This window comes from Salmo salar, chromosome 20 (assembly GCF_965601325.2).
Source record: "Salmo salar chromosome 20, fSalSal1, whole genome shotgun sequence".
NCBI classification, from domain to species: Eukaryota; Metazoa; Chordata; class Actinopteri; order Salmoniformes; family Salmonidae; genus Salmo; species Salmo salar.
The window spans coordinates 57,537,926-57,610,014 of NC_138310.1; the positions used below are offsets into that span (position 1 = coordinate 57,537,926).

The 72,089-nt window shown below is 42.9% G+C and overlaps 2 pseudogenes across 1 annotated transcript; one reads left to right on the forward strand and one right to left on the reverse strand.

Moving 5' to 3' along the window:
• LOC145862374 (L-amino-acid oxidase pseudogene) overlaps window positions 1-1,851 on the reverse strand; it is a 5,524-nt pseudogene extending 3,673 nt beyond the window's left edge.
• Window positions 1,852-9,553: 7,702 nt separating this feature from the next.
• LOC106580928 (sorting nexin-19 pseudogene) lies at window positions 9,554-47,600 on the forward strand (annotated as a pseudogene). The gene is made up of 4 exons (XR_014381893.1): window positions 9,554-10,570; window positions 16,552-16,716; window positions 43,142-43,331; window positions 43,873-47,600. The product of XR_014381893.1 is annotated as a sorting nexin-19 pseudogene (transcript).
• Window positions 47,601-72,089: the final 24,489 nt, after the last annotated feature.

Below are 72,089 nucleotides of genomic sequence, written 5' to 3' on the forward strand. Positions count from 1 at the left end.
GATTTGCATTTTAATGAGGGAAATAAGTATTTGACCCCTCTGCAAAACATGACTTAGTACTTGGTGGCAAAACCCTTGTTGGCAATCACAGAGGTCAGACGTTTCTTGTAGTTGGCCACCAGCTTTGCACACATCTCAGGAGGGATTTTGTCCTACTCCTCTTTGCAGATCTTCTCCAAGTCATTAAGGTTTCGAGGCTGATGTTTGGCAACTCGAACCTTCAGCTCCCTCCACAGATTTTCTATGGGATTAAGGTCTGGAGACTGGCTAGGTCACTCCAGGACCTTAATGTGTTTCTTCTTGAGCCACTCCTTTGTTGCCTTGGCCGGGTGTTTTGGGTCATTGTCATGCTGGAATACCCATCCACGACCCATTTTCAATGCCTTGGCTGAGGGAAGGAGGTTCTCACCCAAGATTTGACGGTACATGGCCCCGTCCATCGTCCCTTTGATGCGGCGAAGTTGTCCTGTCCCCTTAGCAGAAAAACACCCCCAAAGCATAATGTTTCCACCTCCATGTTTGACGGTGGAGATGGTGTTCTTGGAGTCATAGGCAGCATTCCTCCTCCAAACACGGCGAGTTGAGTTGATGTCAAAGAGCTCCATTTTGGTCTCATCTGACAACAACACTTTCACCAGTTGTCCTCTGAGTCATTCAAATGTTCATTGGCAAACTTCAGACGGCATGTATATGTATTCTTGAGCAGGGGGACCTTGTGGGTGCTGCAGGATTTCAGTCCTTCATGGCGTAGTGTGTTACCAATTGTTTTCTTGGTGACTATGGTCCCAGCTCCCTTGAGATCATTGACAAGATCCTCCCGTGTAGTTCTGGGCTGATTCCTCACCGCTCTCATGATCATTGCAACTCCACGAGGTGAGATCTTGCATGGAGCCCCAGGCCGAGGGATATTGACAGTTCTTTTGTGTTTCTTCCATTTGCGAATAATCGCACCAAATGTTGTCACCTTCTCACCAAGCTGCTTGGCGATGGTCTTGTAGCCCATTCCAGCCTTGTGTAGGTCTACAATCTTGTCCCTGACATCCTTGGAGAGCTCTTTGGTCTTGGCCATGGTGGAGAGTTTGGAATCTGATTGATTGATTGCTTCTGTGGACAGGTGTCTTTTTTACAGGTAACAAGCTGCGGTTAGGAGCACTCCCTTTAAGAGTGTGCTCCTAATCTCAGCTCGTTACCTGTATAAAAGGCACCTGGGAGCCAGAAATCCTTCTGATTGAGAGGTGGTCAAATACTTATTTCCCTCATTAAAATGCAAATCAATTTATAACATTTCTGACATGCGTTTTTTGCGCTGTTAGTCCTGGTCAAAAGTAGTGTACTACCAAAAACAAAAAAAGGTGTCATTTGGGATGGGTAAAAGTAGTGTACTACAAAGGGAAAAGGGTATCATTTGGAATGTAACCCTAAAACTTTGACGTTCACCTGGCTTTTATTGTATTGGGTGTTGTAGACAGATTGGCATTTGAGCCTTGTTAAAGCTAGAATACTTAATTGAAGCAATAACAAAGCGAACCCCGCATCTGTTTTAGTAAAAAGCGACGGCGAAATATAACCACTCTCAAAGGTATTAAGATCACTTTATTGGTAAATTGCACACAAGTTCCAACCGAAATTTGACTTCCGCTTTTAACCTAACCCCTCCGAAAGACACACATACAGGTTTTAGAGAGGTGCGGGGGGCTGCTACCGTGGGAACCGGGAAGCTGTTGTTGCCTTGGTCAAGGGTACAACGGCAGGCAATGGCATCTAGGATTTGATACCAGCAACCCTCCAGTTGTCAACTCACTTCCCACAATATTTTTCCCGTCGGTATGGATGCAAAGACTGACCATCCATTATATCAAAATTATAGTTTTAATATGTTTTGAGGCTATACAGGGTTTATTTACATTTACATTGTTTATAAACATTTCAGTATAACAAGCTTATATTTGGGGTTTTGATAGGGTACAATAATTGAACTAAGCGCGTTAGGCCTTTATAAGTTATATTCTTCAAGAATCAATGCGTTTATATCCTGTGGTGTAAAGTTAAGTAAAAATACTTTAAAGTACTATTTAAGTAGTTTATGGGGGTATCTGTACTTTACTATTTCTATTTTTGACTACTTTTACTTCACTACATTCCTATAAAAAATAATGCCCTTTTTACTCCATACATTTTCCATGACACCCAAAAGTACTTGTTACATTTTGAAAGGATCCAAGTCCAATTCATACACTTATCAAGAGAAAATCCCTGGTCATCCTTACTGCCTCTGATCTGGTGGACTCACTAAACACAAATTAATGCTTTGTTTGTAAATTATATCTTAGTGTTGAAGTGTACCCCTGGCTATCCACCTATATATATATTTGATCACTTGCCTACTAGGTGACTTCCACATATATATATATATATATATATATATATATATATATATACATATATATATATATATATATATATATATATATATATATATATATATATATATATATATATATCAGGCGCAGGAGAGCAAAAACTGTGTTTACAACGGAGCAGTTTAATAATAAAAACCACCGGAAACAGAACAAACAATCAATGGGTACAAAACCCATCGCACACCAGATAAACGTGCACATGCACTTACAATAAACAATTCCGGACAAGGACATGGGGGGGAACAGAGGGTTAAATACACAACATGTAATGATGGAATTGAAACCAGGTGTGTGGGAAGACAAGACAAAATAAATGGAATATGAAAAGTGGATCAATGATGGCTAGAAGACCGGCGACGCTGCTCAGATAGCTGATGTTTAAAGCTAGTAAGGGAGATATAAGTCTCCAGCTTCAGCGATTTTTGCAATTCGTTCCAGTCACTGGCAGCAGAGAACTGGAAGGAAAGGCGGCCAAAGGAGGTGTTGGCTTTGGGGATAACCAGTGAGATATACCTGCTGGAGCGCGTGCTACGGGTGGGTGTTGTTATCGTGACCAGTGAGCTGAGATAAGTTGGAGCTTTACCTAGCATAGACTTATAGATGACCTGGAGCCAGTGTGTCTGGCGACGAATATGTAGCGAGGGCCAGCCGACTAGAGTATACAGGTCGCAGTGGTGTTTGGTATAAGGGGCTTTGGTAACAAAACGGATGGCACTGTGATAGACTGCATCCAGTTGGCTGAGTAGAGTGTTGGAAGCTATTTTGTAGATGACATCGCCGAAGTCGAGGATCGGTAGGATAGTCAGTTTTACTAGGGTAAGTTTGGCGGCGTGAGTGAAGGAGGCTTTGTTGCGAAATAGAAAGCCGATTCTAGATTTGATTTTGGATTGGAGATGTTTAATATGAGTCTGGAAGGAGAGTTTACAGTCTAGCCAGACACCTAGGTATTTGTAGTTGTCCACATATTCTAGGTCAGAACCGTCCAGGGTAGTGATGCTAGTCGGGCGGGCGGGTGCGGGCAGGGAACGGTTGAAAAGCATGCATTTGGTTTTACTAGCGTTTAAGAGCCGTTGGAGGCCACGGAAGGAGTGTTGTACAGCATTGAAGCTCGTTTGGAGAAAAGAGTCGGCCCGAGAATTGAACCCTGTGGTACCCCCATAGAGACTGCCAGAGGTCCGGACAACAGGCCCTCCAATTTGACACACTGAACTCTGTCTGCGAAGTAGTTGGTGAACCAGGCGAGGCAGTCATTAGAGAAACCAAGGCTATTGAGTCTGCCGATAAGAATATGGTGATTGACAGAGTTGAAAGCCTTGGCCAGGTCGATGAAGACGGCTGCACAGTCTTTTATCGATGGCGGTTATGATATCGTTTAGTACCTTGACCTTGGCTGAGCTGCACCCATGACCAGCTCGGAAACCGGATTGCACAGCGGAGAAGGTACGGTGGGATTCGAAATGGTCAGTGATCTGTTTATTAACTTGGCTTTCGAAGACTTTAGAGAGGCAGGGCAGGATGGATATAGGTCTATAACAGTTTGGGTCTAGAGTGTCACCACCTTTGAAGAGGGGGATGACCGCGGCAGCTTTCCAATCTTTAGGGATCTCGGACGATATGAAAGAGAGGTTGAACAGACTGGTAATAGGGGTTGGGGTAGCCAGGAGGAAAGTATGGCCAGCCGTAGAGAAATGCTTATTGAGATTTTCGATTATCAGGGATTTATCGGTGGTGATCGTGTTACCTAGCCTCAGTGCAGTGGGCGGCTGGGAGGAGGTGCTCTTGTTCTCCATGGACTTTAGTGTCCCAAAACTTTTTAGAGTTAGAGTTACAGGATGCAAATTTCTGTTTGAAAAAGCTAGCCTTGCTTTCCTGACTGACTGAGCCTATGCCCTCCAAGGCATAGGCTGCAACCCTGCCCAGTCATATGAAATCCATAGATTAGGGCCTAATACATTTATTTCAATTGACTAATTTCCTTATATTAACTGTAACTCAGTAAAATCTTTGAAATTGTTGCATGTTGCGTTTACATTTTGATTCAGTATAGATTTTTGATGATGCATTCATTTTTTTCGATTTATGACATTATTCTGGTGAGCAGGGCTTGATTTAGTAATCTAGAGCAGGGGTTCCCAAACTTTTTATAGTCCCGTACCCCTTCAAACATTCAACCTCCAGCTGGGTACTCCCTCTAGCACCAGGGTCAGCGCACACTCAAATGTTGTTTTTTGCCATCATTGTAAGCCTGCCACACACACACAACCCGGCTCGTGGGAAGTGACAAAGAGCTCTTATAGGACCAGGGCACAAATAATAATATAATAATAATCAATACATATAAAACCTTATTTGTTCATCAAATTGTGAATAACTCACCACAGGTTAATGAGAAAGGTATACTTGAAAGGAGGCACGTAACTCTGCAATGTTGGGTTGTATTGGAGAGAGTCTCAGTCTTAAATCATTTCCCGCACCCAGTCTGTGCCTGTATTTAGTTTTCATGCTAGTGAGAGCTGAGAATCCACTCTCACATAGGTACGTGGTTGCAAAGGGCATCAGTGTCTTAACAGCACGATTTGCCAAGGCAAGAAACTCTGAGTGCAGCCCTATCCAGAAATCTGGCAGTGGCTTCTGATTAAATTAAATTGTCACAGAACCACTTGTTGCAATTTCGATGAGGCTCTCTTGTTCAGATATCAGTAAGTGGACTGGAGACAGGGCATGAAAGGGATAACAAATCCAGTTGTTTGTGTCGTCCGTTTTGGGGAAGTACCTGCGTAATTGCGCACCCAGCTCACTCATGTGCTTCGCTATATCACATTTTACATTGTCCATAAGCTTGAGTTCATTTGCACACAAAAAAAACATACAATGATGGAAAGACCTGTGTGTTGTCCTTGTTAATGCAGACAGAAAAGAGCTCCAACTTCTTAAACAACTTCTTCGGGATCGGCGTCCTGTCCACGGGATGGTTGAGCTAACATTGGCTAATGCGATTAGCATGAGGTTGTAAGTAACAAGAAAATTTCCCAGGATATAGACATATCTGATATTGTCAGAAAGCTTAAATTCTTGTTAATCTAACTGCAATGTCCAATTTACAGTAGCTATTACAGTGAAAGAATACCATGCTATTGTTTGAGGAGAGTGCACAATTTTGAACATGAAAAGTTATTAATAAACAAATCAGGCACATTTGGGCATTATTGTTACAACATTTTGAACAAAAATGCAATGGTTCATTGGATCAGTCTAAAATGTTGCACATACAATGCTGCCATCTAGTGGCCAAAATATAAATTGCACCTGGGCTGGAATAATACATTATGGCTTTTCTCTTGCATTTCAAAGATGATGGTACAAACAAAAATACAAAAGAACGGTTGGTTTTTCTTTGTATTATCTTTAATCAGTTCTATTATGTTATATTCTACTATATTCCTTTCACATTTCCACACCCTTCAAAGTGTTTCCTTTCAAATGGTACCAAGAATATGCATATCCTTGCTTCAGGGCCTGAGCTACAGGCAATTAGATTTGGGTATGTCATTTTAGGTGACAATTGAAAAAAAGGGGCGGATCCTTAAGAGGTTTTTAATCATAGCCTCAATTTTGTCCAGCACATTGAATATAGTTGCGGAGAGTCCCTGTAATCCTAGATTCAGATCATTCAGGCGAGAAAAAACATCACCCAGATAGGCCAGTCGTGTGGGAAACTCGTCATCATGAAAGTGGTCAGACAAATGTAAATTATGGTCAGTAAAGAAAACTTTAAGCTTGTCTCTCAATTTAAAAAAATGTGTCAATACTTTGCCCCTTGATAACCAGTGCACTTCTAAGTATGTTGTAAAAGCATTACATGGTCGCTGCCCATATCATTGCATAATGCAGAAAATACACGAGAGTTCAGGGGCCTTGCTTTAACAAAGTTAACCATTTTCATTGTAGTGTCCAAAACATCTTTCAAGCTGTCAGGCATTCCCTTGGCAGCAAGAGCCTCTCAGTGGATGCTGCAGTGTATAGTTTTTTTGGCCTTTTCCTCCAGCATTGTCCCAGCCATATCTGCGGCAGCAGGAAGAATTAAGTTCTCCACAATAGTACTCGGTAGCTCACCATATAAAATGCCCCTTCTTATTAATGGTATCTGTTGCTTTTATACATGTTTTACGACTCGAAAGTCGTCTTAATTTTCGCTCAAAAAACTCCTGTGGTTTATTTTTCAAATTGTCATGTTTCATTTCAAGAGTGAAGGTTTCCAGTGAGAAAGTAACGGTTAATGTGATTGGATGTTAATTATTTGACTAGGCTACCTGTATTTGACATTGTGTTGTTATTTTGCTGAACACTAGATTGTTTGTTTAATTAAATTTTATTATAAGAGGGCCAATTGCTGGGCCAATTGTGCCGTGCCCTAAGGTGAGAAAAAAACCTCACCCAAATATATAGCCCCATTGGAAAATATAAATGTACTGTTCGAAAATGTGAATTAAAAAAAAGTAACGTTTATTTTAATTTTATGTGAATCACATTTTTATTTGGCGTACCTCTGATGGCATTGCGCGTACCCCCACCCCAGTTTGGGAATACTTGTTCTAGAGCATCAAGTAATTAATTTTTATTTATCTAGGCAAGTCAGTTAAGAACAAATTCTTATTTAAAATGATGGCCTACCCCAGCCAATGCTGGGCCAATTGTGCTGTGCCCTATGGGACTCCCAATCACAGCCGGTTGTGGTACAGCCTGGAATCGAACCAGGGTCTGTTAGTGACGCCTCTAGCACTGAAATGCAGTGCCTTAGACCACTGCGCCACTCGGGATCTGTCACGTCCTGACCAGTATAAGGGTTATTTGTTATTGTAGTTTGGTCAGGATGTGGCAGAGGGTATTTTGTTTATGTGGTTCGGGGTGGTGATTTATGTAGTAGGGTGTTTGATTTATTATTTCCGGGTTTTTTGGGGTTATGTTCTAGGTTTGTATTTCTATGTGGTCTCTAGTCTTTTGTATTTCTATGTCTAGTTTATTGGGTTGGACTCTCAATTGGAGGCAGGTGTTTTCTAGTTGCCTCTGATTGAGAGTCCTATATATGGGTATGTGTTTGGTTAAGTGTTTGTGGGAGATTGTTTCTTGTTTTGCCTGTGTGAGCATGACAAGACTCTTTCGTTGTTCGGGAGTGCTTTGTTTTGTTATTTTGGTGTTCTCTTGGCGTTCTCTTGATTTAAAATAAATTAACAAGATGAGCATCCACATTCCTGCTGTGTTTTGGTCCTCTATTCCCGACGACAACCGTTACAGGATCCCTCTTCTGTAATGACAGAAGAGAAGCTGCATGTAGCCTATCCAATTATAGACAAGTTGACTAACAAATAGCCTACCAAATGTAAAAATTATAAGCAGAAAACATGTAAATGAAGTTTAATAGCAAATAAAATGTGCACCCCCTGTCAAACTATCGTTATGCCATCCCTGTCTATTTTCCATTCATCAAATAGCTGGTGTGCTTTTGGATTCTATTATTATTTTAGAGTGGATGAACTTGTGCAGTTATGGAGCTTTTAAAGTAATTTGTTTTACAATCAGACGGACATGGTATGACATATGAAAAGGTAATACATTTTAAATGTGAAAAAACACATACAAAAACATACATTTCCTAACTAGGCCCATCAAAATGTTTCATGGATGTGCAAGAGGTCCCATACCAGCATGAAATGAATAATTGCCATATTCACCCTAGACCACAATGTCACTTTTGTTTTTTTTATCTTGAATGAAATTTGAATTTATTGGCTAACCTTGACATCAATAATTCGTTTTTATCTTTAACCCTACTCTGTAAGTATAGCAAAAACCTTGAGCAACATTTTTTTGCAGCAGTTTGCTTCTCACTCATTTTTAGACAATGTCCGGCCCTTCTAGTGTCCATTTAGAAAGGTTGTGTCTACATGGAGTACAACTACGACTGGAAGTGACTTTTTGTAGCAGGTTATGAGAAGATTTTAGCTAACTCTAACCAATGACCCTGTACTATAGGTATGACAATTACTTTATACTGTTCTAATTAAGTTGGTGACCAGTTTATAATAGCAATAAGGCACTTCGGGGGTTTGTGGTATATGGCCAATATACCACTGCCAAGGGCTGTGTCTTAAGAACAGCCCTAGTCGTGGTATATTGGCCATATACCACACCTCATCTGGCCTTTTTGCTTAATCATAGTAGTCAAAACAAGTTAAATCGACATCCATTGATGGAAAATGATCTGTCGAGTTTAATAAAATGAAATTATATTTTATATTTTCTTGCGATATATTCTGAAACTCTGAATAATCATTATTTTGATGGAAAACCGAATTTTGCATCTTAGCCTACGTAGTTACAAATTACGTCGATATTCCTTCTTTATTCGCTTCATAACGTTATTGAAAAAGGGGTTAATTGGATACATTTGGCAACTCCTCTCTTGCTGCGCCCCAAAAAATGTGGCAGGTTTTGAGACGTCATTGTCTAGAAATGTTAGCTAGACCAGGCAAACCTGGCCAAGGGATACAGGAAGTAAACAAACTAATGCCGGAGCTGTCAAAAAAAAGACAAGACGTTGCCTGCTTCTTGCAAGTGATACAGTTGCTATGACCGCTTGTATAATTTCACTTCTCGTACTTTCAGAAACATACAGCTAGCTACATTGACTAACGTAAATTGAGCTAGGGTAATTTAGCCTAAAGTATTGGAATGCTTGGCTAGTAGCTAACGTTAGTTACTGTAGCAAGCTAACGAAAGGAAAGGCGACCCGACATCCCATCATATCAGTAATATAATAGACCATATGATCAGTTCATTGTAAAGTCAATGTGTCATTACAAAATCGTTAGATGAAGCTAGATGAAACATTTTCACTTTTACATAGTAACTAGCTAGCTTAGTACAGTAGGTAGCTAACGTTAGTATAACGTTAACTAGCTAGCTAGGTCCACACCACTGCTGTTAGCCTGAGCTACTCAGCTAACTTAGCACCAGTAGCTAGCTAGCCAGGCAATAATACAAATTTTTCCTGCAGGTTGCAGGGAAGAAATGAGTTTATCACAGAGAATAAATGAACTAGCTGTCTATTCACATATGTGCTGCCAGCTAAATAATATGAAATTAATCTAACGTTACTTATATATTTAAAAAAATTGACACTGAATATAAAGTCATATGAAGAGCCATGTCTCACACTCAGTCCGAGACTGTTGGCCCAATTCAGTGGACCACGCCGGAGCCAACTGGGCTTTGGAGCTCTTCTGACATGGCTGATTCTCTTCCATTTACTGTTAAACGTATGGCTGCTGTGTGCCTTCACCAGCCTCCTGGTGGTCATGAGGGGCTGGCTGGGATCTCAGGCTGTCCTGGACTCCCAACAGCGCTGTTCACCAGGAGAGGTTCATCACATTGGAAAGGGTCCCTCCTTTGCCTGAGAGTGAGCGGCAGCTAGACCACTATGTACAGACCACAGTGCACAAGATCATCGAAGACTTTGTGTCTTCCTGGTACTGCATAGTGTCCACAGAGTGGGACTTTGAGGTCGAGGTGCAAAGTGCCATGTACTCCATGGCAATGGCTCTGAAGAGTCGGTCAAGAAGAGTGGACCGTAAGGTCCTGACTCAGGGGGTTTTGGACCTGTGTGGCGGCCACCTTCAGAGTTACCTGAGAGCCAAATATGTTATGGCCGAGCTGAAAAAGCAACCAGATGGAGAGAACAGCCTCTGGAAAGCATACTCCCGGGTCTGCACACCTCACCTTGCTGTGAAGAGCTCGGCCATGGAGGTGAACTACACCAGGGCTATTGTTGACCTGCTGCTGCATGTTCTTGTCCCACCGCCTCACCTGGAAACCCGAACGGGAATGTTTGTGCTCGGGGAGCTCATCACGTGCAATGTTCTTCTCCCCTTCTTTACGAAACTATCGGATCCAGACTGGCTGAACCTGTTAATTGCTGCAAGGCCCCTCTGCAGACCTCCTCCCCCATGGTGCCCCTGCCCTCCCTCAGCTTCAAGCCCCTCAGCAGCCCCGAAAGCCCGATCATCATCCAGAACCTCCGCATCCCCGGGACCATCATGGCCAAGGAGCACCGTGGCACCGGCTCGCACCCGTACACTCTCTACACGGTCAAGGTGAGTTATTATTGCAAGGTGACTCTGTTTGTTGTTTGATGTATGGAGAACATTACATGTTTTTGGTTTGAAAAGGCTAGGTTACATATTACATTTACATTTTTACATTTAAGTCATTTAGCAGACGCTCTTATCCAGAGCGACTTACAAATTGGTGCATTCACCTTATGATATCCAGTGGAACAACCACTTTACAATAGTGCATCTAAATCTTTTAAGGGGGGGGGGGGTTAGAAGGATTACTTTATCCTATCCTAGGTATTCCTTAAAGAGGTGGGGTTTCAGGTGTCTCCGGAAGGTGGTGATTGACTCCGCTGTCCTGGCGTCGTGAGGGAGCTTGTTCCACCATTGGGGTGCCAGAGCAGCGAACAGTTTTGACTGGGCTGAGCGGGAACTGTGCTTCCTCAGAGGTAGGGGGGCCAGCAGGCCAGAGGTGGATGAACGCAGTGCCCTTGTTTGGGTGTAGGGCCTGATCAGAGCCTGAAGGTATGGAGGTGCCGTTCCCTTCACAGCTCCGTAGGCAATCACCATGGTCTTGTAGCGGATGCGAGCTTCAACTGGAAGCCAGTGGAGAGAGCGGAGGAGCGGGGTGACGTGAGAGAACTTGGGAAGGTTGAACACCAGACGGGCTGCGGCGTTCTGGATGAGTTGTAGGGGTTTAATGGCACAGGCAGGGAGCCCAGCCAACAGCGAGTTGCAGTAATCCAGACGGGAGATGACAAGTGCCTGGATTAGGACCTGCGCCGCTTCCTGTGTGAGGCAGGGTCGTACTCTGCGAATGTTGTAGAGCATGAACCTACAGGATCGGGTCACCGCCTTGATGTTAGTGGAGAACGACAGGGTGTTGTCCAGGATCACGCCAAGGTTCTTAGCACTCTGGGAGGAGGACACAAGGGAGTTGTCAACCGTGATATATGTATCTTATGTATGTATCTTATATATGTATCTTACATATGTATCTTCATATAGGCTACTGAAACACAACTTGTTCTGATCATTGATGAGATGTGTTGGTCTTTAGGCCAGAACACTAAGTAGAGGAAAGAAAAAGTGGAAATTGAACTTTAGAGATTATTTTAGTCTATATGAATCTAGTTTAGTTTGTGTTAATACATATGTCTTTCAGTATGAAACAGCAATGGACTCTGATAACCCAGGGTCTATCCAGCCAGTTGCCAATCACATGGTCAACCGGCGATATAGTGAGGAGAAATCAGACTGGAGAAATCAGACTGGGTGTCTTTCTTACAGCTTCTAACTGATTTTACTAACATATTTCCAGACTTGTCATACGGAAACATGGATGGGACAAAGTTGATAATCACAGTGATTGTAGAGGGTGCAACAGGTCAGTACCTCAGGAGTAAATGTCAGTTGGCTTTTCATAGCCGAGCACTCAGAGGTTGAGACACCAGGTGTGGGAGAGAGAGTGAGTCGAAAACAGCAGGTCTAGGACAAGGTAGCACGTCCGGTGAAACCGGTCAGGGTTCCATATCTGCAGGCAGAACAGTTGAAACTGGTGCAGCAGCACGACCAGGTGGAACGGGGGCATCCAGGAGTCATCAGGCCAGGTAGTCCTGAGTAATGATCCTAGGGCTCAGGTCCTCCGGGAGAGGAGAGAAAGAGAGAGAAAATTAGAGGGAGCATACTTATAATTCACACAGGACACCAGATAAAACAGGAGAATTACACCAGATATAACAGACTGACCCTAGCCCCCGGCACATAGACTATTGCAGCATAGATACTGGAGGCTGAGACAGGGGTGGTTTGGGGGACACTGTGGCCCAGTCTGACGATACCCCCGGACAGGGCCAACCAGGCAGGATATAACCCCACCCACTTTGCCAAAGCACAGACCCCACACCACTAGAGGGATATCAACAGACCACAAAGTTACTACCCAGAGATAAGGCTGAGTATAACCCACGAAGATCTCTTCCAACGCACAGGAAGATCACGTCTGTGACTCAACCCACTCAAGTGACACACCTCTCCTAAGGACGGCATGGAAGTGCACTAGTAAACCAGCCCCCGTAATAGGGTCAGAGGCAGAGAATCCCAGTGGAGAGAGGGGAGCCGGCCAGGCAGAGACAGCATACCAGACTGTTATATGAAGGGAGGGCCAGACATTCAAATGACCATTTCCTATTTTACTGGCCACATTCTGTTTGGTGGCTGTGTGTAAGCCTATAATTTCGCAATCAAAGAATGAGGCTTGGAAAAGCTATTTCTGGAACTTGACAGTAAAGCTGACATTTTAGTGATGCCATTTCATCAAGAATATGCATTACGAAGTTGAGCCAGCACTTGCTCAAGGATTCTGGGGTTGAGTTGGTAGACTAAAGGCGTCCGCATACATAAGTTCCGTTTGCTCCCAGCAGAGCTCGGCTAGGCCAAGTGAACGTCTGCTCGCATACTCTGTTAAAATTCCTTTGCTTGAAAAACTAGAACGTAAACGGCCAATATTACTTTTTTATCCCCTTTGAGACGCCGTAACAACAACATAGCCAGTACACTTCCTCAAAATAGTCAAAATGAATCTAAAATAACTCAATCTGTAGTTAATTTGGATGTTTTTGGAGTGGAGGTCTTAGTCATGCAATTTGACATCTAGGTAAGATGTTTGAATGCAGTATTTCTCAAATGAAAAGATGTGCATGAAAAGTAGTCGTCTGTCTTTGAATGACAACACTTCATTGAAGAATCCCTACTGTTGACCAATCACCAACAAAGGGGCGTATACTTGGGCTCCCGAACTTCGACAAGCCTCAAGAAAACATTTTGTGTGCTCAAACAGTCCCAAAACTCCTGCCGATCACCAAACGAACCAAAACGTCGCAAAATGTTGTCATAATATATGCACAAACTGTTTCGACTGGGAAGCATGCGTTAAAGCTTTAGAGATGGAATTGATCGTTTGCAACATAAACTGACGAAGCAGATGCTGCTTTACCAAGGCGTTAATCCAAAAGTAATCAGATTACATTACTCATTTTGACTATTTCAATGGATTATTTTACTAATTACTTTAATTGTCATGTAATCTGAAATTACATTTCAAGTAAACCGTAATTACATTTTAAGTAATTAGTCCAAACCTGAATATATAGACCTTCTCTTTCCATGACATAGACTGACCAGGTGAATCCAGGTGAAAGCTGGGATCTCTTATTAATGTCACTCATTAAATCCACTTCAGTCAGTGTAGATGAAGGGGAGGAGACGGGTTTAAGAAGGATTTGTAAGCCTTGAGACAAATGAGACATGGATTGTGTATGTGATCCATCCAGAGGGTGCCTTTTGAATGAAGTATGGTAGTAGGTGCCAGGGCGCACCGGTTTGAGTGTGTTAAGAACTGCAATGCTGCTGGGCTTTGTGGGAAGCATTGGAGTCAACATGGGCCAGCATCCCTGTGGAGCAATTTCCACACCTTGTAGAGTCCATGCACCGACGATATGAGGCTGTTCTGAGGGCAAAATGGAAGGTGTTCCTCATGTTTTGTACACTCAGAATATATATATATATAACTGAGCAAGAGGACAAGTACATTAGAGTGTCTAGTTTGAGAAACACAAGTCCTCAACTGGCAGCTTCATTAAATAGTACCTGCAAAAAACAGTCTCAACGTCAACAGTGAAGAGGCGACTTCGGGATGCTGGCCTTTTAGGCAGAGTAACTCTGTCCAGTGTCTGTGCTCTTTTGCCCATCTTAATCTTTTCTTTTTATTGGCCAGTCTGTGATATGGCTTTTGCTTCGCAACTCTGCCTAGAAGGCCAGCATCCCGGAGTCGCCTCTTCACTGTTTCTTTCAAAAACAAGGACATTTCTAAGTGACCTCAAACTTTTGAAACTAGTGTGAAACTATATATACAGTTGAAGTCGGAAATTTACATACACCTTAGCCAAATACATTTAAACTACGTTTTTCACAATTCCTGACATTTAATCCTAGTAATCATTCCCTGTCTTAGGTCAGTAAGGATCACCACTTTAATTTAAGAATGTGAAATGTCAGAATAATAGTAGAGAGAATGATTTATTTCAGATTTTATTTCTTTCATCACATTCCCAGTGGGTCAGAAGTTTACATACACTCAATTCGTTTTTGGTAGCATTGTCTTTAAATTGTTTAACTTGGGTCAAATGTTTCAGGTAGCATTCTACAAGCTTCCCACAATAAGTTGGGTGAATTTTGGCCCATTCCTCCTGACAGAGCTGGTGTAACTGAGTCAGGTTTGTAGGCCTCCTTGCTCACACATGCTTTTTTTAGTTCTGCCCAAACATTTTCTATAGGATTGAGGTCAGGGTTTTGTGATAGCCACTCCATTACCTTGACTTTGTTGTCCTTAAGCCATTTTGCCACAACTTTGGAAGTATGCCTGGGGTCAATGTCCATTTGGAAGACCCATTTGCAACCAAGCTTTAACTTCCTGACTGATGTCTTGAGATGTTGCTTCAATATAGCCACATCATTTTCCTTCCTCATGACGCCATCTATTTTGTGAAGTGCACCAGTCCCTCCTGCAGCAAAGCACCCCCACAACATGATGCTGCCACCCCCGTGCTTCACGGTTGGGATGGTGTTCTTCAGCTTGCAAGCCTCCCCCTTTTTCCTCCAAACAAAACGATGGTCATTATGGCCAAACAGTTATATTTTTGTTTCATCAGACCAGAGGACATTTCTACAAAAAGTACGATATTTGTCCCCATGTGCATTTGCAAACCGTAGTCTGTCTTTTTTATGGCGGTTTTGGAGCAGTGACTTCTTACTTGCTGAGCAGCCTTTCAGGTTATGTCGATATAGGACTTACTTTTTTACTGTGGATATAGATACTTTTGTACCTGTTTCCTCCAGCATCTTCACAGGGTCCTTTGCTGTTGTTCTGGGATTGAGTCGCACCAAAGTCCGTTCATCTCTAGGAGACAGAACGCATCTCCTTCCTGAGCGATATGACGGCTGCGTGGTCCCATGGTGTTTATAATTGCGTACTATTGTTTGTACAGATGAACGTGGTACCTTCAGGCATTTGGAAATTGCTCCCAAGGATGAACCAGACTTGTGGAGGTCTACAATTTATTTTCTGAGGTTTTGGCTGATTTCTTTTGATTTTCTCATGATGTCAAGCATAGAGGCACTGAGTTTGAAGGTAGGCCTTGAAATACATCCACAGGTACACCTCCAATTGACTCAAATTATTTCAATTAGCCTATCAGAAGCTTCTAAAGCCATGACATAGTTTTCTGGAATTCTCCAAGCTGTTTAAAGGCACAGTCAACTTAGTGTATGTACTTCTGACCCATTGGAATTGTGATACAGTGAATTATAAGTGAAATAATCTGTCAAATAATTGTTGGAAAATGTACTTGTGTCATGCACAAAGTAGATGTTCTAACTGAATTGCTAAGACTATAGTTTGTTAACAAGAAATTTGTGGAGTGCTTGAAAAACCTAAGTGTATGTAAACTTCCGACTTTACCTGTATACACACGCACAGTACCAGTCAAAAGTTTGGACACAGCATACTCATTTTTCGTTATTTTTTTTATTTGACTCTTTTCTACATTGTAGAATAATAGTGAAGACATCAAAACTATGAAATAACACATATGGAATCGTGTAGTAAGCAAAAAAGTGTTAAACTTTTATTTAATGATGAAATGCACATGACATTTATGTGAAGTGGGTTGTGAAATGCATTGTTATAGAAATAAAGTTCGATTCGATTCAAACGATTGTCTTACCTGCTTTAGTGTCTGTTTTCAGGTCCTAGCTAAGGTTCTCCAGTAAAATCACCCCAGTCCTTAATGTCTCTGACATGAGACCTAAAGTGCTATTCTGCTTTGATGAGGGGAGCACAGTAAGTACTGTGCTTTGCTGTGGTCTCTTGACTACAGTGATGTCTGTCGCATGAAATTCTGTTGTCAGTATTTTTACTCCTTAAACCCATGAATGTTTATGTCATGCTTCTCTTTTTGCAGGGGTTTAACGGCCTATTGGTAGCTGGCCTAGAGGCCTTCATCAAGGAGCAGGAACTTGCGGTGATGCAGAGGCTGAGAGGGAAGGCAGTCCAGGCCTCAGAGGAGATGTGGGAGGCTGTGGGTGCCCACAGAATAATCTACCAGGTGCATCCATTCAAGATTCTGGTAAGGACTGTGCAAGGAATGTGGATTTTTTTAGCAGTGGTGGATGGGTAAACTTACATGATGACACCTCTCACAATATTGTTCATTGGCCCATCAGTTCAAAATAGGAACTAAGTTCTTACATCAATCTTGGCTCGTGATAGTGGATGTTTGCGTCATGACTGCTTCCTGTTCTTCCCGGCAGTGTCTGTCTGTGTGTCATTTATTGTGAAATGCTGTTTTTTACTGTACTTTTTCATAAAAACAGGATTTGCTACTTTTCTTACTTAGTTTAAGTTCAGTTACTGGCCCTGTCTATGAATGTGCAGTGTTTTGGAATGTGAACAGCACAGAAGGTTAAGGTCCTCTAACTTGTAAGATCTTGTAAGATATTGTATGTCTCCAATCCAGTGAATGGCCTTAGCAAAAATGGGTGATCCCATTGACTTCATATGGAAACAATCTCCCAAGACTTGACATTGGAATGAGTATGACCCTTTTAATTGAATCCAAATTGCTGGGGCTTCCATGTTTAAAGTCTGCTCATTGTCTTGTCTGAAGGAGACGTGTTTCAGATGTGGGCCAGACTTTCATGGTGAGCCGTCTGGCTCCCTCTCGCTGACCAGACAGGTCTGAAACATCCTGTTCCAGATCTCTCCTGAACATTTCAATGGTGAAAGGTAAACAACCTGAATGCTGTGACCAGCATACTCCTGAAGTACTATAATGTCACCACTAGAGGGAAGTCTTGGCAAACATTTGTTGGGGGTATTTAAAATAGAAATTCCTTTATTGTCTATGCTGAGAAATCTGTCCAGGAGCAAGAGGTTACAGGTTGTGTCAATGTTTGACATTGTGCGGATCATAGGTTTTTCTTTTTTGACAGATTCCCTCTGACAAATGTTTGTCAATAATGTTGAAGACATACAGTAGATATCTAACACTTACATGAGGCTTTATTGTTTTGACCTTGTAAAGAATTTGCACCTGAGCGATGTTGTGTACTTGGCTGTAAGGAACGTCTGGTCAGTAGTTGATGTCAGAGCATGTGAGCGGAGTTGAGCGGTCGGAATTCCCACTCATCGCTCACTGTGAAAACCGCTCCTCGCTTCACAGGAAGAAAAACTGCCGCTCCAAATTCGCTCCATTCATTAAAATCACAATTGAAACAACACCCATCTATTTCTGTGACTACCTGGACATATCATTTGGTTGTGAAGTATTGAAACCAAACCATCAGATTTGAATGAACAACAATACAAGGTGACAGTAAAAAGCACTCATAATTTTAAATAGGCTACGTGTTGTATTAAACAGCAACACTAAGTAGGTCAGAAGCCAGACATGTAACCAAAGAAGGAACCAAAATGTATTATTACGACTGTATTATTATTATTAGCCTATTATTTCAAGGCTATAGCCTACAAAGAAATACATGGTGAAGCATTGGCGAGTGCAACACACTAGGCTGGCATGAACATTAAGCGCTCAGCATTTAAACAACATTTTAGTGTATTTATCTATAAATTGCGCATATAGGCTGTGAAATGAAAAATGCCTTATTAGGCCTTTGAATTCACTTTTAGAAACACTAGTTTGGCCAGAGTCTTTGGCTGATGCGATGGTGCCTGGTGAGCAGGCCAGCAGCGGAGAATACCCTCTCCGTGCTTACAGAGCCACTGGGGATGCTAAACACCCTTCGGGCCACTCTTGACAGGCTGGGCAGAGATGCAGAGTTGACATTTAAAAAAAAAAAAGTATACTCTAGGTAGGCCTAAAGGTTTTTAGGCAAAATAACCCCATCAAAACTGAAAGCTCCTTGGAAGAGGTAATATGTCAGCAGGCCTATTGGGCCAAAATCAATGATAGCCTATTGAATAGATAATTGAACGAAAAGGAACAAACTTGAAAAGAGATATGATTTTTTTGTTTAAATACACTACCGTTCAAAGGTTTGGGCTCACTTATTAAAGAAAAACACATTTTTTGTCCATTAAAATAACATCAAATTGATCAGAAATACAGTGTAGACATTGTTTATTTGTTATTTTTAATTTTTTCGTATTTTTTGTATTTATTTTTCACCCCTTTTTTCTCCCCAATTTCGTGGTATCTAATTGGTAGTAGTTACAGTCTTGTCTCATCGCTGCAACTCCTGTACGGACTCGGGAGAGGCGAAGATCGAGAGCCACGCGTCCTCCGAAACACAACCCAACCAAGCCCTACTGCTTCTTGACACAATGCCCATCCAACACGGAAGCCAGCCTCACCAATGTGTCGGAGGAAACACCATACACCTGGCAACTGTGTCAGCGTGCACTGTGCCCGGCCCGCCACAGGAGTCGCTAGTGAGCGATGAGACAAGGATATCCCTGCCGGCCAAACCCTCCCTAACCCAGATGAAGCTGGGCAAATTGTGCGCCGCCCCATGGGCCTCCCGGTCGCGTCCCTCGGGAGGCCAGGGTAGACATTGTTAATGTTGTAAATGACTATTGTAGCTGGAAACCATTTTTTTATGGAATATCTACATAGGCGTACAGAGGCCCATTATCAGCAACCATCACTCCTGTGTTCCAATGGCACGTTGTGCTAGCTAATCCAAGTTTAGAATTTTAAAAGGATAATTGATCATTAGAAAACCCTTTTGCAATTATGTTAGCACAGCTGAAAACTGTTGTTCTGTTTAAAGAAGCAATAAAACTGGCCTTTAGACTAGTTGAGTATCTGGAGCATCATCATGGGTTCGATTACAGGCTCAAAATGGCCAGAAACAAAGATCTTTCTTCTGAAACTCATCAGTCTATTCTTGTTCTGAGAAATGAAGGCTATTCCATGCGAGAAATTGCCAAGGAACTGAAGATCTCGAACAACGCTGTGTACTACTCCCTTCACAGAACTGCGCAAACTGGCTCTAACCAGAATAGAAAGAGTGGGAGGCCCCGGTGCAAAACTGAGCAAGAGGACAAGTACATTAGAATGTCTAGTTTGAGAAACAGACGCCTCACAAGTCCTCAACTGGCAGCTTCATTCACTAGTACCCGCAAAACACCAGTCTCAACGTCAACAGTGAAGAGGCAACTCCGGGATGCAGGCCTTCTAGGCAGAGTTGCAAAGAAAAAGCCATATCTCAGACTGGCCAATAAAAATAAAAGATTAAGATGGGCAAAAGAACACAGACACTGGACAGAGGAAGATTGGAATAGCCTGGTTCCTCTCTAGGTTTCTTCCTAGGTTTTGGCCTTTCTAGGTAGTTTTTCCTAGCCACCGTGCTTCTACACCTGCATTGCTTGCTGTTTGGGGTTTTAGGCTGGGTTTTTCTGTACAGCACTTTGAAATATCAGCTGATGTAAGAAGGGCTATATAAATAAATTTGATTTGATTTGAAACAAGTGTTATGGACAGACTAATCTAAGTTTGAGATGTTCGGATCACAAAGAAGAACATTCGTGAGACGCAGAAACAATGAAAAGATGCTGGAGGAGTGCTTGACGCCATCTGTCAAGTATGGTGGAGGCAATGTGATGGTCTTGGGGTGCTTTGGTGGTGGTAAAGTGGGAGATTTGTACAGGGTAAAAGGGATCTTGATGAAGGAAGGCTATCACTCCATTTTGCAACGCCATGCCATACCCTGTGGACGGCGCTTAATTGGAACCAATTTCCTCTTACAACAGGACAATGACCCAAAGCACAGCTCCAAACTATTCAAGAACTATTTAGGGAAGAAGCAGTCAGCTGGTATTCTGTCTATAATGGAGTGGCCAGCACAGTCACCGAATCTCAACCCTATTGAGCTGTTGTGGGAGCAGCTTGACCGTATGGTATGTAAGAAGTGCATCAAGCCAATCCAGTTTGTGGGAGGTGCTTCAGGAAGCATGGGGTGAAATCTCTTCAGATTACCTCAACAAATTGACAACTAGAATGCCAAAGATCTGCAAGGCTGTAATTGCTGCAAATGGAGGATTCTTTGACGAAAGCAAAGTTTGAAGGACACAATAATTTCAATTAAAAATCATTATTTATAACCTTGTCAACATCTTGACTATATTTCCTATTCGTTTTGCAACTTATTTCATGTATGTTTTCATGGAAAACAAGGACATTTCTAAGTGACCCTAAACTTTTGAACGGTAGTGTGTACTTTGCTACAATGACACACTTAGCTAGCTACCCACCTCATTCCTTTCTGTTAGCATGTGCACATAGTAAGTACATCATCATGCTCTCGGGATACGTGTCTTTTCAGTTGTGGACACTACATCACCGCACGGCCTCTCTTGCTCTTGCTCTTGGTCCTCCTGATCTTTGTAAGTCACATTGATTTAGCACCTGTGTGTTTTATCAGTATCTTTATGAAAATATTTAGTGAACTCAATGACAGTAGCTAAAGTGAGCTCTACTGGGTATGCTCCACGCCTCGCTCCACTCCAGCTCCGCTCCGCTTACATTCTCTGGTTGGTGCACATATGGGACAGGTATGTTGGCTCTTCGGAGGGTAATCGTTATTTTGGCGGTCAAGTAGCCTGTTACTGTGCATGCTTCGATGTGTGTCACAGTCATTTATTTGACAGAGTAGTCTCAAGCAGGGGGAGATTTTTCTCCAATTCTTCAATGACCTTTTGCCTCTCCCCACTGTCCGAGTCCGACATGCTCTCACTCAGGGCTCTCACACACACACACACACACACACACACACACACACACACACACACACACACACACACACACACACACACACACACACACACTCACACACACACACACACACACACACACACACACACACACACACACACACACACACACACACACACACACACACACACACACACACACACACACACACACACACGTGTGGGAACACGCAGTTATAAACGTGTCTGTCATGGTCCCTTCAAATGGCTTCACAATACCATCTGTCAGGAGCTCGTGTTGTAAAATACGGTTATTCCTTTTGGTCTGAGCCAGATGTTTTCTTCACATTTCGCAGAATCCTATTATTTATTTCACATTGCAAGTTTACAGTGATTTGGAAGAAAAGTAAATATTTTATATTTAATCACTTTGGAAATCAATTTTTTCCAAGTTTCCTCAACCTGCTGCTTTATAACTGTCCACTGTGCCTCTGTACCTACAGTAGGCCTATGTTATGCGATTAGTTGCTTCTGTTTCCATTTTTTGGGGGGTGAAACTGATTTTGAAACAGTATGTTCTTCTCTGCTGTGATCAATAGGCCTACCAAGGTATCCTAAAACTTGATAGACCTAATGATAGTAACTTGATAATGCATTTAATCTGTATTGACATTTATTTCTGGAGTCAGTGGATATTAGAAGCAGTTTCGAGAACTTTTCCAGCATTCACTAAGCGTCTCAGAGTAGGAGAGCTGATCTAGGGTCAGATCCGACCAGCCTATATAAAGTGCATTTGGAAAGTATTCAGACCCCTTGACTTTTTCCACATTTTGTTATGTTAAAGCCTTATTCTAAAATGTATTAAATCATTTTCCCCCCTCATCAATCCACACACAATACCCCATTATGACAAAGCAAAAACAGGTTTTTAGAAATGTTTACAAAGTTATTAAAAATAAAAAACTGAAATATTATATTTACATAAGTATTCAGACCCTTTACTCAGTACTTTGTTGAAGCACCTTTCGCAGCGATTACAGCCTCGAGTCTTCTTGGGTATGACGCTATAAGCTTGGCACACCTGTATTTGGGGAGTTTCTCTCATTCTTCTCTGCAGATCCTCTCAAGCTCTGTCAGTTTGGATGTGGCGCGTCGCTGCACAACTATTTTCAGGTTTCTCCAGAGATGTTCGATGGAGTTCAAGTCCGGGCTCTGGCTAGGCCAGGACATTCAGAGACTTGTCCCGAAGCCACTCCTGCGTTGTCTTGGCTGTGTGCTTAGGGTCGTTGTCCTGTTGAAAGGTGAACCTTTGCCCCAGTCAGGTCATGAGCGATCTGGAGCAGGATTTCATCAAGGATCTCTCTGTGCTTTGCTCCGTTCATCTTTCCCTTGATCCTGATTAGTCTCCCAGTCCCTGCCACTGAAAAACATCCCCACAGCATGATGCTGCCACCACCATGCTTCACCGTAGGGATGGTGCCAGGTTTCCTCCTTCCTCTTTGGCATTCAGGCCAAAGAGTTCAATCTTGGTTTCATCAGACCAGAGAATCTTGTTTCTCCTGGTCTGAGAGTCTTTTAGGTGCCTTTTGGCAAACTCCAATCGGGCTGTTGTGCTTTTTACTGAGGAGTGGCTTCCGTCTGGCCACTCTACCGTAAAGGCCTGATTGATGGAGTGCTACAGCGATGGTTGTCCTTCTGGAAGGTTCTCCCATCTCTACAGAGCAACTCTGGAGCTCTGTCAGAGTGACCATCGGGTTCGTGTTCACCTCCCTGACCAAGGCCCTTCTCACCCGATTGCTCAGTTTGGCTGGGCGACCAGCTCTAGGAAAAGCCTTGGTAGTTCCAAACTTCTTCCATTTTAGAATGATGGAGGCCACTGTGTTCTTGGGGATCTTCAATGCTGCAGACATTTTTTGGTACCCTTCCCGAGATCTGTGCCTAAACATAGTCCTGTCTCGGAGCTCTGTGGATGATTTCTTTGACCTGTTTTCGCTTTGTCGTTATGGGGTATTGTGTGTAGATTGATGAGGAACATGTTTTATTTAATCCATTTTAGAAAATAAGGCTATAACGTAACAAAATGTGGAAAAAGTCAAGGGGTCTGAATACTTTCCGAATGCACTGTACTCGTATTCATCTGATCTAAAATGCAAAACTGATCCTATATTAGCATTAACACTCCTACTCTGGGATTAAGCCTGAAGGATGGTGTATAAAAGCTTGACCTAGTTCCATTCAAATAAATATTGGTGATGCTGTGATAATGCTTAGGCTAATTTGTTTTCCTAATGAGATTTTCTCCTCAATGACTCTTGCCGCTCAGACGACTTTTACAAGGGTTTTCGTTCGTCGGGAGCATCGGAAAATATCGTATCACAGGGGCCCCTGGGTTTTGATGTGTGAGCTGAGCATCTGCCAGACTGGGACGTGATTGGCCACGTGCTAAATACAGCATTCAAAGACCAATCTTGTTTATGAAGTAAAAGCTTCCTATTTTTCATTCCAGTTCTATGAGTAAAAACTGTGATTCTCTTTAAGATTAAAATAAGGATTTTGATTAATATAATGATAGTTGATAAAGGTACATTTTTTCGGTTATTGAAATTTTGAATTAGGCTCATTAAGCATATTTTCTTGAATGGAAAGAAAGGTTCTTCTGGTGTCATAAAGGTACCCCTGACTCTTGAATTTGATATGTTTGGTTGGCTTCCCTTCTCAGAGAATGCCTTCAGCAACAACTTCACAGAAGTTTGGTCATAGACAAGTATAGCTGACCCTGTAGCAGTAAACACAACATGCGTACAATGTTCTCGGGTTTGTGTGATCTAAGTCACCTAACCCTCCCTAAAGACAGAGGGCCCTGTATTAGTGGCCCCAGTGTTGTTGGTCCTCACTATTTAAAGCATCAGTCTGTCAGCAGAGACCGTTCTCACTGTGGCAACCAGTCCTCTCTTCATCTTTTCACACGTTGCTCAGCTATGCTAACTCTACCCTAACAGACAGGCCCTAAGGACCCCCATGCCTCTGGAGATGGCAGTAGAGGCAAACACATTTGCTTTAAATTCTCTCACACTTTAAATTCTCTAACACAAGGGAAAGGATTGGCCTCAAGGTTAGCTATTCTAAACAGTTACTAGGCCTATAGCTTTGGCTACTGTTGACTACTGTCTGTATTTGTTCAGGTTTTCAAGACCTTACCGTATTTGATTAAAGGTTCACAGTACTTCTCAGTGCAGTGCATCGATGACTTCATTTCAGTAGGAGTATTTGAGTTGTTTACTTACATTTACAATATGAAAACGCCGAGAAACCAGCGCTAAACCTATTTAATATGACATAAGCGTTTAGTAAAATGCAAAGGAGATGCAGGCTATGGAAACCCGATCCATGCCAGTAAACGGCACCGCTTGCATGTCTGCTCTGCTTTAATCAAGAACCACGAGTGATGGAGCCGGCCTCCAACACACAACGTCTGGGTCTGTGTGAAGAATTTGGCTGGAGACTTGCTCTCGTAAATGGGGTCCAAGGCATTGGTTAGGGAGATGCATAATTTTATAGACTGGAAACTGGGACAATCTAAGATGAAAATATTCACCCTTAGACAGAAGTCTGGAAAATCCACTCGAGGCCAGATTTGTGTCTTTTGTCTATACATGAAGCAAGCGCAATCTTCAGAGGAACTGCATCGAAGGAATGACTGAAAACCTAATCTCATTGAACAATATTCCTCATATATTGTCTGGTACAGTTGGTAAGAGTGTGGTGCTAGCAACGCCAAGGTCATAGGTTAAATTCCTGCAGGCAATCCAAAAACAGATACAAAACATTAAGTGCATACATTTTGTAAGTCTTTTTGGATAAAATCATCTTCTTAGTGACATGTTTTATATACTGTATAACCTCACACAGGGAACAGCAGCAACATTTTCTTTAGGCTTTGTGAATGACAGCAATTTCGTATGCGCAGATATGACCTCCACACAAACACTCCTCTCAGAAAAGTGAGTAATGACGTAAGCTTTAAATATAACACATTTCCCCATAAGGTGGTCTCACAGGGTGATGATATGCTTGTTTTGTTATGTGCAGTATCCTTCAGTCATCAGAGTACTCAAGGGACCATCTTAAGCCAAGGGAATCTGAGATCTGTTTTGCATGACATTGCTCTCAAATTTGTCCAGATGCATTCCCAAGGTGAGAAGAGGTGTTGACAAATAGGTGTCTGTGTCCTCTCCACTTCCTTCTTTGTATCATATCACCTGTACTGTTTTTCCATTCTATTTCATTTCCACCCTTTCGCCCCTGTCTTATCAGTTCAATAGAATTATAGTTTCCTATTTTTGGTAATTCTGGATCCCACTTCTGACACCTGTTGTTTTAGTTTAGTTTGTGAGACACGGGACTGTTGTCCCAGCATTGAATGTCACAGTCTTATTGGCATGACATAACAGTGATGATTAAACCTCCTAGTAGTCAAGTTGGATGAAGTAGCTTAACTTTGGTGCAACCTTTTGCCTGAGCTGAGCATAGTTGATAACATATTCCAGTGTGGAACATTTGCTCTCCAAGTCCAGAAAATACGTCATTCAGTATTTGGGTAATGCATCGACAGCGTCACCAGCAAGCCAAATATGACCCTTGACAGAATAGACAAAGTACAGGTGTTCCCTGCTGGAGTAGCACCTGAAATACCCTACAAGTCCGTCAGCACACTACCTTCTTTCTCAGGGCTTTGAATGGAGCACTTGTTCGTGGTGGAGGTGTGGCGGCTAATCGCTCTGCTGTACGTTTCACATCTTTAACCCTGTTCGGCTTCGCTCCCCTCCCTCCCCCTCTGCCTCGCTGCACCTGTCGTGCAATGACACAATTCTTTATTTTTATTCCTTGATTGGAATATGAATACTTTTCATAAACAATGTGAGCCGGGGGCCTCGGGGCCCGATGATAGCTTGATGAAGGAAGTGTAGACTGTGCGTTTTAAACTTGTCAACGGGAGTGTCCCCCCTCTCCCCGTTCCCTTTAGCCTTTGTTAATATCTGCCCTGGGACAGCCGTGGCGCTGCAGCCGTGGAGCTTTGCTTTCAGCCACAGTGATAGCATGTGGTTTGGCTTTAATTAAAGGAGTTTCAGTGTCTGCTTAATTTAGCAATGACTGCACATGTTCAGGGATGCAATGAGCCTTTGAACTCTCTGGTCAGACTTCCAGATTTAACGATGTCGTTGGCCTAATATGTCATGATAACTTTAAAATAGCAGTGTTGGTGTATTTTCAACACGCTAAACACACACTCACACATTATAATGATCACACTGCATTCTCTTATTTGTTAAATTGGAAAAGACACATTTAAGTGCCCTTATTTTCACAATGACACAATGCAGTGCTAAAGACAAATATGATCATCTCGGTAGGCTAATCGCATCTATATATTTCTGGATCCGTCTCTACTTGTTTATGTGTCTTCGACTCAGCCTGGCCTTCTTATTCCACTCCATCCTCCTGCCTTTAAAGACAGTGTCTGCACTCTGCTGAGGACGAGTCTGAGCACAGCTTGTACAGCCCGGCTCTCCAGCTCTGCTGCCATGTGTGGAGCAGATCCATGCGGTGAGATGTTTAACCATGTCAAATGGGTCATTTGCGCTGTAGTGTACAGCAGGGCTCCCCAACATGTTGAATCCACAGCCAACATCCATTTTCGGAGAGGAACGATGGAATGATGGGTCCTGCCAGTATACTGGTGGACAGGCCCGAAACGTTACAGATGTGTATTACTGTTACCCAATAGTTTGTTTGAATTATTTTTATTGAGAACTTAAAAAAACACCAGCTGTTTCATGGCAATGTTTTTCTGTTGGTGTCCTGGCTTGGATTCCGCCTTGTCCCAGAAGACACACTTTTTCTTCCTCTCAACTAAAATGTTTCATTAGCCGTCGTCGTTTTGGGGAGGTGTCAAAGCTGAATTTTTCATCAGGAGTTAACAAAGTATGAGGCCTTGTGCCTTGTTGTTCTTTAATGGTGAATGCTTTTCATTGACAGCCAGGACGAGTTCAGCTGTTCAGCCTAAATGATTGGCCCCAAATAGACATCCCTCCGAGATGGTGGTTTCTAACAGTGGTGCTGGTTATTTTCATTGCACAGAGGGTCTTTCTGTTCTTCGTACTCTGTGAGTTATGAGCTGTTCACCCAGCTGTGTCGGAGCGGTGGAGGAAGACCCCATTGCAGGCGCCCAGCTTTTGTTTGAGTCCACTGCACTGGTGGTCAGGCCATTCGTTTCCAGCAGATTTGACATAGCAGGGATGGAAAAGAGCCCTGTTATGTAACCCTATCACTCGTTGTTCTGTTGAGGAGGTGTGACATCCTGAACAGCCTTTTGTAACACGGCACCCTCTTCAACGGTGTGATCAAAATAATGAGCAATATCAGTGTTGAACTAGTACCCAATGGGAAGGCCATTGATGGAGGGAAGGTTCCCCGTGACTATGTTGCATTCAAGTCACCCACCACTGCTTAACGTCTTGGCTGGAGGAAAGTGTCCAGACACGCTCTATGGGTTCTAGTGATCTGCCAGGCAAGGATCAGGTCTTGGTGAGGTTTTTTTCTGCCAAAGCAAACGTTATGAAATGCATTGTTCTATCAACGCTGTATTCCCCCTAGTGCAGTCAGCTAGCTGTGTCTGGAGAATACTTGCAATTTAAAACATGCTAATATCGGACATATTGACTTCTGTTGGTTTTTGGTTCAAAAGTGCGAAAGTTAGCTGTTGGGGACAATGGCTAGGTAAGCAAATCCAAAGTGTGGATTGCGGTCTCATCTCGTCCTTCTTTCAGGGTCAGGAAACCATCTTAAGCCAATGCCTATGTAATTTTCTAATTTGAGTGATGTATCCCTTTAAGCTGCACCATTTAGTGGCATTCACCCCTGTGCACCTGACAGTGGACATCAAGGACATAATGGAGTCAACTCTGGTCAACACGGTCAGCCCAAAAGGGTCCAGGGGAGATATTGTTTGATTCCTGAAAAGTGCGCAACCAGCAACACGATCTGAGGCTGGGTAGAATTAGCCCTGATAAGCGATAAACACACTTGTCATAAACAGTCAGTGACATGAAGTCAGCGGTTGGCTAAAGCCTCTGTTCATACTTCAGCTATCCTTTTTCTTCCAACTGAGCTGCATGGGGACGACGTGCTCTATTACAACAAACCACAGGCATAGTTCTGTGACCTTTGGGTTCAAAAGAGTTGTTGGGTAATTTTAGTTCAAATGGAGGTCCTATCAATGCTCCTTTGACCAAAAATAGTAGTGTTCAGCTAAAAGCAATGCAGCCCAATGTCAACAACACGTGAATAGTTTCAGGCCGAACTTGACATTCTTTTATGCATACTAGCCTGACCGAGAGGCTAGTATTCATCATTACTGATTCCCGGCCAAGTATTCAGTCTATATTCACTTTAACTGTTGAATAAATTAGTTAAATTCCTTAGTTTAAGGTATTTTGATTGGGGCGCCTCTGGGCACTGATTGTAATTGCCTTCACTGGTATTTCATCTGAGTTACGATTTACAATAATGTGTTAGTTATAGCTCAGTAAAAGAGAGCCATGTGTATTGAAATGGTGGATTACCCCAGTAGGTTAAGCCAGGGTTTCCCAAAATCTCCCCTGGGCCCCCCTGGGTGCACGTTTTGGTTTTTGCCGTAGCATTACACAGCTGATTCAAATAATCAAAGCTTGATGATGGTGAGTTGGTAATTTGAATCAGCTGTGTAGTGCTAGGGCAAAAAACAGCTTATTAGAAAATGTTGCTAATTTATTAAAGATAAAAAACAGAAATACCTTATTTACATAAGTATTCAGACCCTTTGCGATGATACTCGAAGTTGAGCTCAGGTGCATCCTGTTTCCATTGATCATCCTTGAGATGTTTCTACAACTTGATTGGAGAGTCCACCTGTGGTAAATATAATTGATTGGACATGATTTGGAAAGACACACACCTGTCTATGTAATGTCCCACAGTTGACAGTTCATGTCAGTGCAAAAGCCAAGGCATGAGGTTGAAGGAATTGTCCGTAGAGCTCTGAGACAGGATTTTATCGAGGCACAGATCTGGGAAAGGGTACCAAAACATTTCTGCAGCATTGAAGGTCCCCAAGAACACAGTGGCCTCCATTATTCTTAAATGGAAAAAGTTTGGAACTACCAAGACTCTTCCTAGAGCTGGCCGCCTGTCCAAACTGAGCAATCGGGGGAGAAGAGCCTTGGTCAGGGAGGTGACCAAGAACCCGATGGTCACTCTGACAGAGCTCCAGAGTTCTTCTGTGGAGATGGGACAACCATCTCTACAGCACCACCAATCAGGCCTTTATGGTAGAGTGGCCAGACGGAAGCCACTCCTCAGTAAAAGGCACATGACAGCCCGCTTGGAGTTTGCCAAAAGGCACCTAAAAGACTCTCAGACCATGAGAAACAAGATTCTCTGGTCTGATGAAACCAAGATTGAACTATTTGTCCTGAATGCCAAGCGTCAAATCTGGAGGAAACCTGGCACCATCCCTATAGTGAAGCATGGAGGTGGCAGCATCACCTTCCAACAGGACAATGACCCTAAGCACACAGCCAAGACAATGCAGGAGTGGCTTCGGGACAAGTCTCTGAATGTCCTTGAGTGGCCAAGCCAGAGTCCGGACTTGAACCCGATCTAACATCTCTGGAGAGACCTGAAAAAAGCTGTGCAGCATCCAACCTGACAGAGCTTGAGAGGATCTGCAGAGAAGAATGGGAAAAACTCCCCAAAAACAGGTGTGCCAAGTTTGTAGCGTCATACCCAAGAAGATTCGAGGCTGTAATCGCTGCCAAAGGTACTTCAACATAGTACTTAGTAAAGGGTCTGAATACTTATGTAAATGTAATATTATTATTTATTTTTTACAAATTTGCAAAAATGTCTAAACCTGTGTTTGCTTTGTCATTATGGGGTATTGTGTGTAGATGGATGATAATGTTTTTTACATCCATTTTAGAATAAGACTGTAACCTAATAAAATGTGGAAAAAGTCAAGAGGTCTGAATACTTTCCGAATGCACTGTATTTATAGTTGCCCTGCCATAAAGTGTTTATGGCCTGACAGTTTGATTAGGCTATGTTTCTGAAAATGTCACTCGGGTTGATTAACATCTTGGATTTGATTATAGTTGTCTGCTGAGCTTTGAGGTACTATTTATTACTAAAAAAGATTGCCATTTTGAAACCTCAGTAAAGTGCAGTAACTGCAGTCGACTGTGGTATTATAGACGCAGTAATTGCAGAATAACTGCAGTATACTGCAGTTTAACTGCATTTATACTGCACTGTAACTGCAGTTATACTGCACTCCGACTGCAATGCACTCTGACAGCAATCTTTTTTCGTAAGGGTGGGATTTTGGCGAGTACAGCTCCTCTCCATCACCCTTTCTCCCTCTCGGTCCGTGCTTATCATGGGCTGGCGGTCGCTCATGACTCCTGGTATTCTTCTCGTCGTGTGCCGCTCCAACCGCAAGGAAATTCTGCCGAGTGATTTTCTTTTCAGGATGACATGTCACCTGCTGCCGTAAATTGCTCTTTCCTGGCAAGCCCCAACCCACAAGAGTAATTACTAACAGAGAGGAATACTGTCTGGCAGGTTCCCCCTCTCATTTCTCGTGTGAGAGACGTGTATTTCACCCAGACTGACTGGTCTGCTACTATGTCTTCTATAACCGCCTCATAGGCTGCATATATTCAATCACTCTCGTTTACTAATATCTATGGCAGTGAAGAGTTTGCGAATGAAAACAATGAAACAAGCTATTGGCAAAGTAACTCATCCGATCCATGTATGGTAATTGAGTGTTAGGATTTGGGTACTGGCTTGGCACCTATTGGAATGTTAGGTGTATAACTTTTTCCTTATACTTTCTTTGATTTCCACCCCATACTGTAGCAGTATCCAATCTTTATCAACTTTATGCCATTTGTTAGTAATTTAGTAGTATATTTTAGATGGACTGTAATGAGAAAATGATTGTGGTGCTTCTAATGGTAGCTATAATGCCATAGTCCTCTAGACCACAATCGTTGGTATAGAATTACATGCCATTTGTCACCAGAAATCGGTTCAATGGAGTCTGCCGTATGCTCAAGTGAATCAAAGAGGACAATTAGCAGGAAAAGGGCGATTTGAGATGGACGCTGGATAAATACATGGCCTCTAACTGTCCTGGATGCGATGCACTAGACTGTGAAATCAGCCTTTCTGCAAACCTGCCCCAGCCACACACGTGATCTGGTTTGGTAACGTCAGATGTCAGTATTTTGACCAGTCGGTGGAATGAGGCGCCACGATACTCCCAATAAAAACATCCCCCGACACGCGCACACACACACAGCTATGTCTTACTATATTTGTGAGGACTTTTTGGGGACCAACAATTAATTCCCATCAAAATCCAAAATCTGCCTGGAGTCTGGAGGCTGCCTGGAGGTCTCAGACACCTTTTGGATGCTAACTGGCTCAGCAGAGGTTTCAGTGGAACGTGTTAGCACAAGACCTGCATTCAAATAGTATTTGAAATCTTTCCAATACGTAAGCCGTGTTTGATTGAGCTCGCCTGGCGGAATGGGACCAATGAAATAGTCCTGAGAGTGCAAACCCCACCCATCTCGCACATTCCAGGCAGGCTTAAGCAAACAGTCAACGTATTTGAAATATTTCAAATACTATTTGAACCCAGGTATGGTAAGCACTAGCTCTCTGATGCGGCGCTCTCCTCACATACCCAGGCATGCCAGAATGATTAGGACACCAGACACCATACAAGGTTTTCAGAATAAAGACCACAGTGGAGATGGATCTATTTGAAGAGAAATGCACCCCAGCCGATCACACTCCTCCGTTCTTACCAGGAAGTCGGCTGTATTGAGTGGGGCTTGATTATCATGTGTTATTAACACTTCATAACAAAAACATTGGCTTATTTGGCCAACTACTAATTTTGTCCCATCCAAATGGCTTCCCACTCTTGGAGGTGGTTCCCTGTAAGTACAGCTCAAGTCTGCCACGTGGTTATTTTAATATCAACTCAGGAAGTGCATTCCATGAACAATCACAGTGGAGACTGCCATTATAACCAATTTAAGAAACTTAAAGAACTCTGGCAACAAGATGACTATAGTATTTTAATAGCTAGAACCATCAATTTATAGTCTATGGTTCTGTAATGAAAGTAATTCACAAAGGCTTCTGAATCTTTATTAGTATGTTGTTGTACCATCATTTTCTTGTTCATTTGGTCTTCTAACCTCTCTTGACCACTTGTGTGCAAAGAACAGAGGGAGATTGTTAAGGGATTTTGGATTGCATTGTGTGAGTTTTAATGAAATGCTCTCACTCTCTACTACACAATTCAGATTGAACGCAATTTGAAAAGCTTGCCTAATAGATCTACATAGAAGCACAGCATAGTGTGTTCTGTTGAGGTCAATAGGGGTTATTTGAGGTGTTCGACAAGCTATCAGTCTCATTCTGATGAGCACACTTTGCCGGCAGGCCAATGTGCAACCACACGTGTTCACAGAACTTCACACACAATATTCATCCCCGGTTTTTAACAGTCTGACGAGTCTCCCTCCCAAGGCATTGTCGGATCCAGAGGAGATTCATAGTATTGCCTCCCAAGCCCCTTTTGTGGGAGCTGCAGTGAACCCAGTAGTGTGTGTCTATAGTATGCCTGCAGTGCTAAAGACACTCTTCATAATGGCGCCACAGGCCCCAGCACTGCCACTGAATAGCCCCCACTCTGCTGTGTCATTATTTGTCAGCCCCCCAACCTCTATCCCTTATGAGGTTCTGCTGGGCCTGTAATTAACATGAGTCATTCAGCGGCAGACTTCCTGTAAGTCCTTTCCAATTTATAGACATTCAAGATGTTGGGTCATAAGAAAAAAATATGTGCTCTTTCCTGAGAGCTCTCAAGTGAAGAGGACACAGCTTTTTTATGGTGCGGGTGGCAACATCCTGACTGTTTATAAGTTGGAAATGATGCCTTCTGGTGCCCCTGTCCCACACACCCATCTTCACACAGAACTATCAGCCTTAGCTGTGCCTCTCTCTCTGTCCATCTGTCTCTTTCACTCGCTCTCACCGCCCCAGGCTCTGGACACACAGACAGTTAAGGACTTTCCTCACAGCAGACATCCACCAGGACTCGACAGACAGACCTCTCAAGAGCCCCTCGATGATGCGCCTTATTGCTCACAGGCCATCTGCCCAATGTTCTCCTCTTCGGAGATGTAAACTCTGGCTTGACTTTGATTAAGCCTGAGATCTCTCCTCTCGTACTTTACACAAACCTCTGATGTAGCCCTTGGCCTTGAGGGCCGAGACTAATTGAGACCCAGAGTAAAAATGTCTTGGCTTCACATTGATGTGCAGAGATGTTATCAGGGTTCAAATGCAGCCGCAGCGCCTCTTACTGAAGTAGAGGTGGTTTTGAGACCCAGAGTAAACAATTTCTTGGCTTCACATCGATGTCCAGAGATGTTATCAGAGTTTGAATGAAGCCGCAGCGCCTCTGACTCAAGTAGAGGTGCTTTTACCGGTGTTGAGGAAGGAAGGCGTCACGCAGATGACATGACATCCGTCTGTCGGAAGACATTTCTGTTCCTTTTTATCCTATCTCAAGCTCCTAATTTGTTTCTTTTTGTTTAGGGTTAAAGTTCCAAATAGATGTTTTGTGGATGTGTCATTAGCGCTCTGATACATGGAGAATGGCATTGTGTTTCAGGTGATTGGCAGTTAGCGGTGGCCTAGCCATACGATTTTCTATTGTCTTTGGACTAAGGAGTAGCATTCATTTTGTTGTTGCACGATATGGTAGTCTCTTTGGTCAGACATAATCCCCAGCTGTCCTCTCCAGCCAGTGTTGTTGGTCTGTACCTGAAGGCCATGTTCATTCATGAGGCTAGCTCTCATCTGACAGAGTTTGCAGCACAGCCCATCTGGAACCACTTTGGGGATGCAGCCGGCGGATAAAGACGGTGCTCTCGTGTAACCGACCGTATTGTAAATACGTGTTTATTTGTTTGTCTTTCAATCTTTATTACATCCGTGTGGTTGTGTTTAGTTTTGACAAAAAACAAGTCCTCCATTAAAGGGAAGCTTCGGGATTGAACTCGTGGATACTATTTTTATGTCTGTGTTCAGTATAAAGGAAGGTAGAGGTAGTTTTGTGAGCCAATGCTAACTAATGTTAGCGCAATGACTGGAAGTCTATCGGTATCTACTAACATGCTAGCAGATACCCATATACTTTAACTCATTGTGCTCATGCTAGTTAGCAACTTCCTTCAAACTGCATGCAGAGACATAAAAATGGTATCCACAAGTTCATCTGACTCTGGGGAAGTAGATAAAGGCTTATTGTCAAAATCCCAAAGTATCCCTTTAAGTCCCTTGGAATCTTTCCCTGAACCTTGGTTTAGGTGGTTGAGGAGAAATATGGTCTTGTTGTGTATGACAGGCTTTAGTATTGTTGATGCAAATGATTACTGTGAGCTAAAGCGGGCACGTTGCCCTGAGGAGGAACACTTTGTCTCAGTCCAGTGTGCCTCTGGGTTTGTGGAACAGTCTGTTAACATGTAATGAGTTGTTTAAAGGCTGGCTGCAGACCTCCATTCCCAGTTTGATTATTCTGCTAGCTAAATAGATTGATATAATTCAGATTTTTGACTGCCTAGGCATCTTGCTCTGTTTGGCACCAGCATTGTGTGAATTCAACTAGTAGTTGGCCTTTTTTGCTAAATTTCCCTGTGCACTTACACTGTACATCTGCATACACTAACACCTGCCATGCTTAAAATCCATCATTCTGACTTGTGTTGGATGTTTTGATTCTGGTAATTAACTCAACACAATTTTGAATCTTGAGTGAAGTGGAAATGTATCAGATATTGCTTAGGTCATCGAGCCAATTTAAGCGTTGTCGTAATTTAAACTGAAGTGTGATGCAGGATTTGGACGGGGTGTTTAATCCAACGGCTATTTTTAAATTAGTACTCTAATTCAGCTGTGCTGGAGTCTGACCTTAGAGAAAGTAGTCGTTTCATTTTCCCCATTTTTTTTAGCTCTGTAAAAACACTTTCATGTCCTCCTCCACATTATTGTTTGAAAAAGCGCTTTCACTATTGGCTACCGAGTGCCAAGTCCTTGTGTTATTTTCACCCAAGGTTTCAGAATAATAACTACAGTTTATGTGATTGGCACCGGAGGGTTTTACATGGATCACATGGAATGAGTGTTAAAGCCTGAATCCAGACAAGCCTCACATTTTAAACTGATTTGACAGGCTCACTGCCCACAGTCATGGCAGAATATCCCTAACAATAAAGCACAGGTTCTTCATTCTCAAGTGCTATAGTGCATTCTTCATGATGGACTTCTGAGTCCTTAAGTCCATTTTGATAATCATCCATGTCACAAACTCATTCCATGGTCTGCGGGTTTTCGCTCCTCCCTTGTACTTGATCGATGAATTAAGGTCACTAATTAGTAAGGAACTCACCTCACATGGTTGTCCATGTCTTAATTGAATGGAAAAACCAAAAACAAGCGGACACTAGGCCCTCCATGGAACGAGTTTGACACCTGGTCTACATCAAAAACAAGAAGATGCTTTTCCATACATTTTTCATCAACCCTGTGTGTATCAAGGTATTAAATGTAGGTGAGAGAGTGGTCTACTGCTTCTTCAACTATCATGTCACTTAGAAGCAGCTAGGGAGTTCCACCAAGGGTTCCAGTGAGAAGAAATGACAATCAACTAGCAGAGCCAATATGCTCCAAATCTGTTGATATTAAAGGGTTCCTCCCAGCATGTGCATCACGGTCTGTCTCTGTCTGTCACAGACGATGAATTAACTGTCTTTCTCACTCCCCTTTCCATTGCCTACCCGAACAACTCTGCGTCTCGGGCTGTCACTTTTTCCGAGCGAATTTCACATGTCAATTAGGCACTTTTCCAAATGGAATATAGTTATCACGTTGATGTTTTTGCAGTGTCAGAAGAAATCAAAGCACCTATTAGAATTTGAAACGGGGTTGTTTAAACATGGCTGGCTGCAGGGAGAGCGTAGTAACCCTTTTTTTCCATTCTTTCTGAGGTGGAGAAATGTATTCCCTGCTAATGCTGCGTGTCCCTGTCAAAGCCGCTGCCAGTCAAAATGGGCTGCACTTCATAAACTGAACACCGGGTCAGTAGTACGAAATAAAATGTACTACTGTTGATTCCAAACAACTCGCTTTTTAGTTCCATCACCCTACATTAGCTGTGGTCCAACGTCAGCCCTTAAATGGTTTGTCTGGACAAGTGCAGCTTTTGTCTTCTTGTTATCCCAGAGAGGCCAGCATTCCATCCACCGATGCTAATGTTGAGAGGCTGGTTAGCTATTGCACTTTGTGTTGCATCATTTTCATCAATGATACTGTAATATGTACTGTACTGTATACCATATTTAGATAGTATGTGGTGGTGGGAATTCACGGGTGCTATTCATCGATATATCAAGATGCCTGATCTTTTCCAGAGTCAACATCACCCTATGTGAAACATACCATTCTTTAGTAGGCTTACTTCTTAGGTTGGTTTCCCTGCATCGTTACTCACAGCAGGAGACCTTCACCGGGTGCACCAAGTTAGGGGGAGGTCATTTCAATGTGAACATGACGTACTCTGATGCTGACTGTGAAAGACATCGCAGCTTATCAAAGAGTGCTAGGCCCTGCTGGGAGTGTTTCCAGGGCCTCCGTGTTTCCTGATGAAATAGTGCAGTCGGTCTGCTATAAACCTCCCTAGTGACTGGGTAGGAGGAGCTGGAGTGACTGCTGCTTCCCCAAGACATAAACCACGGCCGCATGTCAGACCAGATCCAGACCGGCCCTCCCAGGACATTATAGACGGGGGAGACTTGGGAGGTTCCCAATGCTTTAAGAAGGATCTGCCGAAAAGTCCAAAGATTTTCCCAAATTAGGGAAAAAAGAAAGCACTTTTTTAATGTTTGTCTGGAAGAGAGTATGTTTGGTCTCGGCAGCTCGTGCTCACGTGCTTGTGTTCTCGACTCGTCTCTGCTGTTCTGTCGTCGTAAGCGACCATGATTTTGGCTAATGCGCTTGTCTCCGGTCGGTATGTGGCGTTGAATGGACACTCATCATTGTCCACATTCCGAGTTTTTAATGAGGGTTTTAAAATAAACCAGTAAATCTTCAGAGGCATGAAGAGTAGGAGATCCGTGGCAAAAAAACATGCAATGTCCACTTCCCAGAATTCATAGCTGCTCTGTGAGACATGGCAGTTTCTTCAGTCAAGCACAAGTATTGAGTTCAATATGCATCAAATTTTAGGACGGAATCCATATGACTTGTGTCACATAAGTTGTATTTTCTCATTAGAACTCCTAGTCATTGTTATTTGTTAGTTGAACTCCGAAGTAGACTCTCATTGGAACGTATTTTTAATATCAATTTATCCTCTCTCCCTCCAAAGCATACAACATACTGTATGTGCAAAGATAATAATTGCTCACATCAATCTTGAGAGAGTTTCTTAGCAGGCAGTCCTTCATAGGCTTTTATAGTATCTCACAGTCCCACATCATCCACACGGATGTCATCATGTATTGGTTTGGTAAGCCAGCCTCGCTGTTATGAAACATACTAACAATGACAGGGTATAAGATAGTCAGAACAAAAACGAGATCCACGTTTTCTCAGAACCGTCCATGTCCTTCAGCAGTGTAATGAAAAAACCTGTAATGAAATAACTAAATTAAGGGCCTTGAAATGTGCCATGAACCATATTTTTGTGGATTTTTCAGTATTATGTAACATCTGCAGAGTGTTATTCATTGATTTTGATCAAGTCTCTCATCCAATTGAATACAGTCTGGATACAAACTATTTTTGTGTACACTGTTTGCGTAAGCCCTACTCAAGAGACCAACAGCAAACCATCTCTCCCTGTGTGTGTATGACTGTAAACACACCGATCATTTTACAAGCATGGCACGTTCTTTGGACGACTTTAGTTTGGTTGATTAATACCATCTACTGCATTTCTGTAAGGCTATTGGAATGTGGTACGGCCATTACCTTGTGCTCAAAATACCTCTGCACATGTGGATGGGGGTTGTTGCGTTCTGTGCCTTTATGCTGTAAGACAGTGTGGAGTGCACCCTATTGTTTGTGTGTGTGTCATACTGTCTCTTTAATGTAGAGGTCGACCGATTATGATTTTTCAACACCGATTCCGATTATTGGAGGACCAAAAAAACCGATACCGATTAATCGGCCGATTTAAAAGAAAAAGGAGAAAAAAAATGGACAATTACAACAATACTGAATGAACACTTATTTTAACTTAATATAATACATAAATACTAACAATTTTGCCTCAAATAAATAATGAAACATGTTCAATTTGGTTTAAATAATGCAAAAACAAAGTGTTGGAGAAGAAAGTAAAAGTGCAATATGTGCCATGTAAAAAAGCTCATGTTTAAGTTCCTTGCTCAGAACATGAGAACATATGAAAGCTGGTGGTTCCTTTTAACATGAGTCTTCAATATTCCCAGGTAAGAAGTTTTAGGTTGTAGTTATTATAGGAATTATAGGACTATTTCTCTCTATACGATTTGTATTTCATATACCTTTGACTATTGGATGTTCTTATAGACACTTTAGTATTGCCAGTGTAACAGTATAGCTTCCGTCCCTCTCCTCGCTCCTACCTGGGCTCAAACCAGGAACACATCGACAACAGCCACCCTCGAAGCAGCGTTACCCATGCAGAGCAAGGGGAACAGCTACTCCAAGTCTCAGAGCGAGTGACGTTTGAAACGCTATTAGCACGCATCCGCTAACTAGCTAGCCATTTCACATCGGTTACACCAGCCTAATCTTGGGAGTTGATAGGCTTGAAGTCATAAACAGCGCAATGCTTGAAGAATTGCGAAGGGCTGCTGGCAAAACGCACGAAAGTGCTGTTTGAATGAATGCTTACGAGCCTGCTGGTGCCTACCACCGCTCAGTCAGACTGCTCTATCAAATATCAAATCATAGACTTAATTATAATATAATAAACACACAGAAATACGAGCCTTAGGTCATTAATATGGTCGAATCCGGAAACTATCATCTCGAAAACAAAACGTTTATTTTTTCAGTGAAATACGGAACCGTTCTGTATTTTATCTAACGGGTGGCATCCCTAAGTCTAAATATTCCTGTTACATTGCACAACCTTCAATGTTATGTCATAATTACGTAAAATTCTGGCAAATTAGTTTGCAACGAGCCAGGCGGCCCAAACTGTTGCATATACCCTGACTCTGCGTGCAATGAACGCAAGAGAACTGACACAATTTCACCTGTTTAATATTGCCTGCTAACGTGGATTTCTTTTAGCTAAATATGCAGGTTTAAAAATATATACTTGTGTATTGATTTTAAGAAAGGCATTGATGTTTATGGTTAGGTACAGTCGTGCAACGATTGTGCTTTTTTTGCAAATGCGCTTTTGTTAAATCATCCCCCGTTTGGCGAAGTTGGCTGTCTTTGTTAGGAAGAAATAGTCTTCACACAGTTCGCAACGAGCCAGGCGGCCCAAACTGCTGCATATTCCCTGACTACTTGCACGGAACGCAAGAGAAGTGACAATTTCCTTAGTTAAAAGAAAGTCATGTTAGCAGGCAATATTAACTAAATATGCAGGTTTAAAAATATATACTTGTGTATTGATTTTAAGAAATGGTTAGGTACACGTTGGAGCAACGACAGTCCTTTTTCGCAAATGCGCACCGCATCAATTATATGCAGCTCAGGACAGGCTAGATAAACTAGTAATATCATCAACCATGTGTAGTTAACTAGTGATTATGATTGGTTGATTGTTTTTTTATAAGATAAGTTTAATGCTAGCTAGCAACTTACTTTGGCTTCTTACTGCATTCGCGTAACAGGCAGGCTCCTCGTGGAGTGCAATGTAAAGCAGGTGGTTAGAGCGTTGGACTAGTTAACCATAAGGTTGCAAGATTGAATCCCCAAGCTGACAAGGTAAAAATCTGTCGTTCTGCCCCTGAACAAGGCAGTTAACCCACCGTTCCTAGGCCGTCATTGAAAATAAGAATGTGTTCTTAACTGACTTGCCTAGTAAAAAATATTATAAAAAAATGAAAAAAAATCGGCAAATCAGTGGCCATAAATACCGATTACCGATTGTTATGAAAACTTGAAAAATCGGCACCAATTAATCAGCCATTCCGATTAATCGGTCGACCTCTACTTCAATGTATTTTTTGCGAACAGGTTTTAATCTTGTTGGGAGTAAAATGTCCTCTCCATGTGACAGCATTGTCATACACAAGTCTTCATTTGTTTGTGGACTGTTTACCTTGTCAGAAGTAAATTGTAGGGATGCACGATATATCGGTGAATATATCGGAATCGGCCGATATTAGCTAAAAATGCCAACATCGGTATCGGCCCGATGTCTAGTTAACGCCGATGTTAAAAACCGATGTCAAAGCTACCGTATATATAAAGTAGGTACATAACTTAATGACACTACGTAAAATTTTGCGCTACAATTGCAACAGCATTCCTAACCTAGCCCACACGATGTCTGCTGTGTGGCTAAAGCAGTCAACAAGTCGAGCAGTCATTTGAAAGAGTAACAAAATTTAATCGAGACAACTCAAAGGCGAAATCCATTAAAGCCAAGATAATGGAATTCATTGCCCTTGACAATCAACCATTCTCTGTCATGGGTGATGTTGGCTTTCGCCAAGTGCGCTATTTTTCAGATGTTGCCCTATCGGAGTTACACAGTAATAGTGCCACTGCTATTAGCTTCACGACATTCACATCGTTTGGTTCTTTGCGTGTAAAAAAATTATACAGTAGCACTGTCAAAGCTGTACAAAAAAAGTATGCAAACAAGCAAACACCGGCCACGAACGATGTGTTTACAATACCGCGTTGGTAATATTTGTTTGACCGCAACTTCTGGGGTAGCTAGCTAGCTTTAGCTTGGTACCTAGCTAGCACCAATACAACCAGCCTGAAAACAACGAACAGTAGAAACTGCAATCATTTTCATTATTCTTAGCAATGATTTACGAATCCTTGTAAGTATTAGCTAGGTTGCCACTTGTTGTTCGGCTAATTGATATTGAACTTCAGTTCATGAAAATAAATAGCTAGCCAGCTACTTAACCCTGTTGCCCAAAGATAACGTTATAAGCAGCCAGCTAGCTTCATCTGGCTAGTGAGGGTCGACCGGCCCGGATTATGTGTTGTAAAGCTAGCCACAATAAGGATTAGGCACAATAGTCGAATTTGCAGTGTGCCTTCAAAATAAAAGTGTCATTGACAGTGATGCAAATGAATACAAATAGTAGAATTATGCCATACTTTTATTTTGAAGGCTAACCGCAAAGTCCACTATTGTGGCTAATCCTTATTGTCGCTAGCTTCACATAGATGGGTCCGACCATTATTATTCAAATAAGAACTGTCTTATAAATTAGGGTTATTTCAGATGATGACACCTAACTACATAGTTAGCTAGATACTGAAACAGATTATTTTGTGTTATTTGACACGTCAAATAGTGTTATTTGACGTGTATCTTTTTTGACGCGCAAAGACCCAAATGGCGTTCCATAGAAATCCTGGTTGAGAATGAAATGACTGAACAAATGAACAACGAAACAGCACAGCAAGTGAGTGAAAGAAATAGGTTTTGATGATGTTTTACTGGTAATGGGGACATATGTAAATGCCAACAAAATAACTTTTTGGTTAGTGTGGTGTGTGTCTGTGTGTGTTTAACCTTTATTTAACTAGGCAAGTCAGTTACGAACAAATTCTTATTTGTGCGCTGCCCTATGGGACTCCCAATCACGGCCGGATGTGATACAGCCTGGATTCGAACCAGGGACTGTAGTGACGCCTGTTGCACTGAGATGCAGTGCCTTAGACCGCTGCGTCCGTGTGTGTTAACTATTTAACTGTACTAGAATGTATAAAAGGCCGCAAAAAATGTTAATATCGGTTATCGGTATCATTCTTTTGGGGGGGGGGGGGCAAGTAAAATATCGGGTATTGGCCAAAATGTAATGTCGGTGCATCACTAGTAAGTTGATATTTCAACTAAAGAAACTGTGATGACATTTATGACAGATGTGGAGGTCCTGGGCTGGCGTGGTTACGCGGGTTCTGCGGTTGTGGGGCCGGTTGGATGTACTGCCAAATTCTTTAAAACAACATTGGAGGCGGCTTATGGTAGAGAAATTAACATTAAGTTCCCTGGCAATAGCTCTGTTAGCCGTTCCTGCAGTCAGCATGCCAATTATATGGTCCCTCAAAACTTGAGACATCTGTGGCATTGTGTTGTGTGACAAAACGGCACATTTTAGAGTGGCCTTTTTATTGGCCCCAGCACAAGGTGCACCTGTGTAATGATCATGCTGTTTAATCATCTTCTTGATATGGAACATCTATCAGGTGGATGGATGATCTTGGCAAAGGAGAAATGCTCACTAACAGGGATGTAAACAAATTTGTACACAAAATTTGAGAGAAATAAGCTTTTTATGCATATGGAACATTTCTGGGATTTTTTATTTCAGCTCATGAAAAATGGGACCAACACTTTACATGTTGTGTTCATATTTTTGTTCAATATATCTACAGTATGTTGTCCTGATCACATCCCTGATGTGTGTGTTGTCTGTCACTTGCAGTTGGCTTAACGTGAGCGTGGCTAACCTGACCTGTACCCAGTATTGGGTGATCTACCTGCGGGTGCTGCAGGAGGCGGTGTGGCTGGGGGGCAGCCTACCAGCCCAGCCCAGTCCCACCCGGCGCACAGCCACCAACAGAAGGAGGACACCAAGCAGCAATCCCTGCACTGCGTCATGAAACTACTACCAGGCAAGTGATTACTAATAACGAAGAGGCAGGCTCATGTTCATTAGGCACCAAATGGAAGAAAATGGACTGAAACCGGGAGGGATTATGGACATGTTCAATAAGAAATGCAAATTTTAGTTTTTACGTTCAAATGTACTATTTTATGAACATTACAAATAAACAGGACCCAGGACTTTATCCTGACCTTGTGACCTGACCATGAAAAATAAACTAGGTTATAACTTTGGTCCATTACAGCAAATGATCAGGAAAAACTCCTGGCCCATACTCACTCATTCCTATCTACCTCTGCAAACATACAATACATTTGTATTACGGTAGTTTATATTGCTTATGTGCAATACAATGGCATTTCATGTAAATTCAATTTTGTAAACTAACTGATTTTTCTAAGAAGCCATTTCAGGGTCTGCTGGTCTTACTTTATCCAACTAGCTATGTTTTTATTTAATATATTTTTGGTGACCTTGGCTGTTCTGAATTCTCTGTGGAGTCCTATATGGCCTCTCAGTTCTATATTTGTACTCTTCTGTGTTTACAGATCTGCTCTCAGGAATGCTGGGCTCGGACAAATACAGACTAAGCTGGCAGACTAAGCTGGAATCTCTGCAGAACCCTTACATAAACAGGTGACCACACACAAAAAAACAAAGTCATATACACTACGTCACCTGCCTGTCTGTCTGGCTATGATTTAAAGAGTCTGACATCATGGTCTTACAATAGATTATGAAGGAACATGACATGAGGAGTTGATAAAGGGTTCTAAAGCTAAGTGATGAGCTGGTTGTGAATCAGTGGGCATCAGCCAAGCTTTATAGTGTGTTCCATATAATATACCTCTTTCCAGACACGTTTCCATTGGGTCAAGCTGATGATTTATACATTGCCAGCCCTTTGTTCTTAAGATGCATCAGTTTTGATTATAGCAGCATGCATCACCCTAATCTTCTTATTGAAATGTTCAAATAAGGTGTGTGTGCGTAAGGTACAGTATAATATATTTACGACTCAACTAAGTCCCTGTAGTGTTTGAAACATGCTGTTAGAATCAAGAGAGTTGTCTCATGAATTTTCATCACTGGAACGAAGAACACGGCCAATTGTAAGGATTCCATTGCTGAAGTAATTTGGCTCGTTGAACCTCGTAGGAGCTTAGGTTTTGGTCCTCTTGGGCTGTATGCTTTCGCCTAAATCACGTCTTGATGTGAATGGGGGAAATTGCAACAAAATTGCAGAAATATCAGGTTGTGATTTGGCCCATTGTAAAAGTCGCAAGCCCCAAATTACGAAGTTTTCAACATTTTAAACAAACTTAAAATGTCCACCTGTAACTGGCGATAGTTAAATGGTGGATACTTTTGAAGATAGGAAATGTTGGAGAGTTGATTTCTGGGAGACCCCTGACCTTTAACCTGTGACTCTTACCCTGTACAGACACCTGGTCTACTGTATCTGGGACCTTTTCCTCAAGTTCCTCGTCCCTGAAAGTCTCTCCAAAAACGCAGAGAAACTACCACCATGAAAGTCATGGGAGCGATACTGGGGTATACACACGTTTAATCAACTGTCAGTGAATAGTCCTCGATGAAAGTCCAGCCTAATGTATCTGGATAAATTCCATTATTCATGTGTCCCCACCTTTAACTCTGACATTTTGGACCCGAGGTCATCTGGGTCTGTCTCTGATTTAGTCCATAACATTTGTGGGTCTCAAACATCGGCCACACGTCCGGAGCAGCTTTGATTACCCAACACCTGTTTTCTGTTTGATCAGAATACGTGTCTGATCTCCAAAAGCCCAAACACACGTACGTGTGGGAAAAGCCGCCTTCCCAAACTTCCCAAATCCATCCTTTTTCCTGCTTCCTAAAGCCTCCAGCTTTGGACCAAACTCATTTCAGATTGACTCCACACCAACATGATCCCTTGTGGTCTTTCCGTATTCTATTGTGGAAGTCTAATTAGATTGTTTCCCCACGTTAGGCTTACTGTGTCGTGCTTTGTCCTTTCGGGATGACTTGCCTATGTGTTCCCCGTTATATGCCGCTATTCCTTTTGATCCCCTTGGCTCTACACCAAGCTGCACATGTGCTGTGTTGCATTAATACTGTACTCCCTTACTCCTGAGGCCTGGCTCGTACTGATATGGTCCACTGACATGTTTCTGTTAAAGTGGTCACTCACACGTTTTGAACTTATGATGAAGGCCACTGCACTTTAAAGCGCTTGATAGCCACTTTTCCCATGGGCCTAACATGGTTGTTTTAAATAATATATTCTACAAGTACATGCAATTTTCAGTGGTCTCTCTGCTACTTTTTAAAATTTTGATACATTTTACAAGTACCACCAACACAGTGAATGGGAAAATGAATTCAAAGGGAACTCCCTCTGCTGGTGATTTGCTGAATGTGCAATCATACTGGAGGGCTGTGATTGGTTAATGGCCTATAATGTAAATTTCGATGTATAGCGTTTATAATTTCTTTCAAAGTAGCAGAGAGCCCACTCTGGAAATGTGATGTTTTTGAAGAGTATATTGTTTCAAACAATATGTTTAAAAATAAGCTAAATCAAAAAGGGCACTTTTGAGATATTAATAATATTATTGTTAATGTTAAATCAATTAATGTGAAAAACTGTATTTCAGATTATAGCCATAATGAACATTTCAGAGGCGTACAAAGGAGTATGATGACACCATGATGTCTGTACCATGTACCGTTTACGGATCATAGGGTCTTACAGGAGGCATGTATAGGTAGGTCTAAAAAGGGCCTAAAAGGGACACTTTCATCATGATTTTCTCAAAAAAGCATGTTACACATCCTTCCTCTCAATTCAGATTTTATGTGAGAATTGCCAGAACAATCTGAGATGCACAAAATATTTTTGGGCCATGCTGATGTGTAATCGCCTAACTATACCTAACCTATGTCTTTGAAACTGGCATAAAGACTTCTCAACATTGAATGAAACAAGATGTTCACCGTGTTTAACAATCCCCACTCTTACTGATGCTTATTAATGCCTTTAACTGTGTACGGTAGGTCTGATGCCAGGTAAAGCTCATGCAGGCAGCATAGTAGCATAAATCTCATGTCAGAGGTCCAATATGTCCAACACAATCTGTTGCACTCATCTTTGTCTTAAAATAAGATATGTAATTCTTTATTCCTGTATTCTTGTTAACGTGATTGACTTATTTGATTGTGTCTAACTTATTTATTCGATTGTAATAATGCTTTCTGTGAAAATGTATATTGATCAAAAATAATGAGAGGGATACCAGTAGTACTGAAGAGAAGGAAATTAATACCTGTAGGAAATGCTTTTAAATTGCCTTAAACATGGCTGGAAGAGGTCTCGTCTGTCTTTACTATGTAGTCTGTGGACATGCCTTTTGTATATCGTGTCACAAAGTAGTAGCAAACCCCAGTGACAAGGTGGGTTCTGATGTTGTGCTGAATGTTGTGTACTGTGATGTTTATTCCCTCCTGAACACATTCTTAGCTGTTACCTCTGTTCCTGTTGAATCCTTTGTGATGAACATTAGGGTTAGCTTGCATTCTGCAAGACCATTGTCCTGTCCTCAAATGTATCACGTCACATGAAATGTTCATGTTCAACACGTAACTCATTTAACAAGATTGTGAGTGCTGTTCTCGCATGGAACACACAGCAAATCTGAAAGTTTGTTACATGGCTTTTGTTACAATTTTTGTTGTTGTTGTGTCAAATGATATTATGTCCTCTGTATGGTGCCATTATAGACACAATATGTTTACCCTCATGATAAAAATAAGTGATCAGTGATTAACTAACTTACAGAAGAGGTATTGTTTGTCATTTGTTTGGTTTCTCGTCAGAAGGGTTCTGCTTGCAATGGCTACTAGCTGCTATTTCATTGAAGTCTTGCCATTTCTCACTAACTTCCGTTCTGTCAACACCAAAGCGCTTCCTCAATTGTATTTTCTCGATTCCTCTTGTCCTCTCTCCTTGCCTCCTCAAAACACATTGGAGGAGAAGGTCAGAGGGGAGGGAGCTAGGAATCGAGAAAATACAATTTACCACTTAATTACGTGTCTGATTTGACATTACAATCCCAATTCAGTTTACACCAGTCAGACTTTGGGTGCCATTTTACATATTAATGCTTTGAATGTGACTCTTTGTAACTCTGTCAGTGTGGACATAACTGGACTCACAAGATTTTACATTTGCTGGTGTTGATAATTTCCAAAACCAATAAAATGACCAAAAGTCGATTAGTGTACATCATTTGTTGTTCAATTATTATCAAACTAAGCTTTAAAAAATGTATACGTTTGATGAAGAGCCTTTATAATGTCTTATTACAAGGCTAGTTATATGTTATGTCTCTCTACGTAGCAGATTTGCCTCAATGACACAAAATGGTTGTTAATCATTTGAATCGTTATGAGAAGACTTTTATAAAGTGGTCACGCATGTTTATGACGACAACTCTACAATGCATTTAAACCACATCCCAATGCATTCTATTTCTTAGCGTCGGCTAAAGTGCTATCAACATTTAACATGAATGCAAACGTATTTTCTCCAGACCATAACAGTGAGGTCATTGAGGCTGAGGCCCAGTAGTTTGTTTTGATTTGAGCGTTTCATTGGCTAAATCATTTACAACTCATAGCCATGTAGCCAGCATGGCCCCATTAAGAAGAGCCAGAATGTGTTCATGACTAGAACATAGGTAATCCATCTTCTTTAGGCAATGGCCCAGAGCTGCAACATCAAACACAGTCATCGCCTCTGTACCTGAGAGCTCTATTGGTCTTTGTCTCTCTGTGTTGATCAAACGAGAGGCTATACCATAAATTACCACAGGTGTGAAGAGAGAAAACACTGTCTGCAAGGCGTCCATGCCCTGATCCCGATGACGCCGCCTTTTAACCAAAGCCGTATGGTGAGTCAAGGAGGAGCACCTGTTGACTGGAGAACACTGGTATTCTGTGCAGGGTCTGCTTTGCCCATAGCACTACTATTTTATATTTACGTGTTATCAAGGAACATTGAATTAGAACACACAAATCTGGTCTGTTCATTACGGCACGCATCTGAAACAGTTTTTTAAAGTTTCGCAACGGGAATAAAAATGAGTGGCTTGCAGTTAATTTATTTAGCAGACGCTCTTCAGTCTAGGTAGTCCCTCCCAGTTTCAGCCTACTCTTCTGTTTGGTGCCAGATGAACATGACCCTGGTCTTCTTAGCATTGGTCCCTTGTTTAAGTTACAAAACCAATTGCATGCAACCACCAACCAATGAGAGCCAAATATTTTGGTACAGATTTGCTGTCTCCAAAGGAGTGGGACATTCTGATGTTCATGGCCTACTCTGGAGTCTAAAAGCCCAATGTAATATTATACTAGACACAACATTGGGTGAATGTTGCACGCACTGTTGGGATGATAGTGGCCAAAGCAATATATTTATTGATTCATCTAATGAAACAATCCCTCTAGGGTGTGGGTCTCGCAGCCTCAGCATGTTCTCATGTTCTCCAGTGATCTCTTATGAAACGATAGCTGTAACAAACATGCACACAGTCACACAAACGCATGCACGCACACTGCTTTGTGGCCCGCTGTGAGAAGGAGAGTTGAAGTTTGCATATATATGTGAAACCAAAAATCCCAACAATTCAACATTTTGTCTTATAGATCAGTGTGAAAAAAAGTATTCTAATCAGCCGAAGCGGCTTGCCAAGTTCCCAACTGTGCCCTGAAGACTACTGGTTCTCTTCCAACGGCAACAAGTAAAATGGATGAAACCTGTAGACCTCACATAATTAAAATCAGAACAGACCCTTGGAAGCAATTGTTCTGTTCTTGCTTGTATAATACCAAACTGTTTTATACCGAATGGCATTATATGACCATGAAGTATAATCCAATGGTGATAAACGATTAACTCTTAAAATCTATAGTCAAACCTGATAACGAACAGGGTCATTGTCACATGGTCTTTTAGGTACCTCTGGAGTGCCCAATATGACAAGTCAGACAGTTATTTCATTCGTTAATGATCTTTTCTCAAACTACACATACTAAACACGATCGTCAAATCCAAGCCCCCCTTTTTTTATTGATAACCTGTGAACCGGTGAATTGTTTTACATGGCAGGGGTAGACCAAGCAGCCGCGTCTAGGGACATGCTGTAATGCTGCCAGTCAGAGAGGCCCCTTAGAGACCCTGCAGCTCTCTGACCATCATTCTATGTGAGAGAGAGCCCACAATAACCTTGGTGATGACTACCCCCAACTCCCCACACCTCCAGCTTCACCCAAAACCATCATCATCATCATCATCACTGCATCTGTTATCCAACATGGAGATGGTCTAAATGATTGTTTATCATGAAAATCTCCCATCCAACCAAGGGCAAATGTTTAGATAGATTTTCTCTGTCAATGTTTCCATGAAGTGCCTGGGATCCACATCAACTGATCTATATCGTGTTTCCACTGTTTTTCTCTCTCCCTCTACTCTCGTGAACGTTTCAGTAACAGCTTTGATTAGAATGAATGCTTACGTAACAGCTGGGTGAAGTGGAGATTATAAAAGGGGAATCATTTTGTCTGACTAGGCTATACACAGTAGTTCTGGTCTGGAACTGTGGTTAAGAGGGTGGTTTTCTGAACCATTAAGGCTTGGCTTGCCTCCTTAAACATACACAGAGGCTATCTAGTGGTATATCACACTCTATACATACTATACACACCAGGGAAAGTGGTATGCATAGAAATAGGATTACCAGAAGGGACAACGACCCTTAGACCACCACAATTTGACTGGAACACTCATGGGTACACTCAGTATGACAGACATGGTATTCTGATGCATAATTATATTTCTATAGGGGTACGTACATCACAAAAGTCAAAGTTCCCATGCAAAGATCTGACGCAAATGGGTGGACAAGCCCCTACACAATAGTCATGGACAGAAAAAGCTGGTTAGTGTAGCCTAGCTACCCTTGACAATGGCTCCAGTGAAGCAGAACCCGTGTTTAGTTTTCACAGAAAGGCAAATAACTGTGTGTTATACAACTTAAAGGTCGAACTGCATTATGCAAGCCAATGGGTTCTGATTGTCCAACTGACACAAAGGACCGAAAAAGAAGCTGTCCCTCATACAAACATAACAATCGGTGTGTGTGTGTGTGTGTCAGTCCATCGAACAAACAATGTGAACTATGTTAAGGTTTACATGTAGTTACAAAGATGTCATATTAACATTCAGCTCTGTAAATGTTTGCTACAGTATGATGATTGAGTGAGCTTAAGATCTCGGTATGCTCTCTGTCTTATGCAAGGTGGCAGTCATTTGAATTGGATTATTCCTTCAGAGGCCCTGTTCTATTGAATGGGCCAGCTATTCCTGGAGAGATATGCTGGCTGTGTCCCAAATGGCACTCTATTCCCTACATAGTTCACTACTTTTGACCGGCGCTGAGTATCTTCTTTTATCAATCTGTGGGGGGGGGGGGGGGGGGGGGGGGGCTGTGAGCCAGGGAACAGTTTGACTATCTACAGTACGTATAGTACATGCCTCTGCAGGCTACACTTCACGACTGCACTTTTTCACGTCTCCCACTCTTTAGAAGGAATTTGTAAAATTGTGCCTCGTTTAATCAGAAACCGAGTGCAATAGAGGAGATTGATTTTGCGTTGTTTTGTGTGCACTGGTTGCAGAGAATCATAAGTGCGTCTCAAATGACACCATATTCCGTATTTAGTGCGCTACTTTTTTTTACCAGGGCCCGTTAGGACACAGCCTCAGTGTTGGGGTGAAAGGAGATACTTATGGATACACCATAACGTCACATTTACAGACTGTCAGGACTGGGTCGCTGTGGCAACTGAGAGGGTAAAAGCTTTTAGCTGTCAGAGACTTATATGTCAGTGAAATGTAGGCCCCAGGAAGCAGGCTTTCAGGCCAACCTATCTTCACACACATATCCAGAGCAAAGCCTGTGGTTGCTGGGGTGAACCCCCCCCGCACCACAATACAGAAGCTTCTTCTTCACAGGAGAGTGGAACAAGTGAATCGATGAAGGTCCATTACTGTGGAGGGACATTGAGAAGGAAAGCAAGGGTATTGAAAATTGTCAGATTTGCGCTACGCAGAAAGCTGGAACATTTGGGAGAGAAAATATATGTCTGTTTCCCAGCATGGAATAACTTCCTCGAGAGAGGGAAAAAACAAAGGAGAGAGGAGAGAGAAAAAATCAACAATTTAGAGAGGAGAGGATATAGAATAGTATGTCTCCATTTTGACTTTTAAATATACAGTGTATATTTTTAAGGTTAATTCACTCAGTTCCAAAGGTGACTTTTATGTTATTTCACCCTTTAGCTATTTCCCCAAGCGAGCAAACAGTAAGTTGAAAAATAAAGAATAATTCGGACCACACAACTTTTTCAGTGGCGCAACACAATTTGATCATCCGTACAGTTAGTTGCTCAGGTTCTGGGTGTGACTAGGCCATAGCATTGATGCAAGGCATGCATGCATGGATGGGGCTCTCCAGATGGATGGTGCCCACAGGTATTTTTTGTTGGCACACAGCATCGAGTTTTAATAGAGTAAATAAAAGAAAGAGTTGTTTAAGATCAGCAGGAACCCCACCAGTCTTCATGTCCTCATTTACATCGAAAACATATGTTTCCAGTGAAAGTTACGCAATCTCTAGACTTTGAATCTCCAACAGTATTTGACACGCTTTGGGTTTTTGGCAGTGTTGAAAGGCACATTGTGCCTGTTTTCTTTTGTTTTCTTTTATGTAGAAACACGTGCCTGGCAGAAATTCCTGCTGGGACACAAAAAGAAGGAAGTTCAAGATGATTCTTTTAAGCTTGCTTAGGTTACTAGTAATACCACAAATGTGGACTTATTTGTAACCTATATGTTTTCTGTATAATGTGTCTCACATTGCGGCTATTATTTTAACCTCTCCTGTTCGTTGTTATAGTGACTTTATACATAGAATCCATGAGCATGATATATGCTATATTATAAACTGGGTGGTTCGAGCCTTGAATGCTGATTGGCTGACGGCCGTGGTATATCAGACCGTATACCAAGGGTATGACAAAACACAAATTTTTACTGCTCTAATTACAGTTTAAACAGTTTATAATAGCAATAAGGCACCTCTGGGGTTTGTGATATATGGCCAATATACCACGGCTAAGGGTTGTTCTTAAGCACAACACAACCTGGACACAGCCCTTAGCCGTGGTATATTGGCCATATACCACACCTCCCGGGCCTTATTGCTTAATAAACATGTATACATAGTTTACCATATACATTACCTTTAATCCTACACCTTATTCTCAGAAAATGATTTCCTTTTTACATAACATGGTTAACGTATGACTCCACTGCATACCAGAGTCACATCTGCTGCATACCATACCACACATCTCCTACTAAATGTTATTGAAATGTTGATGAACACACTATACCATTAGTTCAAACTGTAAACTTCAGTCATCCATGAGACCATGACTGTGTCTTTACTGAGCCACACACTCTGACTGGTATGATTCCTGGCTGGGTGTGTGTTCAGCACACTGTGGCAGCACTAGAGGGTGAGCAGGGTCACTTTGCTGTACAACATTGCCCTCAGGTGGTTATCGTGTCCCTGTCATATGGTCATGGTACAGTATGTCGCTCACTTCTCAAGGACAAACTACCTGCTCTATATCCGTAGTAGCTACACAAATAGTATCCAGTGTATCTTTTCCAATGTCAGTGTAGATATTCAGGTTACGCTGTGCAAATAATTTCCATTGCAACTCGAAAATTCTGAAGGGTGTGATTCTCTGTAGTGTGCTGGTTTGATAGTTATCTTGGTAATTAATGAAACACTAGTTCTGCCCTGGTATCACAAGAGTTTAAGCAACAACTTCAACTTTTTACATAAAATAAATTCCTTATGCCCATCTTTATGTTCATATCATTTTTCTTGGTTGTAAGTGCGCACATTTGCCCCTAGGTGGAGCTTTAGCCAAATAGTTGAGTTTCAGTGCAAATGCACAGGATTTATGCATCAACCACGGGGAGGTGTTATCATAAAACATTGGGATCCACCTGTTACCGTAACTTCTTATCTCTTCTATCAGTCACCTCCTTTTAGAACCTTTTTATACTCTTAGTCGATTCCCCTCCTTGGGCCTACAAATACTTTTGTAGTAGTACATGACAGGGGGATACCGAGTCAGTTGTACAACTGAAATGTGTTTTCCACATTTAACCGAACCCCTCTGAATCAGAGAGGTGCGGGGGGCTGCCATAATTGACATCCACATCACCCGGGGGTTAACTTCCTTGCTCAGAACAACAGATTTGTACCTTGTCAGCTCAGCGATTTGATCCAGCAACCTTTCGGTTACTGGCCCAACGCTCTAACCACTAGGCTACCTGTAGTAGTACAACTCATTTAGTAGTTTCTAGTTTCTGCGTGTGCAGTCAGATAAGCATCACTGTAATCTGTATGTTGTACTTTGTTTGATGACGAGAAAGGGCTGACCACACGATGGGAGGAATACAGTCGTTTCGTTCAGAGGATTCAGATGTAAATATCAGCTTGACAGTGTCGCAATGCGGCCGGAAATCATAGACTGAGAAAATGCTCTCACTCACAGCTGTGACCAAAATCGTGTCTCTTTTTTTCTTATAATTGACGGCACCTGTCTTTTCGAATGGACTATGTTTGTTTTGATTGCGCCAACAAAATGAGAGCTCTGATGACTGTGGTATTGAAAATGCCCTCAGCAATTTCAATATTCCTTCATAACAGATCATTAGATGGTAATTTAGTTTCTGTCCTTAGGTTTGTCTGAACATTGTTATGTTATAATCAACAGTGGCGGTCTGGTATGGAATCTATCACTATTGCTGCCAAATCTAACAGGTGCATAGAATGCAACGAATGTTGGACGAAAGCCCCAAACAAATCACAGATCTTGGTGCTAATGATCATACAGCTCATTAGTCATACCATGCTGAAACAAAAACCTACTACTCTCCTGAATAACCTAAGTATCTGACTCATTTCATCCATCTTTGTATTTGTGGTTGCACTTTACACGTGGGATTCTATTTAGCCCAGTATGCAGCTGTACTCAGGTTTGTTTTCTTTCACATTAAATCAACAGTTTCTTCTGGTAAAGTTGCTTCCCACTGGGCACAGACATCAATTCAACATCTGTTCCACATTGGTTCAAAGTCATTTAATTGAAATGACGTGGAAACAACGTTGATTCAACCAGTGTGTTCCCTGTGGGTTGTTTGCTCAAGGAAATTTGAAATCTAACATGGCTGCCAATAAAAATTATAATACATATACAATAGTCAAGACATTCCAGAAACTCACAATCAATGCTAACGTTATGCGCAGCACAGTACAACACAGTGGAAGAATACAGTGTCAGGATTCGGTGACTGTGCTCGTGCAGGTATCTGTGGGTCTGTTTTTGGCTGTCATCGGAGGTAGTTGCCTGTGTTGGAAGAATGTGTCCTCTAACTTACAAGTTTAGTGTTCACTATTGCTAGCTAGAGATACAATACAACAGAACTTTCCATGTGTTACAATTTCATAGGTCAGATTGAATACAGCTGGAAGTGACATAATATAGCCTGATGTTTGCAAATTTGTGTGACAACTTCCATTGAGGGTATTATCAAATCAAATCAAAATCAAATCAAATCAAATTTATTTTTATATAGCCCTTCGTACATCAGCTGATATTCTCAAAGTGCTGTACAGAAACCCAGCCTAAAACCCCAAACAGCAAGCAAAGCATGTGAAAGAAGCACGGTGGCTAGGAAAAACTCCCTAGGAAAAACTCCCTAGAAAGGCCAAAAACCTAGGAAGAAACCTAGAGAGGAACCAGGCTATGAGGGGTGGCCAGTCCTCTTCTGGCTGTGCAGGGTGGATATTATAACAGAACATAGTCAAGATGTTAAAATGTTAAAATGTTCATAAATGACCAGCATGGTCAAATAATAATAATCATAGTAGTTGTCGAGGGTGCAACAAGCACGTCCGGTGAACAGGTCAGGGTTCCATAGCCGCAGGCAGAACAGTTGAAACTGGAGCAGCAGCACGGCCAGGTGGACTGGGGACAGCAAGGAGTCATCATACCAGGTAGTCCTGAGGCATGGTCCTAGGGCTCAGGTCCTCCGAGAGAAAGACAGAAAGAGAGAAAGAGAGAATTAGAGAGAGCATATTTAAATACACACAGGACACCGGATAAGACAAGAGAAATACTCCAGATGTAACAGACTGACCCTAGCCCCCCGACACATAAACTACTGCAGCATAAATACTGGAGGCTGAGACAGGAGGGATCAGAAGACACTGTGGCCCCATCCGATGATACCCCCGGACAGGGCCAAACAGGCAGGATATAACCCCACCCACTTTGCCAAAGCACAGCCCCCACACCACTAGAGGGATGTCTCCAACCACCAACTTACCGTCCTAAGACAAGGCCGAGTATAGCCCACAAAGATCTCCGCCATGGCACAACCCAAGGGGGGGGCGCCAACCCAGACAGGAAGACCACGTCAGTGACTCAACCCACTCAAGTGACGCACCCCTCCCATGGACGGCATGGAAGAACACCAGTAGGCCAGTGACTCAGCCCTGGTAAAAGGGTTAGAGGCAGAGAATCCCAGTGGAAAGAGGGGAACCGGCAAGGCAGAGACAGCAAGGGCGGTTCGTTGCTCCAGCCTTTCCGTTCACCTTCACACTCCTGGGCCAGACTATACTTAATCATAGGACCTACTGAAGAGATAAGTCTTCAGTAAAGACTTAAAGGTTGAGACTGAGTCTGCGTCTCTCACATTGGTAGGCAGATCATTCCATAAAAATGGAGCTCTATAGGAGAAAGCCCTACCTCCAGCCGTTTGCTTAGAAATTCTAGGGACAATTAGGAGGCCTGCGTCTTGTGACCGTAGCGTACGTGTAGGTATGTACGGCAGGACCAAATCGGAAAGATAGGTAGGAGCAAGCCCATGTAATGCTTTGTAGGTTAGCAGTAAAACCTTGAAATCAGCCCTTGCCTTAACAGGAAGCCAGTGTAGGGAGGCTAGCACTGGAGTAATATGATCAAATTTTTTGGTTCTAGTCAGGATTCTAGCAGCCGTATTTAGCACTAACTGAAGTTTATTTAGTGCTTTATCCGGGTAGCCGGAAAGTAGAGCATTGCAGTAGTCCAGCCTAGAAGTAACAAAAGCATGGATTAATTTTTCTGCGTCATTTTTGTACAGAAGATTTCTGATTTTTGCAATCTTACGTAGATGGAAAAAAGCTGTCCTTGAAACAGTCTTGATATGTTCTTCAAAAGAGAGATCAGGGTCCAGAGTAACGCCGAGGTCCTTCACAGTTTTATTTGAGACGACTGTACAACCATCCAGATTAATTGTCAGATTCAACAGAAGATCTCTTTGTTTCTTGGGACCTAGAACAAGCATCTCTGTTTTGTCCGAGTTTAAAAGTAGAAAGTTTGCAGCCATCCACTTCTTTATGTCTGAAACACAGGCTTCTAGCGAGGGCAATTTTGGGGCTTCACCATGTTTCATTGAAATGTACAGCTGTGTGTCGTCCGCATAGCAGTGAAATTTAACATTATGTTTTCGAATGACATCCCCAAGAGGTAAAATATATAGTGAAAACAATAGTGGTCCTAAAACGGAACCTTGAGGAACACCGAAATTTACAGTTGATTTGTCAGAAGACAAACCATTCACAGAGACAAACTGATATCTTTCCGACAGATAAGATCTAAACCAGGCCAGAACTTGTCCATGTAGACCAATTTGGGTTTCCAATCTCTCCAAAAGAATGTGGTGATCGATGGTATCAAAAGCGGCACTAAGATCTAGGAGCACGAGGACAGATGCAGAGCCTCGGTCTGACGTCATTAAAAGGTCATTTACCACCTTCACAAGTGCAGTCTCAGTGCTATGATGGGGTCTAAAACCAGACTGAAGCGTTTCGTATACATTGTTTGTCTTCAGGAAGGCAGTGAGTTGCTGTGCAACAGCTTTTTCTAAAATTTTTGAGAGGAATGGAAGATTCGATATAGGCCGATAGTTTTTTATAATTTCTGGATCAAGATTCGGCTTTTTCAAGAGAGGCTTTATTACTGCCACTTTTAGTGAGCTTGGTACACATCCGGTGGATAGAGAGCCGTTTATTATGTTCAACATAGGAGGGCCAAGCACAGGAAGCAGCTCTTTCAGTAGTTTAGTTGGAATAGGGTCCAGTATGCAGCTTGAGGGTTTGGAGGCCATGATTATTTTCATCATTGCGTCAAGAGATATAGTACTAAAACACTTTAGTATCTCCCTTGATCCTAGGTCCTGGCAGAGTTGTGTAGACTCAGGACAATGGAGCTTTGGAGGAATACCCGGATTTAAAGAGGAGTCTATAATTTGCTTTCTAATGATCATGATCTTTTCCTCAAAGAAGTTCATAAATTTATTACTGCTGAAGTGAAAGCCATCCTCCATTTGCGAAGGCTGCTTTTTAGTTAGCTTTGCGACAGTATCAAAAAGATATTTCGGATTGTTCTTATTTTCCTCAATTAAGTTGGAAAAATAGGATGATCGAGCAGCAGTAAGGGCTCTTCGATACTGCACGGTACTGTCTTTCCAAGCTAGTCGGAAGACTTCCAGTTTGGTGTGGCGCCATTTCCGTTCCAATTTTCTGGAAGCTTGCTTCAGAGCTTGTGTATTTTCTGTATACCAGGGAGCTAGTTTCTTATGACAGATGTTTTTAGTTTTTAGGGGTGCAACTGCATCTAGGGTATTGCGCAAGGTTATATTGAGTTCCTCGGTTAGGTGGTTAACTGATTTTTGTCCTCTGACGTCCTTGGGTAGGCAGAGGCAGTCTGGAAGGGCATCAAGGAATCTTTGGGTTGTCTGAGAATTTATAGCACGACTTTTAATGCTCCTTGGTTGGGGTCTGAGCAGATTATTTGTTGCAATTGCAAACGTAATAAAATGGTGGTCCGATAGTCCAGGATTATGAGGAAAAACATTTAGATCCACAACATTTATTCCATGGGACAAAACTAGGTCCAGAGTATGACTGTGGCAGTGAGTAGGTCCAGAGACATGTTGGACAAAACCCACTGAGTCGATGATGGCTCCGAAAGCCTTTTGGAGTGGGTCTGTGGACTTTTCCATGTGAATGTTAAAGTCACCAAAAATTTGAATATTATCTGCTATGACTACAAGATCCGATAAGAATTCAGGGAACTCAGTGAGGAACACTGCATATGGCCCAGGAGTACTGTAAACAGTAGCTATAAAAAGTGAGTGAGTAGGCTGCATAGATTTCATGACTAGAAGCTCAAAAGACGAAAACTTCATTGTTTTTTTTTTTGTAAATTGAAATTTGCTATCGTAAATGTTAGCAACACCTCCGCCTTTGCCGGATGCACGGGGGGTATGGTCACTAGTGTAACCAGGGGGTGAGGCCTCATTTAACACAGTAAATTCATCAGGCTTAAGCCATGTTTCAGTCAGGCCAATCACATCAAGATTATGATCAGTGATTAGTTCATTGACTATAACTGCCTTGGAAGTGAGGGATCTAACATTAAGTAACCCAATTTTGAGATGTGAGGTATCACAATCTCTTTCAATAATGGCAGGAATGGAGGAGGTCTTTATACTAGTGAGATTGCTAAAGCGAACACCGCCATTTTTAATTTTGCCCAACCTAGATCGAGGCACAGACACGGTCTCAATGGGGAAAGCTGAGCTGACTACGCTGACTGTGCTTGTGGCAGACTCCACTAAGCTGGCAGGCTGGCTAACAGCCTGCTGCCTGGCCTGCACCCTATTTCATTGTGGAGCTAGAGGAGTTAGAGCCCTGTCTATGTTCGTAGATAAGATGAGAGCACCCCTCCAGCTAGGATGGAGTCCGTCACTCCTCAACAGGCCAGGCTTGGTCCTGTTTGTGGGTGAGTCCCAGAAAGAGGGCCAATTATCTACAAATTCTATCTTTTGGGAGGGGCAGAAAACAGTTTTCAACCAGCGATTGAGTTGTGAGACTGCTGTAGAGCTCATCACTCCCCCTAACTGTTCCAGTTGTACCTGTCTATACTCTTGTGCCCGTGAGTTGTTGATTTATGATACCATGTTAATATACTGTAGCTCCTCATGATGTCTCAGCTGTTGCTCTTTAGTCAGTTAAAGAGAAATGCAAAGAGAAATGCATCAGACATGATTGGGATCTTGGGTGGAAAAGGATAAGATCTCTGTTCATCATACTCCTCAAATGGTCATCTCAATTCAAGTTCATTTGTCTTAGAGAAGACTGGTTAATTTCATCTCTGTTCCATCTCTTTATTGCTCGTAAGGGACCTTAAGGATAAAAAAAACAGACATTAATGGTCACACAATGATTCAGAATTGACATCCATTTCACAAAATTGAGTTACCTCTGCTCCATCGTGCAGCTCCTCCCCAAGTTAAGGTATCAGAGTAGGGGTAATAGGAGAAGGCAAAGAAGGGGTTAACTCATGTATGAGTGGTGCCATTACTGTGACCCCAAATGACTGTGACCCCAGAGCCAACCGAAGGAAAGAAAATGGGACTTATTTGGATATAATTTGTTCCTATTAAAATGTCTCTTTTATAGGAAGACCCGATGGCTATCAGATAGACTTCTTAGATGGCAGCTGATTGTACGGTGCTTCTGATTGGTCAATGATCAAAGCCTGAACCTTGTTTGACCCTGTCAGGCTGCAGCTTGATCTCAGCAAAGATTTACATACGGCCATTTAAAAGAAGATTGAGCAGAGCATTACTTGTTATCTGCCAACGGACGACAAAGAGCAAATACTGCACAGTGCTGTCATGAGTTTATTGCCAAGTGAACTCCTATTGGCATGTCCTCAAGCAGACGCTAAATCCTATGTTTCTGTGCTTGGTCCAGAGTTGTTATAGAACAATAGCAGAGATTTGCTTTCTTTATAAGTCAGTGGCATTTTGTACAATTTATAATTTGTTGTGAGTTGCATGACAAGGGGAAAAAAAACGTTCATTTAGAAGTTAATCAATTTAACTTAGTAGAAGGTAGAATCTTCCCCCTCAGATGGAGGGAATTAAATTGCATGCTGCCACTTTCTGGCAGCAGTGATGAATTGATTTAATAAAATAGGAAAGATTTGGTTCTGGCAGTTCAAAAGCTGTAGTGAGACACTTTCCTCTGGTGACGGATGGTCTAATCAAACCTGACCTGCTGCATTGAAATCCACTCTACTTCCCATATCATCCTACAAAGTAACCCTTAACCATTCACCCAAACCATCATTCATCATTTACCCAGAATGCAATGAAACCTAACCTGGTCCCAGATCTGTTTGTGTTGTCTTGCCAACTCCTATGGCCATTGATCACACCAGGAGTTTGGAAAGACAGCAGAAACAAATCTGGGACCAGGCAAAATGATACCCACTTCCAAAGGGTATATCACTGTATGGCTATAGTCTCACCACTGACAAGACCATCTGCAAGGGTGGAGTTGCTGCTTCTCAGGAGTCTGCTATGTGTTTATTGAATTCCCGATTAATGGCACTCTCTTGTCTTGCAGCGGCTGTCTTTTTCAATCATCCTCCTCTAACAGACAGGTCAGGATAGGCTCAGCTGGCCTTGGAGTTTCAATCACAGAAAATAATTGGAAGTATTGGGTTGTTATTTAAGATGTTAAAGTCAGATTGAGTGAGACCAATGATTTATATATACACTAGATGACTGATAGGGGGTGCTGTGTTGAAGCCACCGTGCCTCCATCTTGGCACTCCCACCATTGTAAAAATATTTTGGAATATATAGAAATGTATTTATTAATGTCTACATTTGTTTTCGCCACATTTATTCTACTACAGACACCATATTGCATACTTTTAAATTATATTATGTGAGCTAAATAAAAAAAGTACAATTTAAATAAAATTCAAAAGAATTATGTTACTATCCCCACTACAACAAAATAATACTTAAATACATGTAATTTTGTACTTGAAACATTTAATTGAAATACTGTAGAATTCCATTCATTCTTATAGAGGACTGCTCCTACTGGGGAGTGCCAATATGGCCAACCCGTGGCTTCAAAGCCTCTCAATGGCCAATACATAGGATCAGCAATCCAGGGTTTATATACATGATGGGTCGAGACAGTTGAGTAACAGACCCTTAGAAAATAATTACTAGAAGGGACAAAGCCCCTCAGACTGTGGTAATTTTCCAGGAGGACTTATGGGTATTCTATTTTTATGAACAGACCATCCATTCTAGGCAGTACTCCATTCTCTTCCCCACACAGTTTGGAACTCAGGTTGAATGAAGGCAGTTGTCTAACATAATATCTGTTATACATCTCTGGATCCATAACGGGGAGGGATACATATTTCAGTTTAAATCAAACTGATTATCCACATAATGGTTTCCAAGTATGTGATTATGCAAAAGCAACAATTTAGTTTCTCTTCCCCCTGGATTGTTTCCCATCCATTAACTGAAAACAAAGCCTGAACAGAAACCTAATTTGCTTCTTTCCCTCTTTTATTCGCTGGAGAAATACTTTGGTGACAGTTACCCAAAGTAGTACCGTAGACAATATGAGCAAAGCCGTTATGAACTCTGTATACCTTGCCAGTGTTATTACACTCAATGTACTTGTAATCAGATGAGACTGTCATCATGATCATAGATAATCGTTAAAATCTCAGAAGTGCAAGACGTCAGGAATAAACACAATGTTGACAGCTTGGAAGTTGGACCATACATCAATAATACTAGCTTGACTTGACCAGCATGTTTCAGCAGTCAAAAGCCAGTTATATTCTCTATGGGGGAATATAAGAGGAGGGGCAGATGTTTCAGTGATTAATGAAGAATTTATCATCTTCTCTGGCACACCTACAGGGGGAAGTTTGGTCAACAAGCCATAGTAGCCCTCTGATGTCATAGAGCGTAGTTGTCTCCCTCCTCTGATGGATGTCTCATGTCTGTGTTTCTTGTCCTGCTGTCTGTCCAGATGGGAGTCTTTCCATCTACTGTGAGTGTTGATGTGTGTCCTCTTCCTCACTTCTCCCTCATTCTCTCTCTCGGAATACCAGGAGAAAGAATTCCAGGGCACGTTCTCAGAGCATGCGTAGACCAGCTGGCAAGTGTCTTCATTGACATTTTCAATCTCTCCTTGTCGCAGTCTATAATCCCAATGTTTCAAGGTGACCACCATTGTCCCTGTTCCCGAGAACTCCAAGGGAAACTTCCTAAATGAGTATCGCCCTGTAGCACTCACATCTGTAATTATGAAGTGCTTTGAGAGGCTGGTCATGACACACATCAACACCATCATACCAGACACCCTGGACCCACTCCAATTTGCATACAGATCCACAGATGACGCAATCTCAATTGCACTTCACACTGCCCACTCCCACCTGGACAAGAGGGGAAATAACTATTTGAGAATCCTGTTCATAGACTACAGCTCAGTATTCAACACCATTGTCTCTGACAAGCTCATCACCAAGCTCTGGACCCTGGGACTGAACACCTCCCTCTGCAACTGGATCCTGGACTTCCTGACTGGCCGGCCCCAGGTGGTGAGGGTAGGCATGGGTGCATGCTTAGTCCCCTACTGTAATCCCTGTTCACCCATGACTGCATGACCACGCACGACTCCAACACCATCATCAAGTTTCTGATGAGACGACGGTGGTAGGCCTGATCATCGACGAAGATGAGATAGCCTACAGAGAGGAGGTCAGAGACTGTGTGGTGCCAGGACAACAACCTCTCCCTCAACGTCAGCAAGACAAAGGAGCTGATCGTGGACTATAGGAGAAAGAGGGGAAAGCACACCCACACTGACATCGACTGGGTTGTAGAGGAGCGGGTCGAGAGCATTAAGTTCCTTGGTGTCCACCTGCACAGTCGTGAAGAGGGCATGACACTGACTTTTCCCCCTCAGGAGGCTGAAAATATTTGTCATGGGCCCTCTGATCCTCAAAAAGTTCTACAGCTGCACCATCGAGAACATCTTGACTGGCTGCATCACCGCTTGGTATGGCAAATGCATTGCCCTTGACCGCAAAGCCTTACAGAGGGTGGTGTGGACAGCCCAGTACATCACTGGGGCAGAGCTCCCTGCCATCCAGGACCTCTATATCAGGTAGTGTGAATGGAAGGCCCAGAAAATTGTTAAAGACTCCAGCCACCCAAGCCATTGACTGTTCAATCTGCTACAGTCCGGCAAATGGTACCGGAGCATCGGCTCTCGGACCAACCGGCTCCATGACAGCTTCTAACCCCAAACCATAAGACTGCTAAATAGCCATAAGATGGCTAAATAGGTAATTAAATAGTTACCCAGACTATTTTCCTTGACCCTATCTTGCACTGACTCTATGCACACTCACACGACTATATACAGTATACACACTATATACACACTCACACACACACTACACACTTTCACTTATGCACACACACGCATACCGACACAACATATGCACACACACACACACACACACACACACACACACACACACACACACACACACACACACACACACACACACACACACACACACACACACACACACACACACACACACACACACACACACACGCACACACACACACACACCATCTGCTGCTGCTACTCTGTTCTTTATTCTTACTCTTGTTATTATCTATCCTGATGCCTAGTCACTTTATCCTGCCTTCATGTACATATCTAGCTCAAATACCTCGTACCCCTGCACATAGATCTGGTACTGGTACTCCCTGTATATAGCTCCACATAGATCTGGTACTGGTACTCCCTGTATATAGCTCCACATAGATCTGGTACTGGTACTCCCTGTATATAGCTCCACATAGATCTGGTACTGGTACTCCCTGTATATAGCTCCACATAGATCTGGTACTCCCTGTATATAGCTCCACATAGATCTGGTACTCCCTGTATATAGCTCCACATAGATCTGGTACTGGTACTCCCTGTATATAGCTCCACATAGATCTGGTACTGGTACTCCCTGTATATAGCTCCACATAGATCTGGTACTGGTACTCCCTGTATATAGCTCCACATAGATCTGGTACTGGTACTCCCTGTATATAGCTCCACATAGATCTGGTACTGGTACTCCCTGTATATAGCTCCACATAGATCTGGTACTGTACTCCCTGTATATAGCTCCACATAGATCTGGTACTGGTACTCCCTGTATATAGCTCCACATTGATCTGGTACTGGTACTCCCTGTATATAGCTCCACATAGATCTGGTACTGGTACTCCCTGTATATAGCTCCACATAGATCTGGTACTGGTACTCCCTGTATATAGCTCCACATAGATCTGGTACTGGTACTCCCTGTATATAGCTCCACATACATCTGGTACTGGTACTCCCTGTATATAGCTCCACATAGATCTGGTACTGGTACTCCCTGTATATAGCTCCACATAGATCTGGTACTGGTACTCCCTGTATATAGCTCCACATAGATCTGGTACTGGTACTCCCTGTATATAGCTCCACATAGATCTGGTACTGGTACTCCCTGTATATAGCTCCACATAGATCTGGTACTGGTACTCCCTGTATATAGCTCCACATACATCTGGTACTGGTACTCCCTGTATATAGCTCCACATAGATCTGGTACTGGTACTCCCTGTATATAGCTCCACATAGATCTGGTACTGGTACTCCCTGTATATAGCTCCACATAGATCTGGTACTGGTACTCCCTGTATATAGCTCCACATAGATCTGGTACTGGTACTCCCTGTATATAGCTCCACATACATCTGGTACTGGTACTCCCTGTATATAGCTCCACATAGATCTGGTACTGGTACTCCCTGTATATAGCTCCACATAGATCTGGTACTGGTAGCTGTATATAGCTCCACATTGATCTGGTACTGGTACTCCCTGTATATAGCTCCACATAGATCTGGTACTGGTACTCCCTGTATATAGCGCCACATAGATCTGGTACTGGTACTTCCTGTATATAGCTCCACATTGATCTGGTACTGGTACTCCCTGTATATAGCTCCACATTGATCTGGTACTGGTACTCCCTGTATATAGCTCCACATTGATCTGGTACTGGTACTCCCTGTATATAGCTCCATTCTTGTGTATTTTATTCTTCTTGTGTTACTATTTTATTATTACAGTTTTTGACAATTGCTTACACAAGATTTCTGAATCTATGGCTCCTTTTCTCTTGACTCTACACACAAAACCCCAAAACACACACACAACATGCAAAACGTCACACATCTCTTGCAAAACCAAACACTTCATTCAAAACTACTTTAACTCTTCTCAAAATTGTGTTTTTGCATCAAAACGCTACACACAAACCGTCAAATGATCAGCTCTTATACACGCCAGCTACACACGGATGTGACAAATGTAAAACACTACTATCTCGTGTCTTTTGCATGTTCAGTGTGCAGTGGAGTCCATGGCAGTTTGTCATAACACTCACACATGCATGTATGTGCACAAATATATACAGTATGTATGCATGTTCAGTATTTATTTACACTATAAACAGAAACGCAAGGGGGGAAAAAATAAAATGTATTTCTTTCTCAAAACATTGTATTTTCATCCAGATTTCGGGATGAACAGTAACAGACAAAAAAAATACAGTAGAAGATAAACAAATAGGCTTGTTACTATAAATAAAAAAACAGAGTGCATATTTGGGTCTGGCCACAGCAGCTCATCAACATCACAAGCGATGTTCTCTCTGGCTAAACAGCGGGGGAAGTAGTGTCTGGAGTGGCGTATCCAGTCCTGTCAAGCCCCCTCGTCTGTCACCACAGGCCTCCTCCTTGTCCTCGTCCCCCTCTTACTCTCCATTGTTGTCCAAACCAAAAAAAGACAACCTGAAGCCTATTTATAGTGGTTAAGCTCTGATTTCTAAGTCAAGAAATGAGCTATAAGTGTTTTCACACGTGAGCACTGGGTGTAGGTAATCTGTAAATGAGTGTGGCATTTTGAATGGCAGTGTTTTCCAAACGAAACACAAGACCTGTTAGTTTTGAATGTGTCTAATGTAGAGAACTGTTTAGTGTTTTGCAAAAAGTGTGTTTTACAATTGCAAACTGAGTGTAAAGCAGATAATGTGTTTGCAGTTTTGGTCTGAAGATTAGGTACATGAGTTAATGGTTTCACTGAGTGTGCCTCAAATACCACTTTTAGTGTGTAAGCAATTTTTTACTCTGCATTGTTGGGAAGGGCTCTTAAGCAAGCATTTCATGGTAAAGTCTACACCTGTTATATCTGGCACATGTAATAAATACAATGTGATCTCTCTCTCTCCCTCTCCCTCTCTCTCTCCCTCCTACTAATCCTGAGTGGCCTAAACAGATGCAGCTCCATCACAGCTCCTGCATATCACATTGTTGGCCAGTGAGGCAATGAGGCACAGAGAGACAGTTTTCGGTGGGAAAGTTAACCGATCCGTCCACAGACGCATTAGACACATCAACAATGGCAGTCATGTGAACACTTCTTGCAAATTTTAAGACGCGTGAGTGAAAAGGAGCAAAAAAGAAAACAATAACAAAATGTATCAACATCATTTATGGTTTGATTGAGGTGCTTGTTTGAGTTGGAGGAGAGCTGAAAAGCTGTTGATGTACAGTTTATTGTACAGTTAATCATGTACAGTTTATTGTACAGTAGATGAAGTATGTGTGCTTGAGAGATTGTTAGTGACAGCTCTAGTCTCGTAAACAGTGCAGCTGATCCATTCACTGTGTTAACAGCTTATAACGACACAAGGCGAGACCCAGATGCAGATGGTTCAAGTCTCTAATATTTACTGAACAACGAGGGGCCGGCAAGAGGCAGGTTGAGGACAGGCAAGAGTTCATAACCAGGTCAGAGTCCAAATGGTACAGGGCGGCAGGCAGGCCCGAGGTCAGGGGCAGGCAAAAGGTCAGACCCGGGAGGACTAGAAAAGAGAGACTAGGAAAAACAGGAGCTTTGAAAAATGCTGGTTGACTTGGCAACAGACAAACAGAGAACACAGGTATAAATACACTGAGGGTAATAGGGAAGATGGGTGACACCTAGAGGGTGTTGGAGACAATCACAAGGACAGGTGAAACAGATAAGGGTGTGACAGTATGCCCCTCTAGGGGTGTCAACTAGCGTCCTACCTGTGCCAATACCTGGTTTACGGCGATGGAAGTCGGCGATGAGAGCCAGGTCCAGGATGTCCTTAGCGGGGACCCAGCACCTCTCCTCTGGGCCATAACCCTCCCAGGCAACCAGGTACTGGAAACACCTGCCCCATGGTCGAACACTCAGGAGGCGTTTCACCGCACACGCTGGATGGCCATCGATGACACGGGGAGGGCCTGGAAACAGAAGACCAAGGGCTGTGAGACAAAGACTTAATCCTGGACACCTGAAAAGAAGGGTGTATACGGAGGGTACGGGGTAACAGAAGACGAACAGCAGTGGAACTAAGGACCCTGGAGATGGGGAAGGGACCAATGAAATTGGGGGGAAAGTTTGCAGGACTCCACCTGGATGGGCAGGTCCTGTGTTGATAGCCATACCCTCTGCCCAAGATGATAGTGGGGAGCCAGAGTCCGGTGGCGGTCCACTTGTCGACAATACTTGGAGTTGGTCTTGAGAAGAGCCGCCCGAGCCACTACCGTCAGGATGACGCTGTTGCCATCAGACGGAGGAAGCCCAGTGACAAAATCCAGGGAAATATGGGACCAAGGGCAATGAGGAATGGGCAGTGGCTGAAGAATGCCCAACGGAGCTTGCCGCGGAGTCTTATTCTGGGCACATACCATGCATGCGGTGATGAAGGAAGAGGCATCAGGAACCATAGTGGGCCACCAGAAGCGTTGTCGGAGGAAGGCCAGGGTGACAGGTAAGCCTGGAGGAATGAGCCCAATCCAGGACCTGGGACCGGGCCGAATCAGGGACAAACATCTGGTTAGCCGGGTCTCCTCCAGGGTCCGGTTGGGACTGTTGTGCCTTCCAGACCAGGGTCTCAACACCCCAAATAACTGAAGCCGCAAGGCATGAGGTAGGGAGGATGGTCTCAGTGTCAGAGGGTGTGGCATTGGAACTGTACAGGCGAGAGAGAGCGTCTGGTTTCACATTCTTAGACCCTGGGTGGTAGGAGATGGTGAAGTTGAACCTGGTGAATAACAGAGCCCAACGGGCCTGCCTAGAGCTAAGGTGCTTGGCAGTGTGGAGCTATTCCAAATTCTTCTGGTCGGTCCAAACCGAAATGTTCTGCTCCTTCCAGCCAGTGCCTCCACTCCTCCAGCGCCATCTTGACCGCCAGAAGTTCCTGGATACCTACGTCGTAGTTTCTCTCAGAGGAGTTGAGATGATGGGACAGGAAGGCACAGGAATGGAGCTTTTGGTCCTGGGAAGATCGCTGCGATAGGATGGCCCCCACTCCAACGTCAGAAGCATTGACCTCAACCACAAACTGACAGGATGGTTCTGGATGAACGAGGGTTGGGTCAGTAGTGAACAAATGCTTAAGATCCAAAAGCCCCGTCAACAGCTGGGGACCATGTGAACGGTACCTTGGGAGAAGTGAGTGCAGAGAGGGGAGCCGCCTGGGTGCTGTAGCCCCGGATTTGCGGCGGTAGAAATTAGCCAACCCCAGGAAACGTTGCAATTTCACTCTAGACGTGGGTTGGGGCCAATCCACCGCCACTCTCATTTTCAGGATCCATCTGGACATTTCCTTCAGCGATGACATATCCCAGAAAGGAGATAGTAGAGTGGTGAAACTCGCACTTCTCAGCCTTCACAAACAACTGGTTCTCCAGGAGGTGCTGAAGGACGTGTTCTTGGGTAGCCCGGGAGAAGACAAGGATGTCGTCGACATAGACAAACACAAAACGATTCAGCATGTCACGGAGCACATCGTTGACCAGGGTTCTGGAAAACAGCAGGAGTGTTGGTGAGCCCAAACGGCTTGACTAGATACTCATAGTGTCCACTGGCCATGTTGAAAGCCGTCTTCCACTCATCCCATCTCGCGTATCCGAACAAGATAGTAGGCATTCCGAGGGTCCAACTTAGAAAAGATGGTAGCCCCCTGGAGAGGTTCGAAATCAGAGGAGAGGAGTGGCAGGGGGTAATGATTCTTAATCGTGATGTCATTGAGGCCCCGGTAGTCAACGCATGGACGCAGGGCCTTGTCCTTTTCCACAAAGAAAAACCAGCCAGAGAGTCCTCAATGTACTCCTCCATGGCCTTGGCCTTGGCCGGATAGGGAATATAGCCGACCTCGAGGCGGTGTGGTGTCCGGGAGGAGGTCAATGGCACAATCGTAGGGACGATGCGGAGGAAGAGAGGTAGCACAAGCCTTATTGAATACCTTCAGGAGATCATGGTACTCTGCAGGAACAGTAGAGAAATCCGAGGCTTTACTTATACCCCGAGGAGGACATCTCGGGGCGGCTGCGCCGCTTTAAGGCAGTGGGAGTGACAGAATGGGCTCCAACCCAGGATTGAACCCGGGGTACAGTCAATAACGGGATTGTGCTTTTGGAGTCAAGAAAATCCCAACACAACAGGGACGTGAGGGAATTCAATGAGGATAAGCTGTGTAGACTCACTGTGATTGCCAAATAACCTCAGATTAATGGGAACTGTGCGTGACTCTTCTAATGGAGCGGCCGATCAGTGCCCTAGCGTCCATGGGAATGTAGAGGAGTTGAGTGGGCATACCTAGTTCCGATACCAGGGTAGCGTCCATAAAACTCTCATCTGCCCCAGAGTCAATGAACACCCGGAGAGACTTAGACTGGTCTCTCCACAGCAGGATCACAAAAAAAGGAGCACGGGTAATGGTAATTAGAGAATTCCCAGTTGGAGCTCAGCCTACGTGAACGTTCCCTAGGCAATAATCTAGTTATGCCCAGTTGCATAGGCTCCAGTGTGTCCAACTCACCCATCGCCGATGATTCTCGAGGGAACTCTGCTGGCTTCGGATCTTCTCAGAAATGCAGCCTTTCGGGGACTTCCGGATTCCTTCGGAGGTGCGCAAGCAGCAGCGGATGAACGAGTGCGACCGAGAACTCACTCCAGCGTTCCTGTAGACGCTCATCAATCCTAATGGTAAGGGTGATGAGGGAATCGAGGTCCAAAGGTAACTCCCGAGCTGCTAGCTTGTCTTTTATCTCTTCTGATAGTCCGTGAAGGAAGGTATCAAACAGGGCCTCAGGATTCCAGGCACTCTCGGTGGCCAATGTGTGAAAATCTACCATGTAGTCTGCCACACTACGGGAGTTCTGATGTCATTTCAGTAGTTTTCGGACCGCCTCTCTACCGGGCACCTTCCTCACCTCCACCATGAAATCTTTCAGATAATAGCAAACGGCGTATTGTTACTCCCAAACGGCCGTAGCCCAGGAGAGTGCCCTTCCGGACATTAGCGTAATAAGATACGCTAACCTCGACCGATCCGTAGGGAACGAAGATGGCTGTAGCTCAAAAATAAGGGAGCACTGGGAAAGAATCGCCCGGCATGTTCCAGGATCCTCAGCATATTGCTCCGGAGGAGGTAAGCGGTGTTCTCGGGGAGCCGGGGTAGGCTGAACAAACCCACCACTGGTAGGGGCGTTACTGAGCAACTGGGATGTCTCAGATGTGGCATGCTGCCTGAGAGACAATTCACAGAACTGCTCCATTAACGCCTTGATCCCCTGGTCGTGGCATTCTGCCAGAGATTGGAACCCTTCCATAAGGTCCCGAAGTAGCTCCTCGTGTTTTCTAATGGTGGCTCCCTGCAGGGAGACAGCGTGACGGAGCTGGTCCGAGTCTGCTGGGTCAGTCATGGCCAGTTCGTACTATAACGACACAAGGTGAGACCCAGATGCAGACACAGGAGGCAGACGGTTCGAGTCTCTGATATTTATTGAACAACGAGGGGCAAGCAAGAGGCAGGTCAAGGACAGGCAAGAGTTCATAACCAGGTCAGAGTCCAAACGGTACAGGGCGGCAGGCAGGCTTTAGGTCAGGGGCAGGCAGAATGGTCAGGCAGGCGGACTCAGTGTCAGGGCAGGCAAAATGTCAGAACCGGGAGGACTAGAAAAGAGAGACTAAGAAAAACAGGAGCTTTGAAAAACACTGGTTGACTTGGCAAAACAAGACGAATTGGCAACAGACAAACAGAGAACACAGGTAAAATACACTGAGGGTAATAGGGAAGATGGGTGACACCTGGAGGGGGTGGAGACATTCACAAGGACAGGTGAAACAGATCAGGGAGTGACACAGCTAATCCTGCTGTTGTTCATGATGGGGTCAGTAATGCAGGAAATGATGTAAAAGTTTAGAGAAAGAGTTAAATTCTTGTTACACTTGATGAGTGACAGGGTAGCAGACTGGTTAGGCAGTTATTTGTAAGGTTACAGATTCTGTTTTTCTTGTCAGTCCCGTAGACCTTAAAATAACCATTAATAATCCTCCATATTCATCAGAAAACATGGCAAAAGTTTTTTTTGTAGTCATTCAATATTTGGGTTCGAAGCAAAAGCCTAGATATTAGCTTGGGGAGCTAATAAACATTCTTCAAAAATCAAAAAGCTTGAATCCTGTATTTCCAGCGTGTCCAGCATTTCTGCTTGCAT